The 72,089-nt window shown below is 37.1% G+C and overlaps 1 long non-coding RNA gene and 1 pseudogene across 2 annotated transcripts; one reads left to right on the top strand and one right to left on the bottom strand.

The window, feature by feature from the left end:
* Positions 1-17,745: 17,745 nt before the first annotated feature.
* LOC116561074 lies at positions 17,746-30,923 on the bottom strand. Its single transcript, XR_004273277.1, has 3 exons — positions 30,763-30,923; positions 19,305-19,479; positions 17,746-17,882 (listed from the first exon to the last, which is right to left on the bottom strand). It is a non-coding gene; the product is annotated as an uncharacterized LOC116561074 (long non-coding RNA).
* An 18,215-nt stretch (positions 30,924-49,138) lies between these two features.
* LOC116561075 lies at positions 49,139-51,114 on the top strand (annotated as a pseudogene). Its single transcript, XR_004273278.1, has one exon. The product of XR_004273278.1 is annotated as a ubiquitin-conjugating enzyme E2 K pseudogene (transcript).
* Positions 51,115-72,089: the final 20,975 nt, after the last annotated feature.

The raw sequence follows: 72,089 nt of genomic DNA on the forward strand, positions 1-72,089 counted from the left end.
CATTGGCTGCATGTATGTCTTCTTTTGAGAAGTATTTGTTCACATCCTTTGTCCACTTTGTAATGGGGTTGTTTGTTTTTCTCTTGTCATTTTGTTTAAGTTCCTTATAGATGCTGGATGTTAGACCTTTGTCAGATGCATAGTTTGCAAAATCTTTCTTCCATTCTGTAGGTTGTCTGTTTATTCTGATGATAATTTATTTTGCTGTGCAGAAGCTCTTAAGTTTAATTAGAGCTCATTTGTCAATTTTTGCTTTTGCTGCAATTGCTTTTGACATCTTTCTCATGAAATCTTTGACTGTTTCTATGTCCAGAATGATATTGCCTAGGTCGTCTTCCAGGGTTTTTAGGGTTTTACATTTAGGTCTTTAATCCATCTTGAGTTGATTTTTGTATATAGTGTAAGGAAGGGTCCAGTTTCAATCTCCTGCATCTGGCTAGCCAGTTATTCCAGCACCGTTTATTGAATAGGAAGTCCTTTCCCCACTGCTTGTTTTTGTCAGCTTTGTCAAAGATTAGACAGTTGTAGATGTGCGGGCTTATTTCTGTGCTTTCTATTCTGTTCTATTGGTTTATGTGTCTGTTTTTGTACCAGTACTGTGCTGTTTTGGTTACTGAGGCCCTGTAGAATATTTTGAAGCCAGAGAGTGTGATGCCTCCAGCTTTGTTGCTTTTGCTTAGGATTGCTGTGGCTATTTGGGAAAGAGGGTTTTTTTGTTTATTTTTATTTATTTATTTATTTTCTTAAGCTCTCCTGTATTTAAAAATTGCCTTTTGATATGTAGGTTTTTAGTTATCTTGAGATAACTAGATAACCAGTTACTATCAAGCTTCTTTTTTTTGATATTCCAACTTTTCCTTACTGTGAAATATCAAGTTTCTCAATACATATCTGTTTTTGAGTTCTTTCTTCTGTTCTATTTATCTACTTCTGAGGTCATAGTATACCATTTAAACTATATTATAAGTCTTCATGTTAGGTAGGGTAAGTCTCCCTTCCCTATCATATTTTTTTCAAAATGTTTTTGGCTTTTTATGGCCTTTTTTTCCCCATAAATTTTAAAATCAGCTGGAGGAAGGCAGCAAACCACCTTGCTGTGTATGTACCTATGCAACAATCCTGCATGATCTGCGCATGTACCCCAGAACCTAACGTACAATTAAAAAAAAAATCAGCTGGTTAAATTGTAAATTTTTCTTTGGATTTTTAGTTGAAACTCTTATCAGTTTTACAGATTAATTTGGGCAGAATGTGTGTCTTTATGTTAATTGGTCTCCTTTAATATAATTCTATAAAGTCTTATAATGTTTCACATATCTTTTGCTACATTTATTTCTAGGTACCTGACATTTTTGTTGCTATTATTACAAAAGATATTTCTAAAATTATATTTTACAGCTATTTATTGCTAGTTTAGGAATATATTTGGTATATTACACCCAATTAACTATAGTAATTAGTCTATAGTTTCATGTTTTTATGTAGGTGGTCACATTGTCTGATAATAATGTCAATTTTTGTTTCCCTCATTTCCAACACTTCCATATTTTTATTTTTTCTTGTTTTTCTTCATAGTTAGGACAAACTTTAGTACCACATCAAATAGTGTAGTGATGGGGAGTGGGGAGTACTTTGTATCTGCTTTTAATGGCAGTATTTTTAACAGTTCACCATTAACCATAGTCTTTGCTTGTAATCAATGCTTGGGAATTTGTCTTTGATTCCAGCACCTAACCTAATATCTGATACATAGCAGGTTCCCAGTAAATAATTATCAATAAAAATTTCATTATTCTTTCTAATATAAGGACATATATTAGGTAAGAGCATTTCTGTCAGGCATTAAAAAATCTCAGAAAATTATATGCCTGAATGCAAAGTGATTAAATCTTGCAATCTGGTGTATCATCTTAAATTATCCAGAGGAGATGTCAACTTTAATATTTAAGAATCTTTTAAATTTCTGTGATAAACAGGAAGAAATGACTCAGCAACTAAAGAGAACTGATTTATGACAAAATTGCTGTTTTTAAACATCTGTTAATGCCAACTCACTAGGCATAAACATTCAAATGTCAAGCGTATCGTTCAGAAGCTATGTTTTTGTGTATGCCTTCTTCAAAAACAAGAACCAATACGAGGCATTTGGAGGGAAGTCAGATTCTGCAGTTCTGCTGCTGTCTTAGTTTTCTATTGCTATGTAACAAATTATCACAAAGTGAGAAGCCTAAAATGCTGCTAACTTATTATCTGAGGGTTTCCAGGGTCAGGAGTCTGGGCACAGGTTAGCTGACTTCTTTGTTCAAGTCTTAAGGGCTGCAATCCCAGTGTCAGCTGTGCTGTGGTTCTTACCTGGGTTTGGGGTCCTTTTATAAGCTCATTTAGGTTGTTGGCAGATTTTAATTCCCTGCAGCTCCAGGACCTATATCCTTGTTTTCTTACTGGCTGTTGTCTGGGCACCACTCTAAGCAATTAAAGGCCACTCCTCTCTGTAGATAGCTTGCAACATGGCTACAGTATTTGCTTTCTGTCTCTTAAGCCAACCAGAGAAAATTCTTGCTTTGAAGAGATCACCTGATTATGTCAGAACAACTAAGGTAACCTACCTTTTGATTTACTCAAAGTTAACAGATTTGGGACCTTGATTATATCTGCAAAATCTCTTTTGCCATGCAATGTAACCATCACTGGAGTGAAATATTATATTCACAGGTTCTGAACACATTCAAGGGAAGAGAGTTATACAGGATGAGGGACAATAGGATCATTTTAGGAGTCTGATAACCACAGCTCCTGCATATATGTAGAGTGTCACTCTGCTCTTTCTTCCACTCTCTCAGAGAAACATTTTCTTTTTTGTTTCATGGCATCATCTTAAAATGTCAATGAATCTTTCTTTTTTCTAAATATTTGCATGTACCTTAAACTGCCATATGCCTTACATTGATAGTTTGGTTTTAGCCTCATTTCTTAGGTAAGGCTGGGGGCCATCTTTTTTATGTGCCCTTTTGTAGTTGGATAATTTATGAGTTTTAACACAAGAGCTCCTGAGTTTCACTGGTTTACAGCTGAAGTTTCAGCTATATTCAAAGCCATATGGACACACACCCCCCCAGCCATGCCCATAATTATATTTGGTAATTTATTGTAAAGTTTTACTGATGTCTGTTAGTCAGCAATAGTTTCTGGTATAATTTTATTCTTTCCCTGTTTGGATATGTTAGAATGTTTACAAAATTATGAGAGCATTAGAGAATCCTAGTGACAGAAAAAAATGTTTTTGTAGTATTTTGTTTTACCTTTGACAGATGTGGTTTTTATTTGTAATACCTACATTTCTGTTTATTAGTAATGCCTACATTTACAGTTTACAAGGCATCATGGTATATGTATATCCCATAAATCTTAGCAGTAATGTTTTAAGTGAGGAACAGAATATCAAGGTTGGTGATTCCCCAAATTATGCAGGTAGAATTGGGTAGAACTGGGAAATCAACCAAGGAATTTTGAGTTCAAGCTCTTTCTTATAACCTTTTCTCTACCATATGACTGGAAAGAGTTTGCAAATGTATCTCATGTTTTCATAAAATAATGGAGATGTAACTTTATAGAAGTGGAGGGATGTCATCTTATTTTGTGCAACTCTGAACTCATTTCAAAGAATGACTGTCATTTTCCTCTAGATTTATGAATGGTTTTATTTTCTATTATGCTCTGTTATTTATAATTTGGCATATGCTTCTTGTCTGCTTCATGTTTTCCTTGTATTTTTATGAGGCTGTAAATCTTGTTTATAAAGGCAACAAATGTAAAACAGGCCAGTTAATAGATTTATTCAAGGATTTCTCAGCCTTTCACACTTAGACTATTCCTTAACAATGTTTCATTGTCTAGAGAGAAATTTGCTAAGAAAGAATGACAAAAATTATTCAGAATAGAAATATTCATGAGATTTGGAGATTGCTGAGGACATTCTGCTTGGCAAGAGGCTTTTGTTAAGCAGATAGAGCTTACAAATTATATAGGGAGATAGTATAAGTGGGTACATATCAGGAAACTTTTAAATTATTTTAAATAGGTAATATAGACAGATGATAAATTCAAATAGGTAAAAAGAGAGTAGTAAGAAATGAGTTTTTCTTTCAATTCTGTGTTCCAGTCCTTGTCAGTAGTATTATGGCTTGCAGTGAGAATTTGTAGAGGTTTAGTCTTTTTTCGAAATGGGAAAAAAGATTTGCTAGTGTTTGAAAGTATAATAGAACTTAAGAAAAAGTGAGAAATGGCAGTAAAGTGCATTTGTATGCATACTAAGAAAAACTTCTGGATAGCTGGTATCCAAAATAACTTTTCACTTGAAGATACAGTGTTGAATGACTGAGAGAACGTATACTATTTACATACATGTTTGCTGTATTCAGCAAAAAGTGAAACATTTCTCACTTATTGAGCTGCTTCTACCATGTTCTTGTTATGCTTATTAATAGAGTAGCACCCCTTCAATCATCTTTACTTAGGCTAGTCTTTCAGTTATACTGTGGAATCCACCTATGCTATGTCGGTATAGAATCAGGGTGCCGTGGGTAGAATTGTGGTTGCTTAAAAAAATACATTGAAGTTCTAACTTCTGGAGGTTGTGAATGTGACCTTAGTTTGGAAACAGCATCTTCACACATATAATCAAATTAAGATGAGGTTACGATTGGAGTAGGCTCTAAATATAATGACTAGTGTCCGTCTAACAAGGCCAAATAAGTGCAAAGATGCACACAGAAAAATACCATGTGATGGCTTGGACAGAGATTTTAATGATGCAATTGTAAGACAAGGAATGTCAGGAACTGCCCGTGATCACCAGAATCTAGGAGAAAATCGTTGGACAGATTCTCCTGTAGAGCCTTCAAAGGAAACCAGGCTTGCTGATACCTTGACTTTAGACTTCTAGCCTCTAGGAAAGAGAGAATATTTTTCTGATGTTTTAAGCCATATAGTCTGTGGTACTTTGTTATGGAAGCCCTAATAAACTAACACAGGAAGAAAGCCAGGAAAACTGTTTTCCTTACTGAGAAGCTGTTTATGTGTTAGGTACTATGCAATACACACACTATGCCATTACTGTTCTTCTCACAACTGCCTTGCAGAGTAGGTATTATTCCCATTTAGTAGATGCAAAATCTTAGGCTCAGGCTCAGAAGTCTTAAATAAATTTTGCAAAGTTACACAGTAGATGGTCTCTATCTGATAAAGATGCAATTATAACACATTATTGCTGATGATGTCTCATTTACAAAGGGACAGCTAAACTTAGAGATGTTTTTAGCCACCTGGGGCTTCACACATGGTTGATTTTAGAATTGGAAGCAAAAAATATATCTCCTACTAATGGCCAAAGTCTCACTGTTTTTTATTATTAACATTTATTTTTACAATGTAAATATTCCTAGAAAAAATAACATATGCCCATGGAAACATAAATTTATCCGGGGCTTTTGTTATATTTTTCTGAGGTCACAGAAGCTCTACAGCTGAAGACCATTGGATACATGGTGAAAAAGATGGGCATGGATTAGTGAAAGAGTATAGAAAGAGAAGGTAGTGTAGAAATATAAAATAAATCCTGCCCACTTTAGGGTTTTCCTAAGGACTGGCAGATATTTCTTATGTATTTGTTTATCCTTAATAACTTTCGTTGTTAGGGCCAACATCATCTTCACTGGAGATTTATATTTGTAATAGTATTAAATATGAGGACTAAGTTGAAATAGTTGGTAGAGGTAGGACAATAGACTATATGTCTGACACATACCTGGCTCAAACAACTGTTTGATATTCTAAATGTGGTTGAAAAAATGTAACGTAATATAGTAGTGTATTACTATATTATTATTATTATTTTTTTTTTGGTGGAGTCTCAAACTGTTACTAGACTGGAGTGCAGTGGCGTGATCTCGGCTCACTGCAACCACCACCTCCCAGGTTCAAGCGATTCTCCTGCCTCAGCCTCCTGAGTAGCTGGGACTACAGGCATGCAACCAAGGCGAGCTAATTTTTGTATTTTTAGTAGGCATAGGGTTTCACCATGTTGGCCAGGATTGTCTTGATCTCTTGATCTTGTGATCCACCCATCCTGGCCTCCTAAAGTACTGGGATTACAGGTGTGAGCCACTGTACCTGGCCAGTTGTGTTTTTTTAACTGCATAGAATACATTTTTACTGTAAGGAATTTAGAAAATGTAGATAAAAGAAGAAAATGACTAATCATACCATCCTAAGTCTGGCAAAGCTATATTTCAGTATGTGTTTTCAGAACATATCGTATGAATACTTAAAAATTAAATTGGATAATACTAGCATATATTTTTGAACTATTGGAAAGTTTTCAAATAAAATAAAAATAAATGATGGAATACAAGTATAATATGCCTAATACAGTTTAGTGATTATTTGAATTTCTGCAAATAGGCTTTTCTTGTTTTAGGTATAGCTCCTCATTGAAGACCAAGTAAAAGGATATTTTAAAGATTCATTTTCATTTTCTGCAGAACTTAAAATCTCATCCCAATGCTCAGAGTAGACTCTGTCTTGCTTTATTTGTCATCAGTCTATGTTCCTGATACTGACCTCATCCAGCATAGCTAAGTGATGATTTTCTTTTGCTTTTCCCATCTTTTCATTATAATAGTTTGAAAGTGAAATTATCATAGAATGTGTATGATAGCTAAATCACAAGTTGGCTGCTTGACAAAAGTAAGACTCAAACCACTTAGATTTTCAGAGGTTTTGATTGTAATGAATGTTATTTTCATTACCATCAAATTGAGATTTGTACTTCATTTCTAAATCTGTACTTCATGTGTCTCAGAGGTCTTTTGGAAGAAAACTGATGTGCTGGTGCTCACTGGAATGATAACTCCTGGTATAATGTGGTATCATGATGACTAAGAATCTTACCCATAGTGGATTGCACTTGCAATAGATATAAGGTAAAATACTGATAGCTTTAGTAATTGAATGATGTGGGGGAAATAATAAGGGCTGTATAATTGTCTGGCCTTTGCTAACTGCTTTACAAGGCCTGATGAAGGATAACCAAAGGGTAAGGTTAGCCAACCATTAATCAAGACACTGTGAAACCCAGCAGGCCTTCAAGGCAGCTTTTCAAGTGATCCTTATCTCCTGCAGTCAGAGAATAGATTGGGACTGGAATTTAATTGTGAGGGTGGTCAAGATGCAAGGGAGATGAAGTGAGAAGTCTTGGCAGGTTTCTTAAGCTAGATTCAGAGCCCAGATCATGGAAACCTGAGAATTGAAATGAAAACATTTTGTGGATGTGCCAGAGAATTTTGAAACCTTTATTTTCTTGTGCTGGCAGAGGTGACTCCCACCTGCTGGCTAGAGGAGAGTATCCTCTCCTTGCCTGTGGAAAAAGAAAGCTCTACATGAAAGACCTCAACACATGCAAATGCCTTGCAAAATGATGCATGTCTTCCTTCCTTCTCTCATTGTCTCGAGGCTAGAAATAAGGGTCACATCTGAGCATTACTTGAGGAGAAAACTCTGGGGGGAATCGTTTACTCTTTAAAGATTGCAGGATCTGGATAGGCTGTACCAACAGGAACTAGGTAAACAGGTGTGGAAGTAGATCTTGTAGACATTAGCAGGAGGCCTGGTGCAGAATATAAGGCTGGTAAGTGGAGAGTTTATTGACTTGGGTTCACCTTCCCATGACTCAAGATTTAACATCCTAGTGAAGACACCTGGAGCCCATCATAATGCCCTGCTAGGGTGGCTCTTTGAAGCTACTTAGAGAAGCCAGAACCTTTTGACAGACTATTGAGGAATGGAGTTAGAAGTCCAGGGAAGTAGGCATGTTAAATGGATTTATTATGTGAGACTAGAAAACTCTCTTTCCTGTTCCTTGGGAGAGCCCTGATGACACTTCATTCATTAAAGCAACAAGGAATGCACTTTAAGGCACACACTGGCATCTTCGAGAAGCTCTGTAGTGGCTATCCTCTTTAGGCTATGGTTGACGGTTGGGGATTGGCTTCTGTGGTTGCCTAGACAAAATGGGAATGATGGGATTCCAGAATTTCTGAGGCCAAATGGTGGTACCTTAGACATAATAAATGGACAGAAAAGTCAGATGAATAACCAGGAGGCCTTGACCCATTGGGACCTGTGGCAAGGGTTCATACATCATGGTGTTCCTGCCAGAAGAGAAATGGAAAGCCCATTGGGGTACAGTTTGTTAACTTCAGCAAATGGCAAAAAAAAAGTTGTGAACAGAAGACTGATGTCAGATGGAATGATGGACAATGAAAAATAGATTCCAGACTGAGCTAAAGAGATCTGAGCTAATTCAGAGAGCCAGAGCCCATTGGTTGAAGGGAAGTCTGGGTTCACTTGAGGAAGGATCCTCAGAGGTTACTTCATGTGTATGCCATAGATATGTCTCCATTCCTGCTCCAAAAGGACTTAAGGCATATATCAAATTATATGTTGAAAAAAGACTGTTCAAAGGGCTTTGGATAAATGATCTGAGCTGGCACTTAAAATAGGGGACCAGGAATATTACTATGATTCCTGGTTAGAGTGACACCTTGGACGAGCAGATGCTAAATGGAGTCCTGACCTACATAATCTTATAGTGAGTCCAGTTCTCCACACAAAGAAAAAAAAAATTTGAAGTGAAACTGCAACCTGGAAGAAATTGCAGAGGTTAGTGCTACTCCCAAAGATGTAAAGAATGCAGGGTTGCTTCCAACACATTCTTTCTCAGTTTACCTGTTTGACCTATATAACAACAATATGAATTTTGGTAGATGGCAGTAGACTACCACAAACTTAACCAAGTGGTGGGCATAATTGCAGTGGTTTCAGGTATTTCATTTTTATTAGAATCAATCAATGTAGCCTCTGGCACTTGGTATTGATCTAACAAATGCATTGTTTTCCATCTCTATCAATCAAGAGTTTCATAATTAATTCACTTTTATGTTAGATGGACAGTATTATGTAGTTACTACTTTCCAACAGGGTATCATTAATACTCCTATGTCTATAAAAGATAGTCTGCAGGGACTCTGATTATTTTAATATTTCACAGATCATTTCACTTGTCCACTACATTGATGCCATTGTGTCAACTGAATCTGATGTGCAGGAAGGAGAGAGGACCCTACTTGCCCCAGTAAGGCACATTTGTGTCAGAAGCTGGGAGAAAGACTCTATAAAGTTTCAGAGTTTCAGAGTAGCAATGATGGTGGAGCTGAAGACTTGTATCTGAGCTCAATAGCATGAAGACCCACTTATCCTGGCTGATCTGGCTACTAGTGCCGCTGAATGCTGGGCCTATCAGAAGCAGAGATCAATGATATGCTCCCTTCCCTCAAGGAGATTAACCAATCACTTGATGGCAAGTTGATTACATCAATTCCCTTCCATCCTGGAGATGAAAGTGATTCTTCAGTTGCAATCTTTTCTAGAGATGGGTTTTCTTCCTTGATAACAGGGTATCTACTGCACCTTACTCAAGCACTTACAGAATGTGTGATTTACAACAGCAGTACTGTAAACATCCTGTCAGATCAAGAGCCTCATTTCATAGAGAAAGAAATGAGTAAGCAAGTGTATGGCCAAATAATCATCTAAACAGATGATTAAAACTATGCAGTGGTTTAGCCAATATCCTTCAGAATTGCCTTAAATCATTAGTGATATGTAGTGAGATGTCTCTCATGGCTAAAAAAATACAGATCCAGAAAGCGAGACATGGAAACAGAATTGGCTCCTCTCCCCATCATCCTGAGGTTTACCTCAGGATGGGATTCACATTTTCCCTCTTTAACAAATTAGCGCCGTGATATTAGAATATTTGCACTTAGCAGTATGATAAGTGCCCACTAAACCTGCAACTGTGACTTCAAAAGAGTCAAAAGTGATTCCTTTGTTATGGCCTCCTCATGCCAGCAGAATGGCAGCCAAAAAAGAAATATATTCATGGGGGGAAATGAGACCCATGATCCTGAAGAGCTAGAATTGCTACTACACAGTGGAACTCACAAGATGCACTTGTGTTTCCATGTCTGGTGATGACGATCAACCAGCAATTGCAGTGACTGTAGCATGCTAAGAACAAAGCAACTAAGAACTCAGAATCTCAGCTGAAGGTTTGGGTGACTCCCTTAGGCAAGCAACCTAGATCATCAAAACAGGGACTGAACAACCTGGTGGACAAAAGGGAGAGAGAAATTACAAAGTGCAATAGAGAAGTGAAATGATAAATACGAATTATGATTTGAGTACCAGTTACAGCGTCTGTAGCTTCTGCATCTAACTGTTGCATATTAAGCTTTTTGAAGAGGCCACCACCTTGAACACTCAGTGATGAATTGCCTTTAATGTAGGGTACAAGTGGGTCTCAATGGTGCCAGGAGTGGACTGCATCGCCCCACCTCACACCCTCTGAGTAACACCTTTGTATCCAGCTGTGGCTGGGGAGGATAGTTTCATATGTGTTTTGACTCCTTTGGCACTGACAACATCTTGCCTCCGATCTTTGTTGTATATCTTTGATCTCAGCCCTATGATTCCTCTGATGCTGAGGATGAAAAAGGTGTAAAATAGGCAGTTGAAATAGGGATCCAGGTCTTAGGAGGTCCATCTGGAGAGGTAGGTGTGTTTCTAGACTGCAGAAGGAATCTGAAGACCTGGGAAGGAAAAATTTCTCTAGGGAGAATTTCAACAGTGAAATTAGGTCATATGGAAGACTCCTAAAGAATATTTAAAACACTTATAGTCGAGGGCAGGCAATACACATATGTGAAGGGAAACATTGGCAAAGAAGCTTGAAGAGCAATCTGCAATAATACTGGGAGAATGCTCTATGTTTTTATTAAAGGGTGACCTAACTTGGCTGAACTCTTCATTTGATGTGAAAAACAGAAAAAATACTTTGTATGCATTGCTATTTATAGTTTATAAAGCCCTTCTATAAATTTTTACAATTGATGTGTTAAGATATATATAATAAGCTCAGCTGTCAATATTATCCCATTTTAGCGCTAAGAATGTTGGTTCCCTGACTTTATTGATAAGTAGTAGAGTGCTAGTATCTCTTGTTAAACTGCAAATTCCATTTGCAGGTTTAGGCTTCACATATTCCTATTAGGCCTGCCATCACAGCCTTGTGATGATCTATATATCTTAAGCAAGTCAAAAACATTTCTAGCTATGCCTTTATTTTAATCAGTGTATGTTAATGCATCTACAGTATATGTAAAAGCATTTATTAGTTAGCCTAATGCACTGTATAAATTTTAGGTAGAAGCCTCAAGTGTTATATTAACAAATATTGTTTTCCTTTTGGTAACTTATAAACTGAAATGAATGTATAAGATTTTAAAAAGTGCACACACAAGATGAAATAGTCATACTGATATTAGAATTCCTTTGAATAAGTTTTTATGTGTAGGACATAGAAAGTAGAATACAAATTAACATATTTTCAATACAAATCTTTAATTTTGGGTTTTTTTTTTTTTTGGTCTGTTCTGTGTAGCTAGGTAATGTTTAAAGATATTTCTCTTGGGAGGAAAAAGATCATACTAAATTTTGTAAAGACATACATTTTTGTACCAGCAATAGTCAAATTTGCCATGTTTCTCAATTTCAATGAGTGCAGCCAGAAATGATCAAAATATCTCCACCACCCCCGTTAAGCATTAAAAATACAAGGCCAGGGGCAGTGGCTCTTGCCTGTAATCCTAGCACTTTGGGAGCCCAAGGCAGGCAGATCACTTGAGGTCAGGAGTTCAAGACCAGTTTGGCCAACATGGTGAAACCCTGTATCTACTAAAAATACAAAAATTAGCCGAGTGTGGTGGCGGCGCCTGTAATTCCAGCTGCTCGGGAGTCTGAGGCAGGACAATTGCTTGAACCTGGGAGGCAGAGGTTGCAGTGAGTCAAGATCATGCCGTTGCACTCTAGCCTGGGCAATAAGGGAAACTCCGCCTCAAAAAAACCAAAACCAAAACCAAAAACAACATACACACACACAACCAAAAAAAAAAAAAAAAAAAAAAAAACCAAAAACCAAAAAAAAGACTCTAGAGGGCACTCTACTCCCATTGTTTTTCAAGAAGCAGAGCAATTCTTTTTGAATGTAATATGAATGCAGATATTTAAAAGTCATTGTGAATGTTTCCAGAAAGTTAGAATTCTTATGCAAGATCTTGAATATCAGTTGTCAGCACAGGGCAGTGGGATTTTCGTGTTCTCTTTTAAGTGTTTTCAGTTGGGATGGTTTAAGCTCTTTAATGCCTAGGATACAATTAATTTCTCAAGGAAGTATACTTACATTTACAAAGTTAGAGTTACAATATGTATAGGTATAATAGTTATCCCTACATTACGTTATGACATTTTACTTAATTACCTTGTATAATTGTTTTTACTACTACTGTCATTATTAGTATTGAATACATGAAATCAGAATTTTGGGATGCTTTCTGGGGAATGAGATTATCAAAGTGTTTTGATTCAAGTAGCCTGGTTCTTTCCCATTTCCATGCACATGAAATGTATATAGGAGGGCCTAATTCCTGGGTTATAGTAGGTGCTAACTGAATGTTTTTTTTAAGTCTGAATCTGAAGTTAAAAAAAATAACTTTTAATATTAGTAAATACATCAAACTATGTATTTGTATCTGTGGCCTCTTCTCTGGGCCATTCATGGTAAGAACCTGGTCTCCTGGAATTTAATTTAGCCCGAAGACAGGTTTTGCTTGTTATTATGTTTTGCTTGTTAGTATGTAAAAATCTGAATTAGAATGCATTTCAGTGATTGCATTCTAAATACTAAACAATACTTGCATTTCCCATTGTCTGAAACTCTGTGCCCTTATACATTTCCTCATCTACCTGACACCTACAGCCACGTGCGTTTAAGCCTAGGATCTTTTTGCTGGCAGCATATGTCTCTCTTTCTTTTTTTGGAGATAGAGTCTCTCTGTATTACCTAGGCTGGAATATAGTGGTGTGATCATGGCTCATTGCAGCCTCAAACTCCTGGGCCCAAGTGGTCCTCTTGTCTTAGCCTTCTGAATAGCTGGGACTACAGGCATGAGCTACCACATCTGGCTAATTAAAAAAAATTTTTTTTTTTGTTAGAGAGTGTGCTTGCTATGTTGCCCAGGCTGGTCTTGAACTCCTGGGCTCAAGAGACCCTCCCACTTTGGCCTCCCAAAGTGCTGGAATTACAGTTGTGAGCCACTGCTCCCGGCCAGCAGATGTCTCTCTTGATCACTATTTCATGACTGAATAAGTATTGTCTTGTTACTTTGGTTTACCTGCCCCCTGAAAAACACTCTTTAGCTTCCTGCATCTCCCTATGTTCTACAGCTGGGATTTTATTTTTATTTGTAGGCTCAACTTTCTTACATCTGACCAAGGGGAACTGAACTGTTAGGAATAGCTCACGGTTGCTTTTCCTATTCTGACTCTTATGTTGCACAAAGCTACTACCACATACCCTGTTGCCAGGCAGTGGGTACCAAGATTGTTTCTAATGTCTGAATCTTATCTTGGTAACCTCTCAACTACCCAGTGTTATCTCAACTAACTCAAATCTCATTTTCGTCTTTCTGTGCCTGAAGATGATAGTCTCAGGTGAATTCCAGACCAGCAGAAGGGCCTGTTACCTACCTGCTGCCACTTACACACATCTCACAATTTTTTTCTATTCTACATTCCCATTGTCATGTTTCTCCACCCACTTGTAGGGACACATCTTGTTTGACTGTCCTGATGCAAGCACTTACTCTTTCATATACTTTACATAGTAGTCATAATTACTTATATTTACGTGGCACTTTCAAACATGTTTACTTATATCAGCTCTGGTAATAACCATCTATAATCTGGATATCATGACTTCTTTTGTATAAATGATAAAAATGTGATGAAAGAGTTGGGATTTGCATTCATATCTTCATATTGTAGGTATTAGGATGCTTTGTTATGTATATTTAAATTAATTGCAAAGGGCTTTAACTGCCTTGTCTTGAAATTTTTGTTTCAGAGACAGGGTGTTGCTCTGCCATCCAGGCTGGAGTACAGTTGTGTGATTACTGCTCACTGCAGCCTCAATCTCCTGGGCTCAAGTGATTTTCCTGCCTCAGCTTCCTAAGCAGCTAGGACTACAGGCATGCACTAATGCACCACTGGATCCAGTTAATTAATTAATTTTTTTTTTTTTTTTTTTTTTTTTTTTTTTTGTGAAGACAGGGTCTTGCTCTGTTTTGCAGGCTGGCCTCAAACTCCTGGTCAAAGGGATCTTCCAGCCTTGGCTTCCCAAATGCTGGAGTTACAAACTTGAGCCACTGGACTTTTATTACTGCATCTACTTAAGCCCTTGCCACAAACTGTGAGGCCTCTGCTCATCTGAATCAGAGCTCCTTTTGTGACCCCAACAACTGGACTGTCTTATAAGAATGAAGCCCACTAATCCCAGGGCTCAGAATGTCCCAACAAGCCCATAGAAACATCTTTATAGCTCACAGCTCCACACTTTTAAAACAGTGCTAGCTTAAACTTACCTGATGAGGATCACATGAGGCACTTGTTATATGCACAGATTGCCAGGTTACCAAGTTTCTTCTCCAATATACTATGATTTGGTAGGTCTGGGCAGAGGCCTGAGAGTTTTTTAACAAGTGTTCTAGTCAGTTCTTATCTTTAAGCAAATTTGAAAATCAACTTCCTAGAGTAAAGGCTCTCAGAAGGATGTGAAGTTAATCTGCCGATACTCACTTCCTTTCCTGTGCCTTCTTTTTTCTCAGTCAATTTGGGCATCTTTCTCTCCCTTTTTCATCCTCCTCTGCCTAGCTACTGCTGTCAGTGATGGAATTTCATTTAATTGTGTATCAGCTCACTATGTAATTTGGGTTTGAAAAGCCAATTGTTCTATAGAGGCTTCTTATGCTAAATTGAATTGGAATAAATGATTCTGAAATTGTACCCACCAAAATGATTTAGTCTTTACTGTAGCAAGAGTATCTTTAAAAGCCATACACTAATGAAAGGGTTTTGGAACTGGATGGTGTTCAACTTAAATCTTATCTGCTCAGAAAAAGGTGACATGTCTTTCCCTAAGTGACTCCATTTTATCCCTGCAGAAGCTGCTAGATTATCTCAATAGTCTATCTCAATAACTATCTCAGTAACTCTTAATAGACTATCTTAATAACCCTTAAGTTCCATGAGGTCCTTGGCACATTATAAAAACAAAGCACATAAAGATACCTTAGGAAAAATGAGAAATTATATAATGGTTATTGTGTCAAGATGTTCTGGGAAGGTGTACAATCCAATCTAATCTAACTATGCTATATTGGAAAGAGATCAGAAATAAATTTTGATCTTAAAACTGCTGATCCATCCATTTAATAATCTATCTTGTCAAGATCCCTCATCTGTGCAAGCATCACCCTAATAGAGCACATGCAAAGGTACAGGACCACAGGGTGAAGGCATGCAGTGCTGTCCCCTGAGAGAAGAGACTTCCTGGGGTGAAGTCGTTTTGGAGGATTTCCTGTGCTGAGGGGCTGGTCCTCAGCTAGAGAGCTTTAAAATCCTAATTCAGCCGGGCACGGTGGCTCAAGCCTGTAATCCCAGCACTTTGGGAGGCCAAGGCGGGTGGATCACTAGGTCAAGAGATCGAGACCATCCTGGTCAACATGGTGAAACCCTGTCTCTACTAAAAATACAAAACATTAGCTGGGCATGGTGGCTCGTGCCTGTAATCCCAGCTACTCAGGAGGCTGAGGCAGGAGAATTGCCTGAACCCAGGAGGCAGAGGTTGCGGTGAGCCAAGGTCGCGCCATTGCACTCCAGCCTAGGTAACGAGAGTGAAACTCCGTCTCAAAAATAAATAAATAAATAAATAAATAAACAAAATCCTAATTCAGTCAGTTCCACAGGTGGGTTCAAGATAGTTTAAAAAAAACCTGGCCAGACTCAGTGGCTCACACCTGTAATCCCAGCACTTTGGGAGGCTGAGGCGGGCAGATCACTGGGTCAAAAGATCGAGACCATCCTTGCCAACATGGTGAAACCCCATCTCTACTAAAAATACAAAAATTACCTGGGCGTGGTGGCATGTGCCTGTAGTCCCAGCTACTCAGGAGGCTGAGGCAGGAGAATCCTTTGAAACCGGGAGATGGAGGTTGCAGTGAGCTGAGATCAAGCCACTGCACTCCAGCCTGGCGACAGAGTGAGACTCCATCTCAGAAAAACAAACAAACAAAAATCTACCAAATTCTTAAAACTAATGCATAAAATCATAGTGCCAATCTATTACTTTACCATGATTTGTGTGATAAGAACTGTAATCCACTTATCGGCATAGCCAGATCTGCTTTGTCTCCATGCAGGCCTAGATAGAAACTAATTTATTACCAGAAAGCCTGATGGCTAAATTTACTGTTTTTTCTTGACATCATCTCTGTAGGTACTGCCAATGTTTTCAAAAGAGGCTCCTATGGTTTTTTAGCTGATCAGTCTTTCTTTTTGCTTAATACATAATTTCTTCAGCTATGTTACTACCTTTAATTGGGTTATACTTATGTTTCACTGACTTGGGAATTATTCTTTTTGGGTGACTTTGCTTAATTCTTTTTTTTTTTTTTTTTTTCGGATGGAGTTTTGCTTTGTTGCCCAGGCTGAAGTGCAATGGCGGCATCTCAGCTCACTGCAATCTCTGCCTCCTGGGTTCAAGTGATTCTCCTGCCTCAGCCTCCCGAGTAGCTGGGACTACAGGTGCGCACCACCACACCCGGCTAATTTTTGGTGTATTTTTAGTAGAGACAGGGTTTCACCATGCTGGCCAGGCTGGTCTCAAACTCCTGACCTTAGGTAATCCACCTACCTCAGCCTCCCAAAGTGCTGGGGTTACAGGCGTGAGCCACCATGCCCAGCCAACTTTGCTTAATTTTTAATGTAATTAACCATGACCAATCCAACCTATATTCTTGTCCATCTAACTCCTTAGAAGAGTGGCTGAAGGCCTTTTAATCTTTTTTTACTATAGCCTTTTAAAAATTTATCTTCTATATCCCCATGTAGCCTATTGGAAGTTATTTTCAACAAAAATATGACATTTTCTTCCCCAAATGGGGAAGATATGAATCACTAATTCAGCATATTTAGAAAAAGAGAAAATATATTTTAGGCAAATTCTTTACTTTGGATGACATTTAACATGAATAATAATGTACCTTGTTGGGGAGGGAGATAATATTTAAAACATGGATTTGTCTTAACTATGGAACAAGAAGCTGACATAACTTTCACTGTTTTACCTTTTCACATTAACAAGTATGTTGTACCTGGATTTTGTAAATTTTGTTCTGTAGTGGCCACATATTAAATTTTTTCTTTTCATTAGAAATTGAAGACTTAAGATAATCTGAAAAAATTTTTAGTTTTTCATTTACTTTAGAAATCTTGAAGTTTTGTTTTTCTGAGCATAATGATTTTGATAAACCTGTTCCATTATTATCTGAATATCTGACAAGCTCTCCATTAACATTCCAAATAGTACAATAGCTGGCTTCAATTTGACAAAAAAAGGTAAGTGTTCTCTGGCCTCCAATGTTACTGATGTATTTTGAATAAGAAATGCCAACCATGTTTGAATGGCTTAGTAAAGATGAAGAAAATGTGAAAAAAGATAGATTGCCAGTGATGATTTTATAATAAGTGACATTTTTATTAGAAAGAATGCTCAAAGAAATATTTAATCAGGTAGAAAGGAATATTTACATTAAAACAAATATGCATAACAGAAAGCAGCTGCAAAAATACTGAAGACATGGGTATGCCTGAGGAAGAAGGAATAATTTATTTTAAATTACTTTTCAAAACTGAAACAATTTAATGCTATTATTTATCTTTCAAATATATGTGTTCATATTATTAGTTTTTTTCTAGACTCTACTTATGTTCCAACATTTTGGTAAGTTTCACTGATCCTGTTTAGGTCTTAAATAGAATTGGGAAAGAAGAAGGAACCATGTGCTAGTCACTCTGCCACTTATGCTACCTCCCTTGTCACAGTTTTTCATCACCACAGTCCTCTGAACAGGTTGTATTCTTCCCACTCAGAGTTGTGAAAATGAGGCTGGGAGAGATGACGTCATTGCCGAAGGTCACAGCATTAGTAACTTCAGCAAAATTAGTGTCAGAAGCTCTATTTTCTAGTTTAGTAACTCATTCCACACCATGCATTATACTTTAACTATATAACAACATACACTTGGAGAGTTATAATTATTACCTTCTAATGTAGTGTTTTGCTAGAATCTTTTTACTATATTAGAAGAGCATTACAGCTTATTTCAAATCTGATGAATGTTTGAACTTAACTATTTTTGAGCCATTAGTTCTAGAAACCATCTCAAACTCCATCGTTTGGATCTAATAACTTTGGGTTATTAGATCCAAACATACATGGTTTTACATACACACCAACACACACACACACACACACACACACACACACACACACACACACACACACACACACAGTCTTAAGACTCTGACCTTGAGATATCGGAAGTAAAAGCCCAGATTTAAGTCATTTTTGGTGGTTGGTAAATCCTCAGGTGAGGAATTTCATTAGAATGCTGTGTGTGTGTGTGTGTGTGTGTGTGTGTGTGTGTGTTTAATCATCTATTAGAGAGAAGGTATCTCTAACTTAACATAAATTAAATATGACAATTAGGCTATGAAGAGCATCAACTCACTTGAGGCAAACAGTAGCCTTCTGGAAATTATAAAAAAGGGAAAACTTATAAGAGATTAATTATCAGCATTTATTTATCATCCATCATAAGCTAAACAAAGAATTTTGATTGTATAAATCAATGGGACTTGGCTGAAATCCCAGCCTAATTAATAAGCCGTCTACACAAGCAGCTTCAATATGTTGCAAATAAATTACAATATATTATTTTCTCATATTTTTCTAGATGTGCCAAAGCAAATGTCCTTTATATCACTTCTTTTATTTAAAGATCTGACACTGAGTTTCTCTCTCTTTTTGTTATTGTAGTGTCTCCCCTGACCAGTAACCATTGTTTCTGGACCTCCATTTTTAAATCTTTTCTTTCTCTTCCTGAAGATAAAGAGCAATGCTAATAGTTCTGGTGAGACAGCTGTCTCTTTCATGACTCCACTTGTCTACTTTGACATGCCTTTACTTCCTTTTTAGAACAATCACCCAAACAAAAAAAAACTCTTACCTCAAAAATAATACCATTTGTTGTAGAGCAAACATATTGGGAAGAAATTTATGCAATGTAGGAGGGTTGGGCAGGAAGCTGAGATGAGAACGCAGATCAGAAGAGACAAGGTAAGACTGATAGCAGTACCCAAGGCCAGGCATAAGATGAGCCAGATGCAGAGAGAACCTGGAAGCTGGATATAGGGAGGAAAACATGAGACTTAGGCAGACGAACTGGCTCCCTGCTTACCTGTGCTGTGCTAGGCAATTAACCTCTTAGCATTAATTTTTAATCTGTATAGAATGAGAAGTATACCCTGCCTCAAAGGAGGTTTACAAGTATTTGAATGTGCTTGGAAATTTGTAACTGGCTAAGACGGAGCTGGAGGAGCAGCAGCAAGCAACCAGAAATTGAGCAGGACTCAGGCTCCTGAGGACCATGACCCAGCAGTAGTTGTCTTTGGTCCTGAAGCAAAGGTTAAGCCTGCCTAGCCTGAAGGGCTGCACTGGACTGGGAATATTCTCTAAGAAAAGGGTGTGACTGAGGGAAATGACAGGCATCAGGTCTCATTGTAACCTTCTGATCTTCCATGCTTGGTTATGTCCCTGTCCCTGACACTCAGTTTAAGGGTGTCGACTTGCATTGTTTGTTTCTGCCTACAGAAGGAAGGCATTTCCAGAGCCAATTAAAGGGAGTAAGTGGATATCACTCAAAAATCTAAAGTGTCACTGGAAGACTCAGTTTTCAGGATTTAAGCCAGACAATGTTCTCTAAAATAACTTAGGGTTCTAAAATGTGATTATGGAAGGCTTCAAAGACATGCTTTTCAGAACTTCTAAAGTTCCTTCTACTAGGTTAGACATCTTAACATCAGAGGTAAGTGAGAAAGAAAATGTATAGATAAACTTCTTCAGCATCTCTTTCCCGATTCCTTTTAAGAGATGGGAGCCCTCTCTTCCCCAATTTCATAATAATTGGTGTGGCCTAGCTGCATATTTATGTTTCCTAATCCTCCATAGCACACGCTCCAGGCCTGACCTATCAGAGTGCTGCATCCCGCTGACCTCAGTGATTGCTATGGGGATGAGCATGTAACTCACAGCGGGCAAATTCAGAGGCCTCAGATTTGTGACATCTGTAATCCATATGGTCTTAGGGATACCTGCAGCCATTTCAAATCCTGTTTGATCTGAGCCAAAGCAGTGGCAAGCAGAACCAAAGTCAAGGAGGCAAGAGAATAGAGTCCTGATGATGGTGTTAAAAATTCCTGGATTTAACAGGAGATGTATCTTTTATGATCTTCTCACATTTTTCTCTCACTTGATCCTGAAACTGTTCTGGCTTATACAGTTTCCAAAGTGTCGAGCCCCAAATATATCTTTTTATATTATATAATTTATAATTTAGTGAAGCAAAAGTAAAAGAAATATTTTTGTCTACAAATAATTTACATGATTCCACATCATGTGTAGACCCTGCTGAAGTGTTTGCTTTAGAAATAAGTTAAGTTTGTCCCATAAAACCTTTCTGTAGAGACTTTTCTCATAGATCTTTGCCTTTATGATTAAATGCAATAGGTTAGGAAAGAAATAGTTTCTAGTGACTTTAAATAATAGGCCTCAGATGATCTTAGGAGGTGTGCCACAGTAAATTAGAAAAGTGTGCAGATAGCCTTTCTTTGATGCGTCTTTTGACAATTGAAAATCGCTTCAATGTCAACTGTGAAGACATATATTGTGTCGTTTACCTTGGAGAGTAGCTATACTGACAATGCTCAAATTTCCAAATGACTGTCATACCTAAGAAGAGTAACAATAAATACGTTACAAAAACAATACATTTTTTTTTAACCTCAGAAAATCTTTGTAGAGATCTTTAGTCATTATTCAGGATTGTAAAATTCACTTACTATGTGAAGATGTGAAAGAAGACTAATGTTCTCAGAATATGAAACCATAGTAAATTGTTAATTATAAATTCATTGTCTTTTTTCATTGTAATGATTAATTTTATAAATATGAGATGAATAAAAGCCCAAAAAACTCACTTGGATTAGCGGTTTGCTCTTAGTTAAAAAATTTCAATTTATAACTGCTTTTTTGGGAAAAATGTTGAAATACTTAAAGTTTTGGACAAATATCTAGTGATCATTCTTTGTATTATTTATGTTTAATCCAAGTTTTTATCTACTTATGGCGTATGTTCCTCATTTAGTAAGTTTTTCTGCTCTTTCTTACTGTTTCTCATACTGAAATTTTGTATAAGCAGTGTCAGATCCCTCAAAATGTCATGAGTTAGATTTTCTTGACCTTGCTGTTGAAGGGAGGTCTCTTCAGAGCTGGGCTGAGATTTTATGAGCTCTCACCACTGAAATTCTGAGTATCTTTGCTACACTTTCCTCACCACTTGGCTTCTGTTTATTCAGTCTCTAGCTTGTTCTCTCCAGATCTGGAATCTCTTATGTGGAAAGGTGATAGTTTTATCATCTCAGTGTGAGCCCCTAACCTACCAGAAGCGCTATGCTGGCTTGTCATTTACTTCTCTTTTTACTCCTTCTGTTGTAATCTTCCTGTGCAACTTTGTCACTTTGTCATGATTTTAGCTGCTTTTGGTAAAATTTTTATGCAGATTATATCTAATGTTTTTCACTGAAAATAACGAGCCTTTTCCCATTTACCCTGTTACCTTTGTGTGACATTCAGGAGGAGAAGAAGAAGCAATCTTTTGTATGCCTGATTTTTTTTTTTTGGAGATCAAGTCTCGCTCTGTTGCCCAGGCTGGAGTGCAGGGGCATGATCTCAGCTCACTGCAACCTCTGCCTCCCAGGTTCAAGCAGCTCTCCTGCCTCAGCCTCCCAAGTAGCTGGGACTATAGGAGCAAGCCACCGAGCCCAGCTAATTTTTGTATTTTTAGTAGAGATGGGGTTTCACCATGTTGGCCACCAGGATCTCGATCTCTTGACCTTGTGATCCGCCTACTCTGGCCTCCCAGAGTGCTGGGATTACAGGCGTGAGCCATTGTGCCCGGCTGTATGCCTGATTTTCATTTTAATTATCGAGTTTGAACTAATTTTAGACTTTAGAATAAATGCATGAGCAACCCGTTATCCTGTTTCCTCTATTTAACATCTTACATTCCCAAACAATAATTATTGAGAACAGGAAATTAATATTTGTACAATATTATTAACAGACTCCATTAGAATTTCATACATTTCCTCGCTAACGTTTCTTTTCTCTTTCAGAATTAATCCAGGATTTCACACTGCATTTAGTTTTTATTTCTCTGATAAAAAGCATGAGAAGAATGTACACGGCCTCTAGGAACAAATACCAGCCCCTTCCAGTCTGTGATAGTTCCTTGGTCTTTTCTTTTCTTTTGTGACTTTGGCTTTTTGTTTTTTTGAGACAATCTTGCTCTGTTGTCCAGGCTGGAGTGCAGTGGCATGATCTCGACTCACTGCAGCCTCCACCTCCTAGAGTTCAAGTTCTCCTGCCTCAGCCTACTGAGTAGCTAGGATTACAGGCAAGTACCACCATGCCTGGCTAATTTTTGTATTTTTAGTAGAGATGGAGTTTCACCACCTTGGCAGCCTGGTCTTGAACTCTTGGACTCAAGTGATCCACCCACCTCAGCCTCCCAAAGTGCAGGGATTACAGGTGTGAGCCACTGTGCCCAGCCTGACTTTGACATTTTGGAAGACTATTGATTCTGTGATAAGAAAAATCAGGCTCCTATGCTAAGATTCTAACTTTCATATTTAGTATTTTCATATATTAGCCACATTGATATATGCTCTTTTCTTTAATTGGTTCTTCATATTTCCATTAGCTTCATTTTTTGACAACTTGAGGAATATTTAAAAATTCAGATTCTTATGCTGAGATTCTAATCTTTGCCAAATTTGACATCTGTGTGGATTAGCCACTAATCAACTTGGCTCTTCACATTTCAGTTTCATCAACTTGTTCTGGATTGCTGTGGGATTTTCAGTCTGCCAAAGGGTGGAACTAGGAGATTATATTAGCTAATCAATGGAGTGGTATATCTTTGGTAAAATTTATTTTGCTATGTCTCAAATGCTGGATGTAGTTGTAGGATGTCTAGGAAGAATAATGACCTCTTTTAAATTCTCAAGCCCTAACACCAGACCTATGAAAATGTTACATTTTTCAGATGTGATTAATGTTACAGACACTAAAATAGGAAGATTATCCTGGGTTGTCCTGCTGGACCCAGTTTAATTACGTGAGACTTTCAAAGTAAAGAAATTTTTTCAGATGGAAATAGAGAGATGTGGCAGAAAGACAAATCAGAGACATTTTATTGCCAGAGGTATTCAACCTGCCATTGCTGGAGGGGGCTGATAAAAAGCATGAAAAGAATATGCACAGCCTCTAGGAACAAAGACCAGCCCCTTGCTGACAGCCAGCAGGGAAATAGGGACCTCAGTGCTGCAAACGCAAGAAACCAAACTTAGCCAGCAACCTGACTGCACTGGGAAGCATATTCTTCCCTAGAGTGTCCAGCAAGGAGCACAGCCTTATTGGCACCCTGTGAGATTCCAAGCAGGGTCAGACAGACTTCTCAACTATAGAAATGTAAGACAGTCAATTTGTATTGTTTTATGCCTCTAAGAAGGTATTGTAAATTATTACAATACGTGGGAGAAAGTTTGCTTTGCTGCTTAGGGAATAATTTTACTGATGAAAGTAAAATAAGTTTGTTTGAAATAAAAATAGTGCTAACTGGGTTTTTTTCTCATTGTGAAAATTACATGATGAAGGGAAACTGGGTGACTTAATCATCTTTTGGGTGATTTAAATCATCTTTTATCACTTGAAAGCAGTGTTTGTAAACTTCCTGTGCAAACCTAACTAAGGTAAATCAGGATTATGCTCCTTTCCTTCTGGAAATTATCTAAAAGTTAAAGACAAAGTTAAAAAAAAAACCCAGTGAATTCCATTTTTGTTGGAACTAGAAGACAGTTATTAACCAGCAGGCTAAAAATTACTTTAAGGCTAAAAAATGCAGGTGAGATTGGGCCAAAGTTTTATGGAAGGAAGAAGAGTAAGGACTCAGAGCAGTGAGAGAATTCAGTGGCAGCAGACCTCAGAAAACATTAATCAAAATTTACCTCCTTATATATTAAATATATACAATTTTTATTAATTATACCCCAATAAAATTGGAAAAAGAAAACAAAAAGTTCACCTCCCATATGAAGGACACTCTTTGAAGTTAAAAAAAGTTCCATATATGTGGAGAGAAAGAGAGAGAGAGAAACACTCTTAAAACAAAGTGATCCATAAATGATTAAAATGCAAAGTTGATCAACTAAAGATGTGGGAACAGCTGGTGATAAGCTGGGCTGGTGAAAGAAACTCTCCTAAACCTGTATGACTCCATAGGACATAGTGGTTTAAATAAATTATGGTTCTTCATATAATGAAATATTTTTCATTTGATAAAAAGAAGGAAGTATTCTATATACTGATTTTGAAAGATTTCTAAGATATGCTAAATGAAAAAAAGGTCCAGGAAACTATGATATACTACCATTAGCATAAATTGGAAACATAAATATATAGTATTAATTATATATATAAACAATTGTTATTGAGAAAGGGATAGTTGGGAACTGGGCAGATGGAAATTATCGTGGAAGGAGTCTTAACTGCCTATCTTTTTGAACTTCTTTGTAATTTTTGAGTTGTGTGAATTATCTATTATATCAATTGTATTAAAAGCAATATCAACAAAAGATTCTAAAGAAAAAATAAAGTATTGATCAAATTTTTAAAAATCAGCTTTTTTCTCCCCCATACACAATGTGGATATGTACCCAATTCCTGAGGACACATTTTTTTAATAATGAATGGTATACAGTTGATTTATTGTTCTATAATTCTAAAATTCAGATTATGCTTTTGAGATTCATAAGCTGCATGACATTCCTTGTAATAATTGCAACTGCAGTTTATTTCACAGCGAGTGACATTTTATAGTACCTTTTATTTTGCACCTGTTTGCATATTTCTGGAACAGGTTCCAATCATTAGGATGAATGTAGCAATTACGCTTTGACTAAAGATGAATCATCATCCGTATATGCTGTGTGAATTTTGATCATTTTAATATTTGCCAGTGCAAATTGCTGTTAAAACAATTCATTTGCATTTCATCAAGTACTCTTGTAGACCTTTATTTTCTTTCAGTCTTCACATTAGAAAGTTGTTTTTTTTCTCTGAGTACCGCATAATGCCACCCATGTGAAAGGAAGATTTTGCATTTCAAGGCAAGGGTACAATTATTTAGTGAATAATAATGACACCTGCAATCCTTAGTATCTCAGCAAATGCTAATAGGACCAGCTTCATCCTCCAAAAATGATGGTTGCAAACCTCTTTTAGCAAAGCAGGACTCACCCTGCCATTGCTTGGTTTATTTCAGCTGTGTGCTCTTTGGTCTACCTTGTTCCTGGAGTTTTCATTTTCTCGACTACTTTTAATCTTAGTATTATAAATATGTTAGAGGTACAAAACTGATTTCATGTTAAAAAATAAAAATCGGAAACACTAGACTGCATTATGTGTGGTTCACACTAGACATAATTCAAAACTCATTAGCTGAGTCCCCATACTTGGAGAGGTTTTGGCTCTACATTAAAAAAACTAGAAAACAAGGGTATATTTGTACATTTTAAATTCAGATGGAATGTTTAGAGGATGTATAACACTTTTTATTTTTGATTAGTTGATGACATAACCAGTGCTGATGTGTCAGATTAAAGGATTGCTACCAAACTTGAAGGGTTATCTTTTTTTTTTCTTTTGTTTGAGACAGAGTCTTGCTCTGTCATCCAGGCTAGAGTATGGTGGTGCAATCTTGGTTTACTGCAACCTCTCCCTCCTGGGTTCAAGGGATCCTCCTGCCTCAGTTGTCCTCAGTAGCTGGGACTACAGGTGTGCACCACCACTTTCAGCTAATTTTTTTTCTCCTTTGGTAGAGATGGGGTTTTGCCATGTTGGCCAGTCTGGTCTTGAACTCCTGGGCTTATGGGATCTGCCTGCCTTAGCATCCCAAAGTGCTGAGATTACTGGCATGAGCCACTGCATCCGGCCTGGTTATTCTTTTAGTCACACTGTTTGGACCTTTGTATTATGAGGTAGGTAGAAGTTTGTTTTTGGAAGAATGTAGTGTTCTCTTAGGATGGAGGCTAAATAATTAGAAATATTTAAGAGAATATCTGAAATAGGGACAGGGTGAAATGAAGAGTAGGGACAAAGTGAGAAAGCCATGGGCCCAGAAGTCACGTGATTGCTATTTCTGCTAGAAGAAATCCATGACTCAGGTCACAGATTAACAACACTCCTCTTTCCCTGATGGTTTTCTTTAATAAGAGATAAGACTTCCATGCCAATATTAAGGATATTCCAAGTGAAAATAATTGGACACAATACCAGCCACTTCTATCTTCGTGTGAGTGATTTTTCAGGCTAAGTGTAAGTGACTGAGACTAGTGGGAGTCTGCGGAGGATAATGTAGGTAGGAAACACAATGTAGGTAGAAAAGCACAAACATCAGCCTGGGGCAGAATGACAGGGTGGACCTTTTTAATGTAGCATGGCTTGAGGAAAATCTATTTGACTACACAGATAAAGCTATTTTTGATTTCTAGATTGTCCATGCAATCATTGTCATATTGTTGACATGAGCAACTGAAAATCTTACTCATGTTGTGCTATATACCCATTTTATGCTGACCTGCTGTGACACTGACATCTGTCTTAAATGTATTTGAGTAAATCCATTCATCATGCCATTTTATCTTACTTTGTTTTGGTTGGAGCAAATGGAGCCCACATGAAATTCGTATTTATTTGTCATATAGCATAATTTGAAGGGAAGTCTCTAAGACCTAAATGGATACAACATAATCTGAATGCTACCGAATTAGGGGCTTTGAGAAGTCCTAAAATCGTTTTCCTTTTTCTTAGGTTTCTGGGAAGTAATTACATTTTTTTATTGCATGAATTAAGAAACAGAGAAACAAAGCAGCATTGCCACCTTATAGTAGTCATAATTTAAGACTGTTCTATCATATCCTAAACTTGATTATTTTATTATTTAAAGTTGTGGGGGGCTAAGTAAATTTGTATGTTTATAAGAACAATAAGGTTTTCAAACTATTATTTGAACCTTTATAAACAATTCTGTGGTGTGGTCTATTTGTATTCATTTATAGAGATGCTTGAAAAAGTGTCTTCTATCTTTGTAAAAACCAGGACATTTTGATAAGTCTAGAACCCAGTGGGCCATGGGAATAGTGGAGGAAAGAAGAAGGTATGATTTTCAAAGTAGAAAAAGAGTATTTCTTCTTGTAGTGTCTAATAGTGCTATCTTTTTGCTAGGGGAGAGAGAAGGCAACTGGAGGAGTAGGGGGCATACCTACAAAAAAAAAAAAAAAAAGAGAAGTAGTAGTATGCTGATCTTTGAATTCATTATCAAATGTTTAAAAAGGAAGATTTACATTTGCAGTTGTTCTTTCATTTACTCAGGTGAATGCTAAATCTTACATAGATTGTGAAATGTCATCAGTTTTACTTACTTGATTGCAAGGACAAAAGTGGTTAAAATATACTCATTAAAATATACCGGTAACTTAAAAATTTATTTTTAATGGTGGTACAGTTAATGAAAGCATACTGTATTTTTGTTTGACTTTAAATCTGATGAAATATTTGTTTGCAAAAAATCTCTCTCTCTCTCCCATTTCTCTCTCTCTCTCTCTCCCTCCCTCTCTCTCTCTCTCTCTCTGTGTGGTGTGTGTGTGTGTGTGTGTGTATCCTAAAGGTTTTCTTCCTTTCGACCCATCTCCAGACTAACCGTCTCTCATCCTCTATATACTTCAGTCTGGAAGAGAATAAAACCCTTTGAAAGTTGTTTAAAATCGGCATGAAAAAGGGAAAAAGAAAGTAGTCACTATAATTTAGTATCAGTGTATCTGATTCAACTGTATCTCATTCCACTAATTTGATTAATAATGCTTTTTTATTTATGAGAAATTTCTAAAATAAATGGTAATTATTGCTGTTTCAGCTGGACTCTGAGTTCCGCTTATGTGTTTGAAAATAGCAGGATATAATTTTTGACAATTTCTTAACATTATACTTGAAAGAAATGCAGATAAATATGTCCATGTGAAAGCCATGTTAGAGAGGAAGACAAGTAAATTGTGACAAAAGCTTTTATTTCTCTAACATACAGTTAATTTTTAACTAAGTTAATGCCTGTTAAATTCAAATTACAAAATACATAGTATCCTATCATATGAAAGTGCTTTGCAGCTGTAGGAAGTTGTAATGGTTAATTTTATGTGTCAATTTGACTGGTTCATTGTGCCCAGATGGATGGTGAAACATTGTTTCCGGGGGCATGCATGTGAAGGTGTTTTCCTGAAGAGATTGACATTTGAATTGGTGAACTGAGTAAAGCCGATGGCTTTCCCTAACGTGGCATTGTACAATCCATTGAGAGCCTGATTAGAACAAAAAGGCAAAGGCAGATAGGAGTCACCCTTCCTCTACCTGACTACATGACCTGGATATTGACCTTCTGCCCTTAGTGCACCTGGTTCTAAGGGCTTCAGACTTAGACTAGAATGTAAACCATTGGTTCTCTGGCTGTCAAGTTTTTAAATTGTGCCACAGACTTTCTTGGGTCTCCAGCTTGCAGACAACAGACTGTAGGACTTCTCAGTTTCCATAATGGTGTGAGCCCATACCTTATAATAAATATCTCTTTCTATATCTGTGTGTGTATATATATGAATATATATGCACATAACATATGCATATCAGATTAGTTCTGTTTTCTGGAGAACCATGATTAATACAGAACTCAAATTCTCAAGTTAATAAATATTAAATTGAAATAAGAAAATGGAGGGGGAAAGAAGGAAAAAAGAAATTTTGTTGTGTTTATGATGTCTGTGTTCTAGTGAGCCCCTGGATCTTGCCAGAGCCCTGAGGGGAGAGCTGATGCTGGATTCATCCCTATGTGGAAAACTATAGATTTGTATTGAAGAACATGAGACATAAATAAAGGGCTAGAATACATTTTTGGATAAAAAGAATTAATAACACTAAAATATGAATCTTCTAAATGTTTATATAAAAATGAAATTCATTTTTAATTAGAATCATCAAACTGATGAAGTGTTTAAAAATTTTGTGAAGGAATAAATGGCTGAAATAAGGTAAGATGTTTTTTTAAAGAGAATTAAAGAAAAGGAACTTGCCTTACCATATGAGAACATGCTGTAATTTATTGTATTTGAATCAATATGGCATTGGCATCAGAACAGATCAGTGGAAAAGAATCCAGAATCTGAAAATAGATCCTGGTATGGATGAGAACTTAACATACAGCCAAGGTGGTATTTTAACTCATTGGGAAAATCATGGTTTTTGCAACATATGGTGTTAGCCCAATTGGCTATCCATCAGGAAGTAAATAAAATTGTATCACTGACTTACACAATATAGTCAAATTTGGGATGAATTAGATATTAAAGTTAGCAACATAACAAGAAAAACCAACAAGAAAATCTACAAGATTACAAGTATAAACTAGTGGAAAATAGAGGACCTTTAAAAAAATGTGAATTAAAAAAAATAGATTTGGAAAAAAATATTTGCATGCAGGAGACAGAAGGTTAATACCTATAATAGACAAAGAGTTATTACAAATGACAAGGAGATAATCCAATAGAAAAATGGGAAAAAGAGAAAAATAGGCAAATAATAGAAGAGCTAATCCCCAAAAGATCAAACTTTTTATAGTCAGGCAAGTACAAATTAAACTAACATTTATGTACCTCTCAGACTGGCCAAAACTAAAAAGTAGGAAAGCACCACTTTCTGCCAAAGAATGGTTAGGGGATGGTAGTTTCAGATGTTTCTAGCAAAAATGTAATAACTTACTTTGGAAAGTAATCTTGTAATGTCTATTAGAAGAAATAAATGCATAGGATGCTTTGATCTAGCACTCTCTTAAAAATCTAGTAAAAATAACAGCACCAATAAACATTTATACATAATGTTGACTATAACATTCATAGTGGCAAAGAACTGGAAACGAAGCGAATGCCCATAATAGCACATTAATACCATGGGCTATTTTGTAGCCATCAAAAAGACTGTATTAGAAAGATACTAGGAAACCTGAGGGATTTCCATAATATATGGTTGAGTGACAAAAACAGGATGCTGATAATGTTGTGAAATATCCCAGTTTTGAAACCTATGTAAGATCCACCCACTATAAGTGTATGTGTATTTTGTAAATATATGTAAGTTTATAATCAAAGGAACTTTATCATCTGTTTATCACCACCTGGGTGGTGGTGGTAGTGGCAGTAATGTGTAACAAATTAACACAAATACAGAAGTGTAAAATGACATACACTTACTTTCTGTTTCTAGGGGTTGAGTCTGGGCACAGCTTAGCTGAATCCCCTGCTCAGGATCTTCTAGGTGTTGGCAGGACCGAATTCCCTTCTGGAGCTTAGGATCTTTTTCCAAGCTTGCATTGTTGTTGGTAGAATTAATTTCCTTGGGACTGCCTGCCTGCCGGCCCTATCTTTTACTGGCTGTTGGCTGGAGGCCACCCTTGTATCTCAGAGGCCACCTGCAGTTCCTTGTCACATGGCCCTCTCCATAGGCAGTTGTTGCATGTCCGTTTGCTTCTTCAGTGCCAGCAGGAGAGGCTCCTTGTGCTAAACAGCTAAGATGGAGTCTTACAAAATGAAATACAGTCACAATAGTGACATCCCTTCCCATCACTTTTGCCATATTCTGTTGGCTAGAAGAAAGTTGCATGTCCTACTTATCCAGGGACTGGAGATGATTATGAGAACACGGATCACTGAGGGGTCAAGAGCAGGGTGTGTCTGTTATAGATGGTCAAGCAAACAATGAAAACAATGTTTACAAAAGACCAAAGCCAAATCAAAACCAGAAATGATTAACATGATCTTATTACATAAAATTACATCTATGTGGTGAATAATTTTTAAAAAACAAAGACATTAAGAAAAGAAAATTACTTCTATGCCTCAGACCATTAATAATGTGTATTTCCACAAGCTCTTCTGAGACTACTAATACTATGCATTAATATCATGTACTTCCTTGGGTTTTTCATAATGAATGTCCTCTCGGGTTGGTTGTTTTTCTTCAGACTTTGCCTCTATGTTTTATTCATTCTAACACGATGTTAATAGTCAGAGGATTATTATTTTATGTACTACAATTAAAGGAAAAGAACTCTAGTTAAACTAGGCTTGCTTAGCAAATTAATTATGAGATATATGCCAACTTAAAAATGTTAAAATGTGAAAATATATTTGTTTTAGATTTGATGAAACTACTTCAGTGTATTTTTCCCTCCAGAAAGCTCTCTAGTTTTCATGCTGAAGGTTTTTAAAGGCCAATGGGATACCTCCCTTTTCTCAGACATTGCTTACTTCACATTCTTCTATTTCCTTAAAATGAAAATTAGGAGTAACAATAATTGGATTCAGGCCAAGCAAGGATAAGCAAAGTCCTCTGAAGTCAAGTCAGTGCTGGGTTCAGAGGACCATTTCACTAGGCCACTAGGGTTCCATTTCCAGGTTAACAAATGCAAACTCTCTATCTATATGTGTGTGTGTGCACATAAACTTTTTTTTTCATAGAAGCACTGTTAGAGGTGAAAACAGTATAACTAATAATTTGAATTAATTTATTATTTTTTCTCTTTTGAGATGGAGTCTCTGTTGTCCAGGCTGGACTGCAGTGTCATGAACTTGGCTCACTACAACCTCTGCCCCCCAGGTTCAAGCGATTTTCCTGCCTCAGCCTCCCAAGTAGCTGGGATTACACCACTATGCCTGGCTAAGTTTTTATATTTTTAGTAGAGACAGGATCTCACTGGTTGGCAAGCCTTGTCTTGAATTCCTGATTTCAAGTGATCTGCCCGCCTCAGCCTCCCAAAGTGCTGGGATTATAGGCGTGAGCCACCATGCCTGGCAATTTAAATTAATTTTTAACTTTCAGCTGCAGATGTCTGGAAAATTTTTTTTAGCTAAGCACAGCAAATAGACATAATTATAATATCATGTGTGAGCAATGTTTTTCCTTAGACAAAATGAATGCTAATCAAACTTGAAAAGTTATTTTAAATTATCTGTTGAAGCAATCTTGAATGCACTGAAGGTAACTCAATGGTTTACCTGAAAGAGAGTGTATGTGTGTATATATATATATAAAATAAGACATTTGTCCTTTTGTCTTTTTTTTTTTTTGCTCAAAGGCAATTTCAAATTAGGAAACATTTTTCTTATTGAATCTGCAGGTTGTTGCTAAAAGCTAATGTATTTGTATGATGTTCTCCAGAATAAAGGCAATCATCATGTTTTTTTTCCATACCAGTGCAAGGATTAATATCACAAACTCTAAAATTAGTTTAATATGTTCAACAGGTGTTTGAAATGATTAGAATTTTCAAAAGCAAAGGCCTACACACCTACTTTTAAAATAGCATTTTAAAAAGATAACATTTTAAAATATATCCTTGGCTTTTTAAAAAAAAATTCAAGTATCCTTTGCCTCCATGAAATATTTTGTGGCTTTTAAAGTTTCTCACTAACCTTTCTCTGAATGAATGTTATTCTAGTTTTCACCAGTAAAAAGCTTTAACTAGAACTCTCAAAATCTATTTACATTTGCTGTTTCAAAGTGAGCTGAAGATATGGTTATCTGGTGTTTAATGTTGCGTTTAGTTTTGGAAATGCATGGGGGCAAATCAGACATAGTGTCCAGCTACAGTTTCATTTTCAGTCACTTCCTGCACTTCCAACATGTGGAAGCCCTGCAGATTTCAAAGGCAGCAGGGAGCAGCAGGTGAGCAGGATCAAGCTACCAGTTCCTGCTTTGTCAGCGTTACCATTCTGAGGTGTTTTTTCCTTTCTGTCTGCCTTTCTCTTTGGTCTTAGGCATTGCTTGAATTTTATCTTGTAAATCTTTCTAGTTCCCTTTCTTCTCTTTTGTTTTTCTCACACACAGGAAACAGTAGATGCCAGTGCTATGGCTTATGTTGCTGTACATGAGGAAGGATGTCTTTATTAGTAGACATCAAGGTTTGAGCCTCTTTTCTTTTGAGCTACAAGTATGTGACCATTTGGGCTTTTAGCCCTGCACCCCTCAAAAGTACATATTGGCTTTAGGATATCATGTTATACTGACAACTTGAAAGCAATGTAAACTGAACTCACATTTTCACATTTTTCTGTTATTTAGTCTGTTCCCACATGAAACCTGAAAGGAAATTTAGAGTGTCTCAGCACTAGTGAGATGGTCCTGTATCCATCCATTCAGCCAAGAGTAATTTCCCTAACCTAGTATAAATTCGTAATACCTCTATCCTGTTCCCTAAAGCAGAGAGATTTTGTCAAGGTATGGTTCCTGCATGTAAGAAAGTGCCCGCAACTTAATTAATTGTTAAGAGTCCAGAAGAGACAACAAATATTTGAAAGAAATAGTCAGAAAAAGTCAAACTAACTACCTAATTCTCCAATCTCTATACCTGTGTTAGGTCAGGGCACCAGAACATCTTGTATTCCTGGGAGGACCACCTCACCTCACTGTCATTATATGGTATTTTATAGGATTTTGTCTTTGCTCAGGTTGCTATAATAAAATACCATAGAGTGGATGTTAACAATTCATTTCTCACAGTTTTGGATGCTGGAAAGTCCAAGATCAGGCTATAGTCATGGTCAGGATGTGGTGAGGGATCTCTTTCTGGCTTGCAGACAGCCACCTTCTTACAGTATCTTCACATGGCAGCAGCTCTGGTGTCCCTTCTAATCTCATCATTAATCCCATCATGAGTGTTCTACCACTCTCATGATCTCATCCAAATCTAATCACCTCCTAAAGGCTCCTCTTTTTTATATCATTACACTGGGGATTAGAGCTTCAACATGTGAAATGTTGGGGGACACAAACAGGGGTTGCAAGGGTAACATTAAGGTTGAATGGTAGGGGACAGCTGAAGTATGGAAAGTGGGCTGGGGCTAGCTAGGTTTGCTGGGCTCCCTGTGGACTAGCTAATTTGAATAGTTTCTCATCTCTGGGGCATGGGGGCTGTTGCTGGTTGTCTGGTACCTGGCCCCAGAGCAATTAGGACAGGTGCAGGTTCTTAGAGCCCAATAAGAAAAGTGGTTGAGGTTCTGAGAGCCCAGGTTCTGAGAGCCCAATAAGAAAAGTAGTTGAGGTATAGACATAATAATCGGCTGCTCAAGAAGGGAACTGACAGGCCTCTAGCTAGGACCTGAAAACTGGCTCAAGACAGACAGAATTAAAAAAAAATTATATTGCTCATGGTTGCCAGGAACAGATTTCATATAACTCAGCTTTCATTGGGGTTGATATAAGGGTTGGCCATAAGAGAAAGGTTTCTGCATCTTTTAAAAAGTGCTATTGGAAATAGTGTTCATTGGTCCCCATGATATCAATGTAAAGATTTACCATATAAATTCCTCTTAGCATCTAGTGCTATTGACAAATGTTTCTGAATCCATCTGTATGTGAGTATCTGATTATTGGCTAACAAATGTGGTGGCTTCTGTTTCTCCTTTTGAGTGCAGACCTTTTCAATAAGCAGCAGCAGCCAGGAGTAGAGGTGCCCATCTGTGCCTTGAGTGTAGTGGCTAGCAGGAAGCTTATTATGTATTTTTAATCAGGAGACACAAAGTTAAATTTCTTGTGGCCGATATTGAGCAGGCATTTATCTTTTTTGGATTTCAATGTAAAATGGGAATAAAACCTGTCTTATTATCTACAGGGTTTGTATAATGTTCAAACTAGCTGATGGTTGAGAAAGCTTATGCCAGGGTATTTCATTAAATAATAATGTAATCCAAATAACCTAGGCTGTAGCCTGTGGGCAGAAATGAAGTCATTGGCATTAACATCCAAATAAAGACAGTTTTTTGTAGTTACAGCCTGCTCATGCAGGACCTGCTTTCAACTCCCAAGGCTCTCTCTTTGTATCCACATATCTTCTGAAGATGTCTTGTAGGTATTCAGGGGTCTTTGTGCCCCCTCACTAGTGCCCTTTCATGAATGGCTCTTCTGCTGTTACCTGCTATGAGGACATTCTCTTCTGTGCATTGGAAGTCAGGTTGCTGCTAACAACCCTGAGCCCCAGGCCGTGACCCTAGTCTGTGGAGGAGCAGGTAAAATATCACCTACTTTAATATTTTTTTTTCCTGTCTCTTGGGCCCTGTGACAAGACTTCTTGAGACTCCTCATGCCTGGAATGAAACACAGGCTCTCCTAGAGAAGTATACTACGTCTTTCTGCTTTCAAACTTCTTTCCATAGAGTTGCTACACCAGTCCATTGGCTAGGCAGGAAGGATGGTAATTGTGCTGTCACCTCCATCCTCATTTCTTTCCTCTCATTAGTTTCCAAGTTGAGCGTATGCACATGCCCACCTAGTCATATCTTTTCCTTCTCCTTCTTGCCAGATCTTAAAGCATTTATGGATGTCGACTCATGCACAGAGATAATGGCAGTTTTAGTTCAACCAGTTGTGCAAACTGCAGTTCAGTGTGGATCAAGTAAAACACCACATTTCAATAATAATGAGGTTGTTGTGTGCCATTTATTGTAAATTAAGCCATATCCTCTTTTGGGCGTTGTTATTTTAACAGTGTTCCCTACCCACAGACTCCGCTGTTATAAACATGCTTCCTTCCACTGAAGACTGTTTTTTGACACTCCATCTCTGAATATGTCCTTGGATGTGTGTCTTTCTTGTTTTTGACTCTGTGCTTATTGTTTCAGTTTTCTTCTCATTTTGGACCTATCCTTATGTTGTGTTTCACCAGGCTCTCACAGTCCCTAATTTCTGGGGCAGTCTTGGCTACCATCAAATCTAGCTCAGCCTTCTGAGATCTCAGCCCAGATCAATACCTTTGCTTCCTACTGACCTGGGAGTGGATAATGGGCAGCTTGGATGTAGGATGGTATGAACTGATTTATAAAATTAATATACATTAATTCCTCTCATTTCTGTATAGACCCCATATAAAGGGCATTTATTATTATTATTTTTTTTACATTATAGAAGACTGCTTGGCTTGGTAAGAACTTGCTTCAGGGTAGTTTATCTTACTCATTTGGGAAACTATCACTGCACAGTTTTCCTTCTTGTGTTTATTTTCTGACCTAATGAGACAGAGCAGTGGTGTTAAGCACTGGCTGCACATTTTAAATTACCTTGAGTGGTTTTTAAAAATATACCCCCACTCCATTCTGATAAAATAAATCAGCATTTCTATAGGTGGTTCCAGGACATGGACATTTAAAACAATCTCTCCAGGTGTGTTTAATATGCAGCTGGGGCGTAGAACCACTTGGATTAGAGGAACGAACGTACCAAAACAATCACTTGCTACTTAATTTTAAATAGTGGTTCTATGTCATACTAAATAGCCTCCTTTCTTTCCAGTCTAATCTCTTTATAGATAAAAGTATTTAAAGCATACTTAACCCTCAATTCCTCTCTAAGATGGGGTATTTTGCACATCTGGAAATGAGATAACCAGTCTATAATGTTCTGTAGTTTACAAATGAAGCCATTAATTAGGTTTTCAAATCTCATTCTCCAAACTCATAAAAATGTGTAATTCTCTCTTGAGGCTCTTTTCATTTTTAAATAAATGCATTATAAATTAGCAAACCAAAGGAATATGCATGAACTGTAATTCACATCCTGTAAATTTCATACTAAATCAGAAAACTCATTTTTCTTCAGGATATAATAATGCTGTACTCTTCTTGTCTACTGTCATTCACTCAATTATATAGGAGTTGTTTTTTTTTTTTTTTTTTATATAGGACGCCTTTTGGTTTTTTTACCCAGGCCGGAGTGCAATGGCGCGATCTCGGCTCACCGCAACCTCCGCCTCCTGGGTTCAGGCAATTCTCCTGCCTCAGCCTCCTGAGTAGCTGGGATTACAGGCACGTGCCACCATGCCCAGCTAATTTTTTGTATTTTTAGTAGAGACGGGGTTTCACCACGTTGACCAGGATGGTCTCGATCTCTTGACCTCGTGATCCACCCGCCTCGGCCTCCCAAAGTGCTGGGATTACAGGCTTGAGCCACCGTGCCCGGCCTATATAGGAGTTAAATACTTTGAAACCCTCAGGAATTGTATATAAATATTAGAAAAAAAAACATTTTGCTGTATTCACAAGAATCAAGTCCTAAAGAATTTCTTTTGGAAAACAAAAAGTATGACAACACATTCAAAGGGAGAGAAAAACAAGGAATTATTTGTATTATGATAACCCCCAAAAAATTTTTTTTTAAAGTTATTGTAAATGGTTGAAAACCAACTGATGTTATACAACACAACAGGCCTCATTTTTAAGGATATTAACAGGCATGGCTCCTCCTGATATTTCTCCTGAGGAGAGTTGATAGGTTGGAGAGTAAGAACGATGGAGTCTCTGGCTTTTGTGTTTCCAAAAGGCTCAGCCTCTGGGAGGAGATTATATTAGGTGCTCTGAAGCAAAAACATTTGACAGAGAAAGTTATTCTTTCACTCTCAAAGCAACATTAAGGGAATGGGGAGTATCAACTGCAAATAGCAAAAGCGTCTCCTAGTTATGAAGGAGCTAATGATTTTAAAGTCACAGAGAGAAGGATGGATAGCCCCTCTTCTAAGATATTACCTGGAGATGTGGAAAGATATGAGAGGTTGGTAGAACCCAAGATAGGATGGAAACTGCCTCCAATTTTGAGGCTTAAGAGCCTTGGGATGTGGTGGAGCTTCAGAAAGGAGATGGCTGCTTTATGCATCTGGGCAGAAGGAGCACAGAGAGCCTTGCTGATGGACAGTGTACTGGATATCTGAAGAATCATATGCATTGAGGACAAAATGTGTTCTTCTTAATCCTCTGGCAGTATGTAGGCACCCAGAATTTAGAGCCCCAGAAAAACTGGAGATGCGGACTCAAATGAGCTAAGATTAAAGTTTCCCATCCTGGTGAAATGGTGCTTAAAATAGAAACTGAATTTCAGAAAAGGAGGAAAATTATATTTGTGTATATGTAACTTTGTGGAATTAAATCCATAGCATTACATAAGACAACTCAAAAGGAATATGAAAAACAGGAATCTTATTATTCTTGTTCTTCTAATGGCATTAAAAAATCTTGTGGCTGAAAAAGGCTTGGATTTATAACATTCTAGCCTCTATTTCCTGTTTTAAGAGCTTTATAAAATGTATTTCCTCTTTTTCAAATCCTTGTTCTTACTCTTTATTCCAGTTCAGCATGACCCAATTTGGATGGGGGATAACAATAGAACATAATTTTGTTCTTAAAGGAAGGTGCCAACTTATATTTTTGGCAGAATAATTTTACACTTATATCTGGACAAATTTATAGATGCTGTAATCAAAACTGAAAAATTGCATGGAATAATAGATTTCAATCAGATGTCTACAAACAATAAACAAAGATTGAATGACTATTTGTGAAATCATTTTAAGCTTTAAAAATCAAGTAACTGAAATTCATATTAATATAGAAATGTGTTCACAGTTGGGTTCCCACAGACTCAAATAGACTCATTTAATTGCTATTAAATAAGTATACTTTAAAGTTAATAACTTCTTTATTTTATGAGATTCTCTACTTGGCTTATTTTCCAGCAAAAATCCCAGCAGAGTATATATCATGTTACTTGTGTGTCAGAAGGAAATTTTGATAAAAGGAAAAAATATTTTGTCCTATTTAATAGGTAATTCAAAGTGATGTAAAATCCTCCAGTGTCTTAGAATCTCAGTGTTTTGCAAAGAGTATTTCCTCATGCCAAAAACCTCCCAGGATAGGAAATATTTCCATATAGGTAATCACTCTGTGAGTGGCTCTGACAGATTCTGCTGCATTTTGCTCTGCTGCCATGGTTTGCTCATGTTACTCTGCTGTTCTGGTCATTTTGAGGCATGACTGGCTGTACAGCCCTCTGCTTGTGTGGGTCACAAAATGTCGTCTCAGAGCTTGTTCTTTCCTCATCTTCTGAGGGACCTATAGCATTTTTCTGGGCCTTCCCAGGCATTTAAATTTCACACATCAGTAATATTTCCCCTCAATCTGAAGGAATTATTATGGTGTTATAAATTTTCTATTTGGCCAAGTGGCATATTAATAAAGCTAACCAATTATAATACTGCATTCTTATCACATTGAATACATGGATATTTTAATCAGATATATATAGGAAAATTATAATTGCAAGAGTTAAGAATGTAGAATTAATTTAGCCTTAGGAAGAACTTGTTATAATATCTTCCCCTGCTCCCACCTTTTTTTTTTTTTCCAGAGGAGTCAATGACAACTTAATCATTGACTGGCACTGGATGAAGAACTGAAATTTGAGAGTCACTGATATAGATTATGCCATTTATTGTGGTCAGTTTTAATACTGCCTATAATCCTAACGTGGCGTCAGAACAGAGACTTTCTTTGAGGTTTGTCTTCTCTTTGTAGGGCATTCATTTGTTTAACAAACACAAGCCAGGCTTGTGCTCTGTTTCAGGAACATAAAGATAAAAGTTCCTGCCTCCTGAAATTCACAATCTGTAAACAGAAAATTTTTCAGTTGAATCCTGTTGTCACTGACTCATGTTCCCGGAAATAGCCATGTATATCTAAGACACAAAAAAGAGAAGTGCAGTGCATGCCATCTTTTAAAGCAGTAAACATATTGCCAGTATGCAGAGAAAACTGTCAATTCTGTCTTTATTAAATGATCATGTACGTCTATTCTTTTTTTCTTTTTTTTTTTTTTTAAGCAGAATCAAAGTTCAACAATGATTCTTGTGTAGATTCTTTGGCCCTAATGTTCTTTGACTGCCATTATATTGCTGACCTTCCTTGTCAAACTTTTTTACTTACTCTACCTCCATTCTGAACCAAAATGTACTATAACAAGTTTATCCTAAGGCTAAATTAATTCCACATTCTTAATTCTTGCAATTATAATTTTTCTATATATATATCTTATTAAAATATCCACTTATTCAATGTGATAAGAATGGAGTTAGTATTATAATTGGTTAACTTTACTAATATGCTTACTTGGCCAAATAGAAAATTTACAACATTATGATAATTCCCCCAAACTGAGGGGAAACATTACTGATGTGTGAAATTTGAAGTCTTTTCTCCTTCTTTCTAATTCCTTCCCTTGGTGGCATTTATTTTCAGTTTTCCCATAATTTCTCACAAATAATAAAACTCAAATGTAACAACAAAATGTCCATGACATTAGAACATTAAGCAGGCAGCACAGCAGAAATGAGAAAGAAAACAGGATGAATGAAATATTGGAGTTTCTTTGCTGCTAAAATTGAACTTTGTCAGAGTCCTTTCAAGGACATATGAACTTGAAAGAAAACAAAAATAACAAGCTTTAGGTATGAGAGTTATACTATGATAAGGTTATATTAGAAACAGGTGTTAGGTCCTAAGAGAACATAAAGGGCTAACATGTAACTGGAGGTGTGCAGGTTTTTGGGGGCAAGTGACACCTGAGAAAACTACATTGAGTGAGAAGGAGTGAATTGATGATGAAGATGAGTAAAGACATTTCAAGAACATGAAAAAGCCGATACAAAGGCATGGAGATATGAGAAAGAATGCTGCTATGACTCAAATGAAGAATTAACCAGAATGGGAGTTGTTATGTTCTTCACAGGGGAGGCCACCTGCACTGTGTGAACTGAATAGGCCACATGGAAAGTTCAGGGGATCCCTAAGATCACCCTAATTGCTGACATAAACTGCAAATACTGGGATCCCAAGACCACTCTTAGGTTCAATAATTCACTAGAAGTGCTCACAGAACTCAGAAAAGCTGTTATATTCATGATTACAGTTTATTACAACAAAAGATATAGATTCAAATCAGCCAAAGGAAGAGGTTCATACAGCAGAGGGCAGGAGAAATCCAGGTATGAGCTTCCAGTTAACCTTTCCTGGTAGAGTCTTGCAGACAGTGCTAATATTTCCCTGAAACAATGTGTGATAACATGTGTGGGGTATTGACAACCAGGGAAGCTTACTCAAGTCTTGGTGTCCACAGTTTTATTGAAGCTTGTCCATGTAGACATGTTTGCCGTATGACTGATTTTAGACTCTGGCCCCTTCAGAGATCAAGTTGATATCATGCATCTCAAGGCCCCAACCATAAATTACATTGTTAGTGTAGGATATTTCGCATGGTCCAAGATTCCCAGGCACACAAAAACAGTGTGATTAGGCAGGACCCACCAAAGACATAGAGGTTACCTCCAAGGAATGGAGGGCAGAGGTCAAACCTCTGTTTGGGCAAGATTAATTCTTTATCCCACACCATATAACTTTTAAATTCCAGCTATATTTCCTTTGGAGGAAGTTTGGCATAAGGCATCCCTCCCTGGATGAAACTTTTAAATTACAGCCATATTTCCTTTGGAGGAAGTCTGGCATAAGGACCTCCCTCTTGACTCAGTCTTCCACTGAGATCTAATGGATCTCAACCTGGTTGCACATTAGGCTTATATAGGGATAATTAATGTTGCTAATGTTTTAGTCCATACCTGCTGTCCCCAGAGATTCCAATTTAGTTAGGGTGGGGCAGGTCCAAGACTGGTATGTTTTAAAAGATCTGCAGATAATTCTAATTTATGGTCAAATTTGGGAGCTACTTCATGAAGTAGCTGGGAAAACTCTGCCTAGTAAAGATGCTCTCTGGAGTGTGATGTCCTCTCCTAGAGAGTCTGAATAAGACAAATAATTGGCTCCAGCAGTGGATGCAGATAAAGATGTAGTCTCAGGAGAAGCATAAACAGAGAAGCTGAATCAAGAAAATGATTTTCTGTTGGAGTTGCTGAGGCATCCAGACAGGATTGTCATGAGACTTTACTCAACTACTGCTAGGTTGATTTTCTGGACATACTGTATCCTTACAGTGGGTATCTTCTATCCGAAGTCGTCTGTCTTTGTGATGTGCCACATGGATGAGTTTACCTATTACTCTGGCTTCTGCCCCTCACTTTCTGGGGCAGGTTAGATAATTTTTTGAGCCCTAGCTACCTCACAGGTAAAATGGGGATAATAGGAGATACCTCATAGCTTGCTGTAAGATTATATAAACTTCAGTGTTTAACTTTTGTATAGGCTCCAAAAGTGCCAGCAGTGTGTGATCCTCAGCACCTCATTGAGATAGGTGATCAAAACCTTATTCTAGCCACTGTGCCAAATTGCTGACCTTAACACATAAATGAACTTAATTCTTACAATATTCCTATGAAGTAAGTGCCATTATAATTTTTATTTCATAGCTGAGAAGGTAGGACTTTAAAAAAGTTAAATAATTTATTCAGTATTGTTCATAAGTGCTATGGTATGAATGTGACCACCAAAGTTTATGTGTTGGAAACTTAACTCCCAAGGCAACAGTGTTGAAAACTGAGACCTTTAAGAGGTGATTGGGTCTTGAGGGCTCCACCCTAATGAATGGATTAATGCTGTTATCACAGGCCTGAGTTAGTTATCCTGGGAGTGGGTTTCTGATGAAAGGATGAGTTTAAACCCTTCTTCCTTCTCCCTCTCCTTCTCTCTGTTTCTCCCCCTCTCATGTGTACACATGCATGCTCTCTTGCCTTTCTCCCTTCCACCATGGTATGATGCAACACCAAGCCCCTCATCAGATGTGGGACCCTTGATATTGACTTTCCCACCCTCCAGAACCGTAAGGAATAAGTTCCTGTCCTTTATAAATTACCCAGTCTTAGGTATTCTGTTACAGTAACAAAACAGACAACAACAATGGGTTATTTTATTAGTAATGCTACTGATAACACATGTCAGGATAATTATATTTAATTTTACTAGGGAAATTGCTTATTTAGCATGTGATAACATACGGTCTTACATTGTTTTTGAGTTCTTCCTAAGTGTTACAGTTTTATCTTCCCAATAATATTTTAATTGTATTGTCCCAATGAGATATAAATAAGCAGCACTTACATTTTGTTTGTATCTTGTACTGCTTTTGGAGCAGGACTGATCTTGTCATTTTAGCTGGGTTCTGAAAACCCAGCTTGGCAAAGATATGCCATCATATACCAGGAGGGGTCAAATGGTTCAAAATTATTAATTGGAGTCTGAACAGAATTGTAGCCTACTTGCTTTTATTCAGGAGACTTTCACCGGACCTTACTCCCATGGAAGTAGAAATGAAATGAAATGAAATTTATGTAACAATTTCACGCATTCTCAAATCATCTGTCCTAATTACTTAGTCTTAGGAAATGGTGAAAATGGCAGCATGCATTTGGATTCAATTACCAATGAATTTTCAGGAAAATAGAATATCCTAATTTACGAAATACTCTGATTAACAGAGTATATAGGAATTATTTATTCTAAAAGTATCATCAATGTTAAAACTATACAGGACATTTTACTTTGTGTTTGATAATTCATAAATCATTTTTGTTTCATGCTATGGTTTAGGATAAGAATTGTGAGCATCTCTTTAGTTATAATAATACTAGGCTGGGCACAGTGGCTCATGCCTGTAATTCCAGCACTTTGGGAGGCCAAGGCAGGTGGATCACTTGATGTCAGGAGTTCAAAACCAGCTGGGCCAATGTGGTAAGTCCCGTCTTTACTAAAAATACAAAATTAGCTGGGTGTGGTGGCACATGCCTGTAGTTCCAGCTACTGGGTAGACTGAGACAGGAGAATTACTTGAACCTGGGAGGTGGAGGCTGCAGTGAGCTGAGATTGCACCACTAGACTCCAGCCTGGCCAAGACAAAGTGAAACCCTGTCTCAAAAAAAAAAAAAAAATACATAAGCCGGGTTACTTTAAATATTATGTAATAAAGTGATAACTTACATAAATGTAGCAAAGAAAAATGTTTTCATATTATATATGCAAAAATGAAAGATCAAGTCATTTGAAAAGATAAAGAATTAAAATTTATAGAGTTTATATGATCTTTATATTAGATATTTTTTACATTCATTGTAAACTCTGACTCTTACAATAGCTCTATGAAATAGCTATTATGTTATTTTACAGATAAAGAAAATGCATCTTAGAGAGATAGTCCTAGGTTCCCAAACTTTTTCAGTGCAGTGTTCTTAGTATCTCAGGAATTTTTCATACCACTCTGCCTAATGGTGCTCCTAAAAGTTTCCTTTACTAAGTTATTATTTCTAAAATCTTAATAGGTACTTAGGTTCTAACAACTTCGTAGCCACTTGAAAATAAAATATACATAATTTGAAGCTAAAGTTAATATTTTAACTTCATTCTTAAATAACCACAATTACTATCAGGATGTATGTGCCTTTCGGGCACTGCATGGCTTTGCAAACTTTACATCATATGGGAAAACACCACCCCAATTTCTTGTTTTACATTGAATTTGAAGTTGTACTTGCTTATTATACGAATTTCTGAAAACCCAGCTTTGCAAAAATATACCGTCATTGAAAGGAGTGTGGTGTGATCTAATGTTGACCCTGTTTGCACTGTATTGGAAAAATGTTGATTATCACTGTGTTGCTCTTGAAAACTTAAAATATCCCATGGCACTCCTTGGAATATCTTGGCATACAGTTTGGGAAACTCATAGTTAAATGATTTCTCAAAATGACACAGCTAATAAGTATTGCAGTTAGGATTCAAAACCATAGTGTGTTTTTGCATTCGAGATATCTTAGTAACTGAAGATATTTGATCTTTTATTCACTAAGACTTTACCACTGTACTATTCAATGGAACCCTATTTAAAAACAAAGTATATTAAAACACTATTTAATGATGTTATTTGAACTTATACACAGAAGAAATAAATGAATCCTTAAAAATTTTTTTCAATAATATAATTTTTAAAACTCATAAAAACAATTTGACAAATATAAAAAATAGTATCATGGATGATATTTTTCCCTGATAACAGAGATAAAAATGCTTTAATCTTTTATATAACATTTAAATCAGGACTATCCAATTTGTTACAAATTTCAAATGTGGAATTCTCAGGTAAGATTTGTATAACCACAAAGCTGTGCATTTAAAAATATTTCTTGTCCTTCAGATTCACTGTAAAAACTTCATAGTCAAATTTTTTGACTATGACCTTTTATTATCTTTCAGCCTCGTGAAAAGATAAAAAAACTGCAGAAATGAATAAGATTGGTGGCTTATGGAGGAGGCTGATCTCGCAAGTGGCTTTTCCAATCTCTCCCAAATAGAGGCACATGATTCATCTTAGAGGAAAATTTTATAAAATAATCTCATTTCTGTTCAATTTAATTTTTATGTAAATATTCATATTGGTCCTGCTTTGTTTTTATATAAGTCAGTTGACATTTTGACAAATAGGAACAGAAAATATGTGCCTACTTTTTTGCTTTTCCCCATATAGGGGCATCAATGAAAAGAAAAATGGTGTATCATGAAAGCCACTTTCATTCTTGCCTTGCAAGATGATGAATTTACATATAGATTGGAGTGAAATACATGATGCCTTTACTGTACAAGGTGTTTTTTGTTATCATTTTTTTTCCTGTTTTCATAGTTGGATATCATTTGATTGCACAAACAGAAGGTTTCAGTGTCATAGCCTTGGGTGCTCAAACCCAAAGAAATTTCTACTGATGCATTTGTGTAATGAGAACTTACATACTGGAAGAATAAATATGCTGGATTTATGAGAATTAGGTATTAGAGCATGTTTATTTTTTACTCCAATCGGTTTCTGAACCATAGTCTATGAAAAGTTATTTTAATCCATGAAATTCCTTCACTCATTTTTTTGTCTTGAATACCTGTGAAATTGATATCTCTGTCTAAGCAACCTCATTAGTCTTAAATACATGATTCATAAGGACTGAATTGTTAAATATTATGTTCATTAAGAATATAACCTTTCTATAAATAAAATTATTTTGACAGATTAATTTGTAGATTTTTCTGAATATTAAAATATTGTATGTATTTGTTTTGGATGAAATTAATACTGGGCTGGAGTCCTTTGTGATGCAAAGCATATTTGAGTTGACACTGTCATCTGATTAGGGCACCTGGAGAAAATGGAGCTGTTGGTTTGACAGAGTTCAGTGTTGAGGTTGAGATTTTGTCAGGAGGGCATGGAAAGTGTTGAAGCAGCTGGCCTAGCTGTTCTTGTTTGGGAAAAGTAGTGATTTGACCAAACATCTTCATTTACTTATATTCAACTTTGTTATTTAAAGCTGGTCATCAGTTTTCAAATATCATTGTTCTTTATTTGCTTATTTTTGTGCTTTGCAATTCTTTTGCTTTCAAATAGACATAATTTTTTTTCTTCATTCTTTCTTCAATATCTATTTCCTGGCAATGTAAATAGTTAAATGTTGAAATAATTGCTAAAGGATACTGCAAAAGCACCATCTTTGAAATCTTTACCAGTAAGACAGTTTTTCTGGGATTATTTTAGGTCATAAATTAAGGCAGAAGGTTAAAATTGCATACTTTTCTGAGAGTCTACTAATCCCAGGGTTCTGAAATCTGCTATTTCAAACAAAACGAAAAATGAGTTGAAATTTAAATTTACAGACGGTTGATACTGGTTAAGAAGATTAGTTTGGTGAAAAGTGTGGCAAAGAGGAAATACTGTGCCTTGGGGTTATTTTGTTTATATGCATTCTACTTTCTTTGCATATATATTTGAGATGTTTTGGGGAGGGTGGTTTCTTCTCTGAAGTCACTTTTTTTCTATTGCTATTTTGAAGCCCATTTTTCCTTGTTTCTCCTGCTCTACTCAAGTGGTGAACGGTTTGGAGTTCTGTGTGGCTCAGGTGCTGAGTTTTGCTTTGTTATCAGCATATCCAAATGGCAGTGCATGAAATTAACCCCTGGCATTTTGGTGACACCTTTGTACTTGCTTTTCCTTTTTTCTGGAAAGCTTCCCCTTTGCTGTCAGTATGTGGCCTTTAATTCCTTCAGAGCCATTTTCTCATGAATACTTTCGTTTTCCACTATATTTAGAAATGCAACACATCTTCACTCCTGAAACTTAGATATACAATTTTTGTTTTATTAATTTCATGGTATTTATGACCTGCTGGTATGATACATAATAAACTTACTTGTTTATTTCCTGTCTTCTTTTTCTGTATTGTAACATCCATACTGCATGGATTTTTGTCTGTTTTGTTCATTGCTGTATCCTCAGTAGCTATAAATATTTGCTAAATAAATAAATGAAAATTCAAACCCTGTTTTTTTTTCATTCATTCAATTATTTAGCAAATAATATACCTTGGGGAGGCCAGGCACGGTGGCTCATGCCTGTAATCCTAGCACTTTGTGAGGCCAAGGTGGGTGGATCATGAGGTCAGGAGTTCGAGACCAGCCTGGCCAACATGGTGAAACCCTATCTCTACTAAAGATACAAAAAATTAGCTGGGCATGGTGACATGCGCCTGTAATCCCAACTACTCAGGAGATTGGGAGGAGGTAGGAGAATCACTTGAACCCAGGAGGAGGAGGTTGCAGTGAGCTAAGATAGTGCCATTACACTCCAGCTTAGGTGACGGGGTGAGACTCTGTCTTAAAAACAAGCAAACAAATAAATACTTTGGGGAGTAATTTATTCTTTCTGTGACAGTGCTATAGTTATATTTCTTACCTATGTTTCACAGTCGTAATAAAGTCAAATGTCATTAAGTGACTTTCTCATTAATTGAGAAAGTCACAGGAGATAAGTCTGCAAATCAGATAGGCCTTGGAAGCATTAAAAATATATGAGAGCTCGAAGATGTGACATCCTTGAGATGTTTTAGTGTGTGTATGTCCAGTTGTGTTTAATTGGAATTTTGATTCTAAAATGTAATTCCCATCACAAGTACAGTTCACATTAACATTTAATTCAAAGCTACCCCTTCCTCTGTTTTTACTCCACCCCTGGTGAGCAGCTCTGGTTTTGTGGAATACTCAGGGACACAATTTGACTATGATGCTTTGGTGAAATTTAGAAGGGGATAACAGAGAGGTTTGAAAGTTCTCCCTTTACTCTGGATCAATGGATGGATGACTTTTTGTATGTTATGTAGCTGGTATGGTTATGTAGCCATCAGGTTAGTGGAAACAAGCAAACTTAAATATCTTAATGACTTAAAAAGCAGGTTTATTTCTTACTCTTATTTCATGAGGCCATCCGTTGGAGATGTGCTCTACATTGTCCTTACTTAATGACTGAGGGAGAATCCATCCCTGTGTTTCCACAGTTATGAAGGAATTTAGAAAAGGGTATGTAAACTCATGCTTTAGCTTTTAAAGCGTCTGCCTGGAATGATACCTCTGCCTGGAATGACATCTCCACCTGGAATGACTTCCATTCACATCTCATATGCCACTACTAATCACAGGATCACAACTAGCTGTGAGAGAACAGGTAGTGTAGGAAGAGGAAAGCAACAGAAATATTTGGTTAGCAGGCCTGATGGGTAGTACTACAGGTGGGTTGGGCTTGAGGTCACCTTCTGCATTGGAGGGGCTTCTTGTCATTGGTAGGCCTAATTGGACCAGGGCAGGGCCCAGGGCAGAGATGGCTTGAAATGAATTGTTAAGGTTAAATGCTCTCAGTGTAACAAAAAGGCTTACCATAGGGCTTATTTTATACCAATGTGTACCACTAACTATGTGCAGTTGTTATTAAAAAATCTGTTGATAGATTTTGGTGGCCGGGCGCGGAGGTGATTCCACACTGAGGAGAGCGCGGCGGCCGGGGTGGTAGTGGCAGTGTTCATGTGCTCGGGTCTGAATCGCTGAGGGAGGAGGCGGTCGAGGAAGAGGTGGCGGCTGTGGCGGTGGTAGTAGCGGTGGCGGAGGAGGCGGGTACGAATCAGCTGCGGGCGGAGACATGGCCAACATCGCGTGCAGCGAATCAAGCGGGAGTTCAAGGAGGTGCTGAAGAGCGAGGAGACGAGCAAAATCAAATAAAAGTAGATCTTGTAGATGAGAATTTTACAGAATTAAGAGGAGAAATAGCAGGACCTCCAGACACGCCATATGAAGGAGGAAGATATCAACTAGAGATAAAAATACCAGAAACATACCCATTTAATACCCTTAAGGTCCGGTTTATCACTAAAATATGGCATCCTAATATTAGTTCCGTCACAGGGGCTATTTGTTTGGATATCCTGAAAGATCAATGGGTAGCTGCAATGACTCTCCGCACGGTACTATTGTCATTGCAAGCGCTATTGGCAGCTGCAGAACCAGATGATCCACAGGATGCCCTAGTAGCAAATCAGTACAAAAAAAATCCCGAAATGTTCAAACAGACAGCTCGACTTTGGGCACATGTGTATGCTGGAGCACCAGTTTTTTAGTCCAGAATACAGCAAAAAAATAGAAAACATATGTGCTATGGGCTTTGATAGGAATGCAGTAATAGTGGCCTTGTCTTCAAAATCATGGGATGTAGAGACTGCAACAGAATTGCTTCTAAGTAACTGAGGCATAAAGAGCTGCTGATATAGTCAAGTTTGCCTCTTCTGGAGGAGCACCAACATCTGTTATTTTTAGGATTCTGCATAGATTTCTTCTAAACTGGCATTCTTGCCTAATGATATCTAGGCACCATTGGAGACTGAAAAAAAAAAAAAATCCCTGCTCTGTAAATAAAGCTAATTAAACGTCTGTGTAAATTTAAAAAGGGGAAATACTTTAATTTTTTTTCTTAATAGTGTAAAAATTCCTTGAGCTAAGCTAAAACCATGGAAGAAACATGCTACTTTAGTGTTTAGCAGTGTACCAAGACTAGCAAGAGTTTGCTTCAGGATTTTGTTGAATAATTAAGATAATATTTTGAGTGTGTCAGGGCCATTCAAATCGTTGGTGTTGCATCACAGCTACCTTAACTGTTTTAACACGGATCCTCTGTGCCTGTGAATTTACTTGCATGCTTGTACTTGACTTCTTAGGATGGGTAGCTGGAAAGACCACCATTTTAAGCATTTGAGAATTGTTAAATAGGAGATTAACTCAGAATTGAAGATGGTGACCTATTCAGAGCCTTTTTGTCCTTGTCAACAGACTGGGACCTAATGTCTTTCCCCTCCCCCCTTAACACACACAGCTAATATTCTAATGGTAAATTTCTCTGTATTTGGTGAGGAAATGTGCTGAGGGACATTGTGTATCCCTTGCTTCATTTTTAGGTTGTAGGTTTGAAATGTTTTGTCCCAGTTCCTCAAATACTCTTACATTTTCCTAATGTAAAAATGGAACTGCCAATTTTATTTCTCTTGTAAAAATAGTAAATACTTGATGTTACATTATTCTCAGGTTTAATGAAAGAACCCAACTTAGTTTTTCAATGAATTTGACACTTATTTTTAAAATGATGACATTTTTCTTTGAGAACTGGCAAGGATGCAGTCAACTGTTTCCAATAATTTTTAGCCTGATTTTGGAGTCTGTAGGGATTGCTTTATTGGATAACTTCAAGTCATTCTTGCTTGCACTTCCCATATTGACACATGAAAGCTGTGTTGGTGTTTTATTGTACATACTTCAGATGCACATAGGAATAGAAGTGTGATATAAATCTAGCTTTCTTTATGATGTTTCTGATAATATGAGAATTTAAAACTTTACCTTCTCTTGTACATAGACTATTTGTATTAAATTTACATTTCATTCTAAGTTCAAAAAAAAAAAATCTGTTGATAAATAGCCCTTGCCTCAAGCACCTGAGTGCACCCCACTACCATTCCATTGAATGCCTGTATTCGCCGAGACCTCCCATGATCCAGCAATTAATGAGGAGCATGAAAGGGCAGTTTAGGACCTAGTCCAGTGTTATGACCACCAACATCTATTTTGATTGATTGGTAGGTCTCTGTACTAAATGAGATTATTAATTAAGTTGGACTATGTACCCGTTTAAAAACAACTTTTAAAAAAGCCTGCAGTTAACATATTATAGGTCAGAAGACTAAGTGTCTAATTAAATATCTTTCTATAAGAAGTGTTCCTATAAAAATGCCAATACTGTTTATAAATTACTTTTGGAAATTTGTTTTGTAATTATTTAATATCTGGTTTGTATATGACAAAGAAAAGTTAGTCATGTTGAAACTAGATCTTAGATTAGTCAAAAAGAATATGAGGAATACCTTAATAGGGCTTTAGTTTGCAACTTGGAGGTTTCTTAAAATATGTTGAAATAAGGAAGCCAGCTGCTAACACAAAGGAGTACTACGCAGTAGTCACTATGTAGGAGTTGCTGTGAGGACCAGAAAGGAGACAGTACAGATTTTCAACAATTGCTTAAATCTTTACCAAGAAATACATTGTGGAAAGTACCATACTTAGACTCTATCTAGAAATGATCCACATTTTAGATTAGAAAGTTGTCAGCTCATGGTATTATCTTCATATCTGGTAATCTAGAAATAAATAAATCATTTGGGTTATATTTAAACATATGTTAAAAGTAAATGAAAAATAAATTTACGACTAGGTTGTTTAAAATATATAAGCTCACTTTAGATCATAGATCATGATATAGCTGTTGAAAATAATTAATCTCAGCTTATTATTTCAGACGTCTTTTTATTAATAAAGTAGAAAGAATCTACGATTATATTACATTTCTAGATTTAAGGGGTCTTTGATAAGTTTAATTACTAATAAACAGATATAAATAACAAAAGGAACAGGTAAAAATTACTTCTGGATAGAAGAAGTGACTCCCATGCATTTTCAAGACAGTTTTATTTGAAGTTTCACAAATGGCCTGGAATCATACAAGAGAATACTCACATTTGCAGATGCTATTGGTTTTTCTGCATAAAGACTTGCCTGCCTATATATCCAACACCCAGAAAACCTTTATTGTGTTCAAGCTGTGTTACACTACAGAGACAAAAGAATGCAGATGACACAGTCCCTGTCCTGTAAGACATGGTCCCAGTGGTATAGACAAACAGGTAAATAGAAGACTTTATTTCATATAACATGTAAGGGGTCTGCAAAAGTAAATTAGTCACTCTACATAATTATATATCTTTTTAGTATAGGACGCTGCTTGGCAGAAACTCCAACGGAGTTTTCAAATCCAACACAAATTCCCTCCCACAGGTCTGACTCATCAGAAGGAATTATTCTGTCCTTATGTTAAGTGGAACCACATTATCCTATCTTGTATCCTCCAGATTCCCTGAGTACTTAATTCATACAGCAGTGGATTGATGGGGCTTCGATATGATCTCTGCCAATCTCTCCTGATTTTCTGGTTCAGTTGTAGTGCTCTTCTGTTAGTATTCTTGACAGTATCTGTTCTCTGATTCTTTAGTAAGGAAGGGAAGCTAACTGGATTCAAGTGCAGACTTGCCCAGTTTAATCCATAGGTTTGATCCCAAATTTCACCAGCAGGTGATAGGGAAGTCAAAAAGGGCTATTTGTGATTGTTTTGGGCTGACACTGCAAGTACAGTAATGATTTTGACACTTCTGGCTAAATAACGCTGTCTATCTGTGTTTATAACAACACTTGTGCCTAGTCTTTTTCCCTGGAGTACTCTCAGGGGCATAGAACTCTTACTATCTCCTAAATAGTCAGTATACATTAATGGTGGTGTGTGTAGATACGTTTAATTACTGGGTGGAATTTATCCCTGTTTCTCCCGAGAGGTTCAACTGGACCTCCTTCTAGGTGGGCACCGTCCTTGGCATTCACAGTTATCTTTAGGGGTAAGGTCTCTGGGTCACCTCGTCCTTTTATGCTTTCAGTTCCTAACTGATTAGATTAGCAGATTCAAGTCCACTGTCCAGAGAGGCAGAACAGTGTGTGGAAGAGATATCTGCTTTGACAAATGTATCAACTACTCTCTTTGCTTTTTTGACTCATTTTCTGATTCCCTCTTTTTCTTTCTGTGTCAGGCATGAAACCTCTGCCACCCTGACCAGGAGTATAATTTGTCCAAAACACCTCCATATGCCTGCAATTATTTCATTGGATTCACTTGCTTTGCCCTGTCTTTTTTTTTTTTTTTTTCTGTATTTTGTATGCAGAAGGCATCCCCACAATATCCAATCCAGGATGGCGTGTAGCTGTCTTTTGTCAGCATAATCATACTTTTACTCAGTTCAAAATTGAAATAAACTAAAACCAACTCTCAACTCTGACTCATGGAAACTGGTGTTGGGAAGATATTTAATCAAATTCATGTGTAAATATACCCCATGTGGATATAGGAATCTAGCACAATTTAAATCTCAATACCCAAATATTTACTCTATATACTTGCAAAACTTTTGCCCATAATTCATTCTTTGAAATGAACACCTGCTATAATGAATATGCTTGAGCTTGACTAAAATAATTTTTGTTGGGTAAAACTTAGAGAGAAACTGTAGAGCATGCTACATCTCAGCTGTTGCCCCAGTAGGTACAGCATGTAAGCTTGTGTTGTTTAAGGTATTTGCATTATTGCTATCAGCTTTATCACTTTTTTTCTGAGAGTTTAGCCTTAAGCTTTCCAGTGGCTGCTTCTCTGAGGTGCTTGTGTGTACTACCAACCTGGCGTCAAAATTAGAGAAAAAATGTTCATTTGATTTGAAGTCAGAAGATGGTTAGTTAACATTTGAAATACTCTAATCAGGCATTCACCCACCACAAGCACTTAGTTAGCATTTGAAAGAATCTAATCAGCAGTGCACTCTCCAGAGGCACCTGCTACTAGCAGCACTCTCTTGCTTTATGATGAGTACTGGTAGGTGTCCTAATTATAGCATACGCAATGTTAGAAATGATTCTTCACTGGTGGAATGAGAATGCTCAGGATGTGTGAATTGGTTAGAAATGTTGCATAGGCACCACTGACTTAATGTAAAAAGAGACTAAATTTCCAGTGAGTCAGGCAGCTTGACTAATGGTTCTTGACTAGGGAGATTTTGCCTCTCAACCTCCTGTCCCAAAATATTTAGGTCTGGAGACATTTTTGGATGTTGCAACTTGGGGGAGGGGCTGCTACTGACATCTAGTGGGTAGATACCCAGGGTGTTGCGGAAAACCCTACAATGCATAAAATCTCATCACTCATCCCCATTGAAGAATTATACACCCTAGAATACTGGTAGTGCCAAGGTTGAGAAACCCTAGCCTAGACCCATCAGGGTGGTATCCCAGGCCTAGAACGCTATTTGGTCCCATGTGTAGCCATTAACTGAGGATTCTGCCACCTGCTTCTGTCTAGAAATTTAGCCGACTCCTGCTGCCAGAATACTGCTGCAATTCTCTCAAGTGAATCTTTGATGGAACGTCATAGTTGGAGTTCCTAAGAGGTCAGATAACTGGGACTTAACTGTTTTAGTGCCTGCTTGCTAATATATGTTTGAATGTGTTACAGAATTTGGTCTAAGACTTATAGTTACTGTACTAGAACACCTGGTAGACTAAGAAATTTTGAGAACGAAGACCTATGGCCCTTATCTGCCTCTCATTAGGGAGTATTTATATTTATCAAAATAACCTAGTGATTGTGCATGACTAATTTTGTTTAGGTTAGTTCTAAAAAGAATAGGTCTAGTTTCAACCTTTTAACACATTGATGACCCACTTAGTATCTTGAGGAGCTACCGACATGCTTAAACATTTGTTTTGTATATTCAATAGGTTATATTGAGCATCTTCTATGTATGAGACGCCATTATAGTTCCTATGGGTATAATGGTGAGCAAAAATAGACACAGGGCTTGCTTCTTGTGAGTTATATTTGAAATATGTCTTAGCTCCAATTGTGAACACAGCTGAGTAGTTTTGCTAGTAGGCAAGTCATTTCCAGTACAAATTAGTGGGTGCAAATAAATGGGAGGATCGGAGTCACATGCTTTCCTCAATTTTGCGTAACAGATACATTTTTCTCTCAGAACCAGATTTTCCTTATATTCAATGGAAATCTTTGCATATGAAAGATCTGGGGTAGTCATTCATGAGTTAGAACATCTCTAAGTACAAATTCTGCAATCATTGCTTTTATTTTATGAGATAAAAGATGGTGGATATTTGGTAAAGTCTCTTGGTTATTTAAATTGCAGAACTGATCCCTCCCAACTGAGTTGCATGCAGAATTAAGTTCTCCCTCCACTTGCTTCAATTTCCCTCCCACAAAGCACCATTATAGTGTTTTTCATACTATATTATGTTCATGCACTTTTTTTTTGAGACAGAGTCTTGCTATGTTGCCCAGGCTAGAGTGCAGTGGCATAGTCATAGCTCACTACAGCTTTCAACTCCTGGGTGGAAGAGATCCTTCCACCTCAGCCTACTGAGTAGCTGGGACTATGGGCAGGTACTACCAAGTGTGGCTAACTTTTAAATTATTTGTAGAGATTGGGTCTCACTTTGTTCCCCAGGCTAGTCTTGAACTCCTGGACTCAAGCAATCCCCCTGCCTTGGCCTCTTAAATTGCTGAGATGACAGGCATGAACCATCACACCCAATCACATTTATACACATTTTTGCCTCCCCTGCCAGGTTGTGATCTATTTAAAGGTAGGTATGCAACATCTCCACTACTTACTAAAGAATCTAGCACACAGAGGGACTTATGACAGAAAAACATCCAGTAAGGACACATATAACTTGTCCTTATAATTTGTACATATTGCTTAATGTTGACAAGAAATTGGTGAGTTTTAGTTGTAGAAATTTCAAATGAAGAGCACCAAAAGCTAATACCATGGTTAGGATGTTCACTTGAGGAAGCCTGGTGGATTATCTGTGGCATTTATTATCCTAGTAAGTATATGTAATCCTAAATCTGGTATAGTCACTCTGGGGTGGATATGTTAACCACTGGTATGATGGACTTCCATTAGCCAGACTTGTGGGACCAATTTTTTTTTTTTTTTTTTCTGAGACGGAGTTTCACTCATGTTACCCAGGCTGGAGTGCAATGGCGCGATCTCGGCTCACCGCAACCTCCACCTCCTGGGTTCAGGCAATTCTCCTGCCTCAGCCTCCTGAGTAGCTGGGATTACAGGCACGCACCACCATGCCCAGCTAATTTTTTGTATTTTCGGTAGAGACGGGGTTTCACCATGTTGACCAGGATGGTCTCGATCTCTTGACCTCGTGATCCACCCGCCTCGGCCTCCCAAAGTGCTGGGATTACAGGCTTGAGCCACTGCGCCCGGCAAGGGACCAATGTTAATATATCAGTATTTATGAGTGTTGGCACGATCAGAGTATTCTTGATTTGTAGGTACATCCACCTGAAATCAGAATCAGAACAGTGAGATTTAGATAGATACAAATTTCTTTAGCCTGATGTACTTATCTCCCTGACAGGGAGAACATTTTTCCTGGGATTGCATTACTCCAAGTGCAGTTGGTTAAAATGCTTCCTTTCCGGGATGAGGCTTGTACGGGCACTTCTAGTTTTTTTCTCCTTGAATTTTCATTGTAGATGATTTTATGACAGAATACCCCTGCTTTTTCATATCTTCCACCAAGTTGTAATGGACATCGTCTTTCTTTATGGGTATTATTATATTCATTCAGATTGGATTTGATCTTTTGGGCTAGGGAATCTCTGCACTTTATTATTCTAAGTGCAGAGATTCTAAGTCTCAGTGGCAATTGTCACCTATAGCTTCTATGAATTATATCAACCATACCTCTTTCTTTTCTTTCTTTCTCTCTTTCTTTTTCTTTCTTTCCTTTTCTTTCTCTTTCTTTCTCTCCCTCTCCTTCCTTCCCTCCTTCCTTCCTTCCCTCCCTCCCTTCCTTTCTTCCTTCCATCTCCCTTTCTTTTCTTTCCTGCTTCCCTTCTTCCTCTATCTTTCCTCTATTTTTTTCTCTTTCAGGCCCAATCTTGCTAAGTTAAAAACTATATATAATTGTGTCAAAAGATCACTAAAATTACTTTTTTTTTTTGAGGCAGAGTCTCACTCTGTCACCCAGGCTGGAGTGCAATGGCATGATCTCGGCTTACCGCAACCTCCGCCTCCCAGGTTCGTGTGATTTCCCCTCCTCAGTCTCTTTAGTAGCTGGCTTTACAGGTGCGTGCCACCATGCCCAGCTAATTTTTGTATTTTTGTAGAGATGGAGTTTCCCCATATTGGCAGGCTGGTCTTGAACTCCTGACCTCAGGCGATCCACCCAAAGTGCTGGGATTATAGGTGTGAGCTATAGCACCCAGCCAAAAAGTACTACTAAAAATTATTATCTAATGATTACCTTTTGTTAAATACCTTTAAAATTTTAAATACTGTTAGGGAAAAAGAATTCAGTTCTAATCCTTCTCTACTAGGTTTTATAATTTTAATTAGACATTCAGATATGACCACTTAGAAAGGATGAGATACTTTTTAAATACTAGGTAACACATAATATGGAAAAGGGTCATATGGTTGTTCATTTTGAAGAAGTCTGCAGTGATATTTAAGTTTATTTTTGATGGGAAAATTTAGACAGAAGTAATAAGAGTTTCAGGAGATGGTTAATTTCTTCAGTACTTTAGTCTTTCTTGTTTTTTCTTTTCTTTTTTTTTTGAGAGGGAGTCTTACTGTCGCCTAGGCTGTAGTGCAGTGGTGCCATTTCGGCTCACTGCAACCTCCACCTGCCGGGTTTAAGGGATTCTCCTGCCTCAGCCTCCTGAGTAGCTGGGGTTACCGGCATGTGCCACCATGCCCAGCTAATTTTTTGTATTTTTTTGTAGAGACGGGGTTTCACCATTTTGGCCAGGCTGGTCTTCAACTCCTTACCTCAGGTGATCAGCCTGCCTCGGCCTCCCAAAGTGCTGGGATTACAGGCGTGAGCCACCGTGCCTGGCCTGAGAGTCTTTCTAAATATTCAGAATTAAAAATGTAAGAGACTTTATGAAAATTTAAAACTCCAGAAAATTTTTTTCAGCTGTGAGAAAAAAATCAGTATTCAAGACTCACTTTGAAATGTGCTAAAGATTGGCTGGGCGCGGTAGCTCATGCCTCTAATCCCAGGAGTTTGGGAGGCCGAGGTGAGTGGATCACCTGAGGTCAGGAGTTCAAGAACAGTCTGACCAACATGGCGAAACCCCATCTCTACTACAAATACAAAATTAGCCGGGCATGGTGGCATGGGCCTGTAATCCCAGCTACTCAGGGGCCTGAGGCAGGAGAATCATTTGAATCCGGGAGGCAGAGGTTGCAGTGAGCCGGGATCACGCCATTGCACTCCAGCCTGGACAACAAAAGGAAAACTCTGTCTCAAAAAAAAGAAAAGAAAGAAAAAAAGAAACGTGCTAAAGATCAAAGGTAAAGATCCCTGAGCCACTTATTCCAAATGAAAAGATGAATCTTTACAAAACTGGAGAAAAAACCTCGACTCTGGTCTTATTTTACCTAGTGCCCTCTTTTCCCATTTTATGTTGTGGTGAACAGATGATGAGAAGGAAATGAATTCAAACTTACTTACTTTAAAATAGACATCTTCTACAAAGCTTTGCTTTGCATAAGGATACTTAATTGCAAAGCAATGCTACCAATTTTTCATCCTTCACATTCCAAACTGATACTATCAAAACCACATTATGGTAAAACACAGTCACTGCTTAGTTAAAAACATTCACCCAATATGATGAGCATTTATTTGATTTTCTTCCTTGTGACTCAGATGTTATTCAAAGTCACATCAAGTTGTTTTCTCTCTCATGCTAAATGCCTTCTTTAGTTGTGTGGTATATTAAATAAACATCTCCTGCATATTTAATGTTTTTAATTCACACAAAGATTAAATCCATTGCTTATGTAATGAATGTATTAGACATTTACTTTTGAGAAAATTGAGTTATTATAGTTCAGAAATTCCCCAGTGAACTCTAGACAAATATAAGTAGATATAAAGGCTAGGAAATGGGAAGTCAGTAGAACTTGTCTAAACTGGATCAGCCATTGATATGATTTTTTCTTTGTTTCATCTGTAAATGGCAATTAATTTTTATTATAATTTTGAAAAATGAGTTGTTAATTAGTTAGTTGGTACCCCACTTGGTTATAACCACATGGAATAACTTTAGAATTTAGTTATTTGTGCAATGGTGAAAAATGTCGAATAGTTTGTTTTAATTGTAGAGATAATTTCTCATTCTTTTGTGGTTAGACCTGGAAGACTGATGGTTTCTGTATGGGTCCTGTTAAAAGAGTGGATAAAGCTTGGAAACAGTGTTGTGTTGGAGGAGCTCTAGGCTGTCATGGAAGTACCCAAGGACTGACGTGTGTTGGAAGAACATTTATTTCAAGTTATAAGCATGAGGGTAGGGGACCCCAACTAGCGTTGTCCTGAGGAGTAAGATCATAGCTCATCATGAACCTCAGAATAAAGTCAAACTCCTTAATATGAAACACAAGACCCTGTGTGACCTGGTTCCTGCTTACTGTTCTCACTGCCCCAACAATGCTGACCTGCAGGAATTTGCCTACTTGGACTCTTTGTCTGGAACACTCTGTACCTTTTAAATTTTTCACTGAGCCAATTCCCACTCATCTTTCTTATATGTACATAAGTGCCTTTTCCTTTGTGAAAAGCTTTATACTCCTGCCCCTGCCAAACTGGGTTAGGTGCCCTTTCATTACGCTTTAATAGTGCTTTGTTTTTATCTCTTTATATACTAAATTATAATGAACAGATTACCTGTTCACACTTATAACCAGACTTTAGGATAGGGCAACCACTGTATCTTTCCTACTATTGTAGTCTAGTATTTGACACATAATATGTACCTAATAAGCATTTATCAAATGGGTGAATGCATAAATAAATAAATGTCAGTGATTTTTGTCTAGGTCCATTAATTTTGCCTACCAGGGTATATTCAACAATGTCTGAAGATGTTTTTGACTGACAAGATTTGAGAGGGATAGTGGTGCTAGTATCTCATCAGTAGAGGCCACTGTAGGATGTAAACATCCTACAGTGCTGTTAAGACTTGTCTGGTCCAAAATGTCGATAATGCCGAGATTGAGAAACCTAGCTACGAATAATACTATGTTCAGTGTAACATGTAATAGGAAATGTAAAGTTGTCCTCAGAAAAAAGTAGTAAAAAATATAGACAGTCAAAGTAGGTAAGTGGGAAGTTTGGAAGCCGTTTAAGACAAGGAACAAGATGCGTGATTCAGCACCAAAGCCAAGGAGAGCAAGAGGCGTCAATCTTCCCTTGCCAGTGGTGGCCTATGTGGTAGACTGAGTAGAGGAGTTCACAAGGTTCAGGCTGGGGTGTGTTCTCTAATATATTTATTGTCCTTTTCTTATCCCTTCTAGTTAATTCCTCTTTTATGTTGCCTTGACTTCCTCTTACTATCCATAAAATATTTCTGTCACTCAATTTTGAAGTTTAAAAAAATAATATTCTATTTGAACGTTATAGATTATCTACTGGGGATGAATACTGAAAATGAATACCTCATAATTCATAGGAGAAAGATGGAGGAAATAGAACCTAAATTGCTTCTAATATGGAAAATTAGAAAATATTCAGGATTTTGACCTTAGAAATAGGTGTATATTATTTCATATCCTCTACATAATATCTCTTTTGGATCATAATTTACACATGATCAAGCATGGTAAGACAATTTTTTTCTACAGATACATCTGAAATGCATCTAAATTTAAATCAAACCATCTTTCAAAATCATGTTCCTTGTAACAAATGGTACCAATTAGTAAATAAGAAAATGTTTAAAATACTGCATAAAGACAGATGATATTTAACTGGCTTTGTGATTTATGATCTATCATTCTGATTATTAATCAGAATTACTGTAGCTATGGAAACAAAGAGGAAAATTACTTCTGTCACCAATGAATATACAAAGATGAGAAATATTTTGCTTCTCTGAATAATCAGCACAGATGTTGCCCTTCTTGTTAACCTTGTGTTATTATCTATTTTGCTAGGAGAAAAGCAAAGTCATGTGAGTGGGGAATAGAAAATGTAAGATTAAGAAAGTGGACTGAACTCCTGAAAGCCCACTTTCATAAAGATGGTTATATACTATCAATTTTTTGAGAGTTCTGAATCGCTTTCTGAATTAGGAAATAAAAGTGCTCAAACCGAGGTAGTTTTTAAGACAAATCTATTATTTGACTTGAATGTAATCACCTACTGTGGTTCATATACCAATTTCTATATGTGAATTTTAATGGAAAAATCTCTGATTGAGGACATTGAAGAATAAAATTTACCAAATAGGAGTGAGACTCCCAAACTACACTTCATAAAAATAACATGCCATGAATTTTTGAATGAAATGTTTTATGGGACACATTGCTATCACAAGTCTAATTTTCATCAGGATCTCGAGAGTGATGAAATTTCCTGGAGATGTCAATTCTTTTCAGGTGATTGTTGCCAAATAGTAAAGATTAAATGGGATTTACATGAGAATTAAAGCTGCAATGCAATTCCTGGCACTTTATATTCAGTTCTTATTCTCTGACTGAAGTTAAAACATTACTGTGTTTCTCTATTTAGGTTTCAAAGGTTTTTACTTTTTAAAAAAATTATACTTTGGCCGGGCACGGTGGCTTAAGCCTGTAATCCCAGCACTTTGGGAGGCCGAGGTGGGTGGATCGTGAGGTCAAGAGATCGAGACCATCCTGGTCAACATGGTGAAACCTTGTCTCTACCAAAAATACAAAAAATTAGCTGGGCATGGTGGTGCGTGCCTGTAATCCCAGCTACTCAGGAGGCTGAGGCAGGAGAATTGCCTGAACCCAGGAGGCGGAGGTTGTGGTGAGCCGAGATCGCGCCATTGCACTCCAGCCTGGGTAACATGAGTGAAACTCCGTCTCAAAAAAAAAAAAAAAAAAATTTAAGTTCTAGGTTACATGTACAAAACGTGCAGGTTTGCTACATAGTTATACATGTGCTATAGTGGTCTGCTGCATCCATCATCCCGTCATCTACAGTAGGTATTTCTCCCAATGCTCTCTAGCCCCTAGTGTCCCAGGCCCTGCTATCCCTCCTCGAGCCCCCCATCCCCTGACAGGCCTGGGTGTGTGATGTTCCCCTCCCTGTGTCCATGTGTTCTCATTGTTCAACTCCCACTTATGAGTGAGAATATGTGGTGTTTGGTTTTCTGTTCATGTCTCAGTTTGCTGAGAATGATGGTTTCCAGCTTCATCCATGTCCCTGCAAAGGACAAGAACTCATCCTTTTTTATGGCCGCACAGTATTCCATGGTGTATATGTGCCACAGTTTCTTTATCCAGTCTATCATTGATGATTGATGGGCATTTGGGGTGGTTCCAAGTCTTTGCTATTGTGGACAGTGCCACAATAACATACGTGTGCATGTGTCTTTATAATAGAATGATTTATAATGCTTTGGGTATATACCCAATGATGGGATTGCTGGGTCAAATGGTATTTCTATTTCTAGATCCTTGAGGAATCGCCACACTGTCTTCCACAATGATCGAACTAATTTACACTCCCTCCAACAGTATAAAAGTGTTCCTAGTTCTCTACATTCTCTCCAGCATCTGTTGTCTCCTGATTTTTTAATGCTTGCCATTCTAACTGGCGTGAGATGACTGTGATTTTGATTTGCATTTCTCTAATGACCAGTGATGATGAGCTTTTTTTCATATGTTTGTTGGCTACATAAATGTCTCCTTTTGAGAAGTATCTGTTCATATCTTTTGCCCACTTTTTGATGGGGGTTTTTTTTTTTTGTAAATTTGTTTAAGTTCTTTGTAGATTCTAGATATTAGCCCTTTGCCAAATGTGTAGATTGCAAAATTTTTCCCCATTCTGTAGGTTGCCTGTTCTCTCTGATTTAAAAAAAAAAAAGGAGTACACATAAGAAGTATGCAAGTAAGAACCCCAAATCATTTTATTAGCAGAAAAAATGCTATAAGTCAGAGAAAATATGTAAATTACAAGAAAATCTAAATTGTGGTAATATAAACAACAGATTTATTATAGTAACTTCCATGAGACAGCAATTTAGAATGTGCAAGGAGCATTTATTTACATTACCTCCTTAATTCTTATAACAACCCTGCGAGGTAGACACAGAGTTAGTACTCCACTTTACAAATGGGAAATTGAGGTTCAAATCACATAAATGACTTGTCCAAGATCATACAGCTAGTAAAAACCTACATAAGAAGGCTTTGTGACAATGTCTGCCACTAAGTCTGTGCTAGGTAAATTCAAGGTTTTATCACTATGTGGTGAGCTGAAATTCTAATCTTCTACTCCTGATTCTAAGTCTAGAGTTCTTTTCACTTCATATGCTTCCTTTGATATTCCACTTCTTTTTAAAAAAGAAAAGTCCTTGGAGTTGTATTGGCTGCTGTCTTAGGGAAAGCACCAGTAGGAGAATTGTCATACTATTTCCTGGAATATTGTGCCATGCATAGTGGCTGCTGTGTAATAGCTGCTCAATAATTATTTGTCGAATGCATGAAGGTAAATGAATAAGGCACATGCTATGAAATTAGCTTGCACCCTCTGTTTTATGTTACTCTTAAATAAACTGTTATTATCTAGTTAAAAAAAGTTTTTGCTTTATAACATTTTCCAAAAAATCAAGAAATTGAAGAACACTCTTATTTTTTTACATCAGGTTTATTGTTTGATTTTGTGTATTTTTGTTTTTGTAGAACCAGCTCAAAAATAAAACTTTTCTCCTATCAACTTTTATAGTGGATTGAATCTGTTCTGTTTGTGAAGCTAATGATTGGGCTTGATTTTCCTCCTGTGCTCAAGAGAGCTTGAGGCAGTTGCTCTTGGGTGAGGATAGAGGAGAGCCAATACCCTGGTGTAGCAAGGCTTTCTGCTGAGAGATGAGCCTCAACTGCAAGTGCTGACAGTTGCTGGCAAGAAACTCCCAATACCCTAGGAGGGCAGAGTTCACTTTGGAGAAGTCTCTGACTCTTCCCTGGCACATCCTATCAATTCCCTTTTAGATAATGAGCATTGCACAGCTGTCTCAGACACTGGTGGCCTGAGAAGGTGATGACAGCCACCATCTGCCTCATGTACACACATCATCTCACATGTGACTTACAGCACCATGTCCAAGTGAGTATTAATATCTTCTTTTTAAAGACAAGTAATCTGAGCCTTTAAGTTAAGTAGTTTGCCTATAAAGTCACAGAGATAGTCAACGGTAGAGCTAGAATTCAAACTGAGGTCTTTCTAAGTCCAACACTGCTGTGTTCTCTGTCTGCATCTCCTTGTGGTTCCTTGCAAGAACTCTAGAGTGACCTTTTTAACTAGCAAGAGAAAGTAGCATTGGCCAACTTTCCAAACGAGATCACGTAGTATCTCTGTTTTCTTATCAGGAAATCAGAGATTAAAGGATTTAATAATATTATTGAATCTCTTGATAGGAATTGTTACCCAATTCTTGTTAACTTCAAGTTCCAAGTTTTAAATCATCCTAATTTCAACTTCTTCTGTGCAAAAATTTAATCACCACAGTATGCTTACTCAGACAGGTCTTCTGTGGAACACTTAATAGGTGATTTAAAATTCATGTGAAACATTGTATAATGAAGGCAGAGACCTGTCACTGATTGCGAATACAATATAGCAGAAATACGTGACTGGTCTTTTGATGTGAATAATGCAGAAAAAATTACACTGACAAAAGTTAAACAGGCAAGGAAATAGTCTTTATTCAAGACTGTTTCAATAAGGGAGAGATATTGAACTCAACTTCTCCAAAACAAAGGGCAGTTTTTTTTTTTTAATTTTTTTTAGACAGAGTGTCTCTTTGTTGCCAGGCGCCAGGCTGGAGTGCAATGGTGCGATTTCGGCTCACTGCAACCTCCGCCTCCTGGGTTCAAGCAATTCTAGGGCTGGAGAGTTTTTAAGAGCCAGGGTGAAGAGAATCATAGGCTGCCTGTGTTTGCTAATTGGACTTACCCAAGGGAAAAGTAAACTTTCATATCTTCATGACAGATGGCAGGTTTACAACTTAGAGTGAGGCATCCATGGATGATGATGATTGCATTTTGGAGGGATGGCTCCCAGCTCCTTGAAAAAGGCATTTTGCTCTTATGTCTGCAGCTGAAGAAAGAAAAGCCAGATGTTTCAGATAAATAGTGAAACAGATCTCTACAATATCTTTATAATAATTTTAAGTGGTCGGTTTACATATATTATTCTGATAATTTCCTCAATTATTGAATTTTCTTTGATTATAGGTACTTTGCTGTTCTCTTTCAATTTTTATTAAATGTGTAATAGCTGAATTATATAATATCAGCTATTGAGAAAAGAACAGCCTTTCTTATTAAAACAAAACCCAGAAACTCCATGGATTTTGCCACTGGAAGGAGATCATTTTTAAAGAGGAGAGTGGGTAAACAAGTAGCTGCTTCTTTGTTTTCCTGGATTTATCTTTGTCTTGGGGTTCTTCTGTTCTAATCACTCCCACTTTATCAAACCATTCCTGGGGCTATGCTGTAGTTATTTTAAAGGTCTTATTCAAGCACAAAAAGGAACCCCACTTTTCAGTTCTTTTTTATTACAATTAATATAGCATAAATATTCAAATACTAGCCAAACACAGAACTATAAAAATAAGGATACAAGGACAGAAAAATGTGGGAAACAAAAATGGTCAGACTTTACACAGGGTACGTCTCTGATCCTGTGGTAGGTAGTTCTTTTCCAAGTCTCATAGGCTTTGTCTGCTAGCTTAATAATAAGTTTCTTGGAACTGGGTCTCTCCCTCTAATCTCATCTCAAGCTTTCTCCTGTGTGTTCTGTGATATAGACCTTAGCCCCACTAGGGCACTCTCTTCCCTGCAGACATCTGAATTTTGCATTTGTGCATCACTGTACAGGCTGTTCCCCTTGGCCAGAGTGGCCCCTCCCATCCCTTTTGTCCATATATCCCTACTCATTCCTGAGATCTCACTCATTGATCACTCCTTAGTGTTTTAGACACCCACAAAATTAATTGCTTTTGTGTTTCTGTAGTGCTTTTGATATAATTTTAAAATTTCAGTTTTACTGTGTTATTTTTTAATCTGGTATCTATCCCCTTTGTTAGGTGTGGGTTCCTTGGAAGCAGACTTCATTTTAATGACCATCTGCATATAGCATAGCAAGAAGCACATATCAGATATTCAAAAGCTTTTTGTTAAATTATGTTGATCAATTTTGATGCCCTTTTGGAGAAGATACCCACATTTTCATGTCTGACAGAACTTTGAAGATTCTTGCCCAGTTCATTGCCTTAAATTTCCAACTCCTTGGAAGCATCTGTGTAACCAGACATTTTGATCCTTGCCACCCTTGCGTTTAGAATCTGGTCGGCCTCTAAAATGAAATCCTCAGGGGCAAGTTGCAGGTTAGGGTGGAGGGGGCTGTCAGGCAATTTGCTTTATTTTTAATATTAAACTAAATAATTTAAAATTCTACTACGTAAAATGACACGCTTTGGTATGTAATAATATTTCCTTACTGTCGTTTTTAGTTTTACCTGGAGCAGTTGGTGAGTTTGCTTTAGTATTGTATTTTAAAAATGCATAGGATTTCTATTTATCTTAGTGTCTCAAGCCAGATAACAAAACTATTCTGCCTCCTCCAGGTGATATAGAAGGGGTGGTTAATATGGAAGGTGCCCTCAACTGGATTCAGATCAGCTTACATTCTGGTTGAGTCTCTAGTGAATGCTCCAGGTGCTAGCCATTATTTCACTGCCCTAAGCTTCTGTTTCCTCAGCTGTTTCTGTCCAGATAAAATAGTCAAAGTTTTTCCAAGTACAGTTTTTCTTTTTGGATATTCTATGCTAACTTGATTCTGATTTCTCAACGTGATATTTTCTTTGATTTCTACATAACAGGGAAGACTGATGGCTAACTAATGCGAGAAATAGAGAATTATTAGATAGAAATAATAGCTCGATTTGATTTCTGACGTGGGTGCAGGTCTCCCAATTATGACTTTAGGTAAAAACGAAAAGTCTGCTGGAGGGTTCACACACAGGTGCATTTGTGTGCAAAGGCTCTTCATTGGAGAGCATGTTTGCTTAGCCAGTGCTGTCTTTTGAACACACAGAGCCTTTTTGCATGCTGAGCAAGTCTACAGCTATTTTCTTTGGCAAGAGAGAGTCTACATGAGGCCGTTTGAGTTTTGTATCCAATTCTGTTCTTGTCTGAGTCTACTTTTGAAGAAATAAACCTGTGAGACTATTCTAACAATTTTTAGTTTTTCTTTACCAGGTCCTTTTAGGAAGATAGGGTGGTTTTCACTGACTTTGTGCAACAATTAGAAAATAGGTGTTTTCCAGGGACTAAAATTTGCTTTGGTATAATTAAAACTAGCCAGCAAGTACAGCTTTAAATCACTTGTTTTTATTGTCATCATACTCAATTTATGAAGAAAATGATGACTGCCTATGTGGTCAACAGCGATGATTATTTTATTAGATGTTGTCTGATATTGCCAGCCATATTGAAAGCTGTAGGAGGGTACGGTACTTCAGACTAGGGGAGTAAGAGTTACAAGATATAAAAAGAGGCATATATATTTTACAGCTGGGAGATCATTTTTTGCAAGACATGTAATTTACATGGAATAATGGGAAAAAAGGGACAAGTTTAGATATTCTCTGAAAAAATTCAGTGAGTATTTAATTACTTCACAAAAGATAAGTAATGAAGTTATATGACTAAGGCCATTATTGAGCAGCTATCAAGCAGAGTATGTTTACAAATGCTGTTAAAAAGAAGTACACCTTTATTAAATATCCCTTGGCTCTTATTAATACATTTTAATTAAAAACGTACATTATTCCTGGTACTTACAGTGGCACTAAATACATTTCAAATGAATTGACTGAAAGCCAGTCTTTCATTTAGGTTTTGGTAAAATCTTTCTAAACCTTGCTATGGCTGAATGGCTTCCCCTGACCCTCCACCCTCAAATTCAGTGCTGAAGTTCTAACCTGCAGTACTTCAGATTTTGACTGTACGTGGCAGTAAAGTCTTTAAAGAGATAAAATGAAGTCGTCAGGTGGGCACTAATCTAATATGACTGGTATCCCTGTAAGAAGAGAAAATTTGGACACAGACAAGCACAGAAGGCAGATCAGGTGAAGACTCAGGAAGAAGATTGCTGCTCATAAGCCAATGAGAGAAGCCTCAGAAGAATCCAAACTTATCAACACCTGGATTCAGATTTCTAACCTTCAGAACTGTGAGAAAATAAATTTCTGTTGTTTAAGCTTCCCAGCTGGTCTGTGGAACTTTGTTATGGTACTCCTAGCAAACTACTAATTAATATAAGGTCACATTCTGAGGTACTAGGGGTTAGGACATAATATAACATTTTGGATGACAGAATTCAACCATAAGAAATTCTCTGTGATATAGTGAATTAATTCCTTGTTAAGAAAGGGCAAATTTGGGAAATTCAAATGATTAGTTTGTGTGTTTATTTTTAGTTTTCAAATGAGTATTTATAGTTTGTTTTGAAGATGTTGTTAGCCTGAATGAAATGGAAACAGGGTCTATGTATTTATCTGCATTTAATGAAGTCATATTGCCCATGATCAGCTATAGTGAAATATGTGCTGATAGCATTTTTGGGAACAAGAAAAGTTAGCTAGACATTCTTTCACTGCTTGTTGTTCTCATGGAATTAATGCCTTCCATTCATTTTTCTTCTAGTCCAATAGTCATCATTCTTTTGTACAAATCCTACCAGGGTATACCACTTTATTATTATAATTTATATGAAAGTAATTTAGATTTAAAATGCTCATTTCTCTTTTTTTGGGCGTACCATGTACTTGCTTCCAGGTGTGATGGAAAATAGTTATACCCTTCCCTCAAACTTATTTTCCTTTCAGACTTACGCCAACAATGACAGTCAAAGTGGCTCTATCTACTAATAGCTCTTGGCTGATCTTCAAGCTGCTGCAGACCATGCTACTTGGGGAGAACTAAAAATGATTCTGATCTCTTGCAGAAGAAATCTTCATTAGCTGTATTTCTTGCTAATTTCTAGATATTTGTCTCCCTGCTTTGCTATGAGCTACTTTAGGGCAGGGACTGAACTCTATAGCAGAGTGCCTAACTCCTAACATTTATTGTATATGTACTATCTGCCTGTAACCTTGCTAAGGGAGTGACCTCTCACTTTATAAATGAGCAAATGGAGGCCTACAGAGAGAATAAATAAGGAGTCAGATGCTAAACAGCAAGTGAGGAGCAGATAGAATTTGAACTCAGGCAGTCTGGCTCCAGAGCTCGGGTCAGTTCAGCCCCATTCAGCAGGCAGAGATGGTCAACTATTTCTTAAACCCACCATGTTTATTTTGGGATACATTAAGCTCACCGTTTTCCTCTTATAATCAAGTTAGAATTAAGTGCCCCTAAGCTTTCAAAACTGTTTTCAGGTTATTCTTTTCCCTCAAGGTGAAAACATTTGTTTTCTCCTTTTGTGTGAATAGATAACTAAGTTCCTTTTAGGAAAAAGAGAGGGATACAATTCCATTGCCTAAAACTTGACTTTACAAATTTTATTTGTTGAGCAGAACTTCAGAATTTTGTCTTTACTAGATAAAAAAATCATATAGTAGTATTTTGTTATTGCAACAAGGTCACAATGTGAGATCTAAGAAGAGGCTGATAATACTTTCTTCAACCTTCCTTCAGGCCTAAAGTAACCCGTGTTAGCACCTCACTGTCTACCCTTCCTTGCCCTTTCCTGAGCTCACAATAAGGCCAAACTATATACACTGCTACAACTTACTGTTTTCATGGAGTGGAAATATCATTCTTTCAAGTTCGTATGAAAAACTAGTATAATTTTCTACGGTATAAATTTACTTGTTCAACCTTTCCCTTGCTGATGAGCATTTGGTTTGTTTCCTGGGCCCTTGTCCTCTTTGCTGTTAAATGATAAGCTTATGAAAATACAAATCTGTTGGTCAAAGTACATGAATATTTTAAAATAGATTTTGCCAGATTACATGATTCAAAACTTTACTAATTTAAATCTTAATAATATAGACTTTCTTTTTGAAGTAGTAAAATATTGCCTTTTTGGTGTTAGAAGCTTTGTCTCTGTTTTGTTTTGTATGTTCAGAATAAAATTTGTAAGAAACTCAGATGATAAACGTAATACATATATAAGGTATAAAAGAGGACCCTTAAAATTGCTTTCTGCCACAGAGTAGAAGGGAGTTTAGAAGGAAAGAGATCCATGTTATGCTTTATTATAGAGGTTGCATGATTTAGGCTGACTCATGACTTTGCATTTCTTCTAGACCAAAGCTCATGGTTCAGAAAATAGGAAAAGAAAAGCCTTCTTTACGATCCCTGTGCAAAGACACTTTTAATTTTAAAATTTTAACTAATTCTTCCTTGTACTTTCCTCCCTCCCTTCCCTCCTTTCCTCCCTACCTTTCTTCCTTCCTGACACCAAGTCTTCCTCTGTCACCCAGGCTGGAGTGCAGTGGCGCCACCTCCCGGGTTCAAGCTATTCTCCTGCCTCAGCCTCCCAAGTAGCTGGGATTACAGGCGCAGGCCACTACCTGGCTAATTTTTGTATATTTATAGAGATGGGTTTTTGCCATGTTGGCCAGGCTTGCTCTTATCTCTTGAGAAGTTTCTACCAACTCTCTTTGGCAATTCTATAAGTGCAATTTTATGAGTACAATTTTAGAGACAATCTCACACAATGGACCTGCTGCCACATTCAGCATTCTCTGATTATCATAATGTTTGACCCCTTCAACTCTTGTTTTAGTTATTCCAAACAGTGACATTCTGCAAGAAGTCTTGTGTGACTATTTATCTTTCTCTATTTCTAAGCAGTTCGCATGTCAAAGAATACAGTATCTAAAACATTTGGCTGTCCAAGCCTTGCCATCTGGGGAAAGAGTTTCTCTTAATCAATTTAATCAGACTCTGTTTGTAGAACTGACAAATCTGCAAATTCAGGATGGGACAGAAAGTTTATTCTAATTAATTCTTCTTAATTTGATAACAATATAAATATTTAAATCAGTACTGCACCATGGCTTAGTAGAGATGTCAGATGGAAGTGAATTTGAAACTCGGCTTCACCTCATAGTGGTAGTGTAGACTTGGCCAAGTTAATTATGTACTCTAAGCTTTGGATTTTTTCTGTATAAAATTGGGCTAAAATACACATCTCTCAAGGTAATATGAAAAGTAAATCAAGTAGCAAATGAAAGAAAAAGTGATCAGTTAAATGACATTGAAATTAAAAACTTCTGTGCATCAAACAATGCAATCAATAGAGAAAGCAATCCATGGAACTGGAAAAAATATTTGCAAATCACATATATGATATGGTTAATAGTCAGAATATGTGAAGAACCTTTATAATGCAAAAGCAAAGAGCAAACAACCAAATAAAAATGGTAACAAACTTGAAGAGACATTTTTCTAATTAACATATATATAAAAACATGCTTATAATCACTAATCATTATGGACATGTCAATTAAAGCCATAAAAACTGCTGATATCACCTCATATCTACTGGTGATATCAGTGGTTTTAATAGCTTTAATTGGCATGGCTACTATAAAAAATACAAAACAAGATAACAGATTTTGGCAAGATTTAGAGAAATTGGAACCCTTGTGCACTGTTGGTCGGCATATAAAATGGTGTAGCCAC

Source organism: Sapajus apella, unplaced genomic scaffold (assembly GCF_009761245.1).
Source record: "Sapajus apella isolate SASKATOON/1434 unplaced genomic scaffold, GSC_monkey_1.0 scaffold28, whole genome shotgun sequence".
Taxonomy (NCBI): domain Eukaryota; kingdom Metazoa; phylum Chordata; class Mammalia; order Primates; family Cebidae; genus Sapajus; species Sapajus apella.